This window comes from Pan paniscus, chromosome 1, assembly GCF_029289425.2.
Source record: "Pan paniscus chromosome 1, NHGRI_mPanPan1-v2.0_pri, whole genome shotgun sequence".
Taxonomy (NCBI): domain Eukaryota; kingdom Metazoa; phylum Chordata; class Mammalia; order Primates; family Hominidae; genus Pan; species Pan paniscus.
In genome coordinates this window covers 196067925-196137568 of record NC_073249.2, presented here as the reverse complement: position 1 = coordinate 196137568, position 69644 = coordinate 196067925, and the positions used below count along the sequence as shown (strand labels likewise).

Below are 69644 nucleotides of genomic sequence, written 5' to 3'. Positions count from 1 at the left end.
CAAAGGAAACTGTGGCAGCTGGAGGGGGCTCCGCTGACCATGAGCCCTGTGAGGGAAGGCCCATTGCGGGGGGGATGGAGGGCTGTGATGGACCCAAGGGCCCCTGAGAATGGGATGCACGTTGGAGTGCTCATCACATGCACTCCCCAATACTCCTAACTCCTGGAAAAAGCCCCAGGCACGGGACAGAATTCTTGCTTTGCACCACTCACAGGAGAGTGGCTGAAAGGCACTTGCAGTACTCAGGAGAAGGAATTCTGCCAGGAACGAAGTCAGGAGACTGCAAGGGAAAATCTGATACCAAGAAGAGGGGAAAATCCTTCTCGAACTGTGGCGACCTGCCCAAGCAGAAGCTGCACCAGCCGTGGGAGGAGGAAGATGGCAGGCAGACAGGCCTCCAGGCAGGAGTGGAGGCTGCCGGGCTGGGCAAGGGGTCTGTTCCAGCCTGTTCTGTAGCTGGGACTTGGCCACACTGCAGCAGGTTCACAGATGAAGCCAGCAGGAGCAAGACCCCAACCCATGAACCAGAGGTGCCCCAAAGAGCACCTGGGGCAACAAAGGGATTTCCCCATGGAGGAAGGAAGACCCAGGGGCCATGTGGGGTGGACAAGCCTGGGTCCCAGTGCCAAGGCCGACCTGCTGCTGCAGGTTCCTGTCTTCTAAGCCTTGCTTTCCCCCACTGTGAACCTGGGGGAGTCCTGAAACCAGACCAATTGTCTGTTAGAACTGATGTTTTTGGTTTCTTTTGAATAGACATAGAATTGACCCTCCCAGTCTTAAAACTTGAGAATGTTACAATTGTCTTATCTAAGTTCCATTCTTAGCAAACCAACCATCAGAGCCCCAGATAGTGTCAAGGAGCTGAAATGCATGGATCACTGCATCAGGACAATGAGATGCCAGACTCCTCACCCATCATGATGGCCTCACTGACCACCTGCTTCCTGTTGACCAGTTTTTCGTCCTTACGCCTCCCTAATTCTTATTCTCCTGGATGTAGGTACATTTCTTCCCTGCTATTGAAACCCCCGATTTTAGTTGGTCGGAGACAGATTTGAGACTAATCTCCCATCTCCCATCTCCTTGGCTACAGAACCCAATTAAAGCCTTCTTCCCCAACAGTACTCGTTGTCTCAGTGATTGACTTTCTGTGCAGTGAGCGGCAGGACCTAGCCTGCAGGTGTTTCAGTTACAGTCTTACCTCCCAAAAGAACTGTGAGGAATAAAGGAAGTTAGTCTTTTCTTGGAACAATGCTTGGCTCATCATAAGCACTAATATATGTTGGCTGTTTATAAATTTATATTTACTAATTACTAATTAGGAAATATAATACATGCCACAAGTACACTATTATAAAATAACACATCTTTTTTTTTTTTTTTTTGAGATGGAGTCTCTCTCTGTCACCCAGGCTGGAGTACACTGGCGTGATCTTGGCTCACTGCAACCTCTACCTCCCAGGTTCAAGTGATTCTCCTGCCAATTTATTTATTCTATAATATACAAGTATTATACATAAGTATATATACTTGAGTAGTATCTACTGTGTAGATACTACACTGTAAGTCACCACTTATAAATTATTTACTATTACTACCACGGAAGGGCTGTGGGAAGCAAGGAGAGCAAGTTCATGCTTTCCCTCATTCATTCACTATGTATCTTTATCAAGCCCCCAGGGAGCAAAGCTGCCTCAATCTGAGGAGAGGCTGAGTGCGACTCAGCGAACACTGGCTGGCAGAGTTCCCACAGCGGGTGCTGGAGTGTCAGCTCAGTCCACGTGGACAAAACGCCTTCTGAGTGCCTGACACAGCCAGCGGTGTCATCAGTGGAACAGAGCTCAGAGAGGGTCAGGGACTTCCCGAGGTCACTCAGGGCCTGAGTTTGGAGCCACATGTCACACCCCGGTCTGGGCACAGTTCCCTGGAGACTCCTTAAATCAGGGTGCCTGGGACTCTGCATTTGAAAGCCTCCTCAGGACAGCAGTCTGCACTGGGGAAACACAGAGAGAACTCCAGTTTCCGAGAAGAATCGGTGAGGGGAACTTCAACCTCCCCAGAGTCTCTGAAAATCAGGCACCCAGCATGGAGCTAGGAGCTCGGCCCAGCCCCATGGATGGCCTGGCTTGCTGGCCACACAGTGATAATCAGGCCCCATGCCCTGTGCTGAATAAGCCCCTCTGCTCCCTTAGTGCCCCCACGCCTCCCCAGCTGCTCTCCCATCCCTGGTCTGGGCGCTGGCACATGCCCCCCACCACCCACCTTCACATCACTCTCTAGACACTCCCTGGACCATCCCCCTGACTCTGCCTTACAGCAGACTCCCCATCACCCTTATGGGACAGGGCAGGTGCTTGCACCTCACAAGGAAGGGGAAGGACAGAGAGAAGCCACGTGAGATACCGCACACCCTGGAGGGGCGAAGGGAAGGGAGATGCTTTGACCTGGTGTAGGTTTTCCATGAGGGAGGAAAGACAGCTCGGAATTTGGAGGAGAGGCTGCCTCCTCCTTGAAGCCCTGGTGTGAACTTGTGATCTGAGCCTCCAGCCTGGGCCCAGACCCTTCGCTGCTGTCGCCACAAGGGTGCAGCTTCGTCTCAACAGCGAGGGCGCCCGGCCCATGCTCTGCGCTTTGCACACATCCCCTCAGTTCACAGTCTCCCCCAGTGAAAGGGGAATCATTCTCCCCATCTCCCAGGGGAGCAAACTGAGCCCCAGAGCTGTAGTCACATGACCACGGCCATAGGGCACACCAGGGACAGAGCCTATTCACGCCAGGGCTTTGGATGGCAGAGTCCGTGGTCCCTCCAAGGTGCCTGTGTTGGGCTCCCTTCGACACCTCTGTTTGGTGTCTCTAGTATCCCCCTCCCCCACCAGGCTGCAGCTATTTTTGGCTTGAAGACACTTATATTCTGATTTGGGGACAAAGGACAATTTGTCCATAGGAACGAGGGAGGGTAGGGCACAGGAAGATACCTTCTTGGGGTGCTCCTTCCTGGCCCCCACTGCACCCCAACGCTCAGATCTGAGCTGCCACCCCCTGCTCCAGCAAATCTCTGGACATGCCCCTCCAGGGCATCTCAGAGTGAGGCATGGGATAGCAAGGCCAGCTGCAGTTGGGGAGGATACAACCGTTCCCATGAGAGAAGTCACCACCCCCTCAGGAGCCTTTGGGAAGGAGGTTGGGAAGGAGGGGATTAAAGAGATTAGATTAAGTGCGACAGGTGCCACAGTGACAGGGACCAGCCCAGTTCACAGCCATGAAGCCCGAGCCCCATCCCCCAGCAAGGCCTGCTCACCCCATTCCTGGGCCAATGGTGCCATCCTGTGGCCAGATTTCTCCCTAGCAGCCTCAAAGCCAGCCATTCCGGTCCCATTCAAACCACATAATTCCACTGCGGTCATCATTTCACTACGTGTATCAAAACATCCCGCTGTACACCTTCACTATAGACAAGACAAAATAAAGACAGAATAAATAAATTTTTAAAAAAATTTCAATCCATAATTCCAAGGTCCAAGGCAGTCCCTGAGATGATTTTGCCCCGCGTCAGGAGTCCATTTCACAGATGGGCAAACAGGCTCAGAAAGCATCAGCCGAGGCACAGTAAAGGGTGAACAGGGACAGCAGGAACTTCGGAGTCCAACAGGCTCAGCTTCAAATTGCAGCTCCACTACGCCATGACTCAGATGAGTCTCTTCCCGTCTCCAAGCCTGTGTGTCATCTGTAAAATGGGGCTGATAACCATACTGGCTTCACCTCGTGCTTGTGAACTGTTAAGTAGCATGCAGGTCTTTGCCATCATGATTGTAGAGGAATGTCCACCTGTCTGACTCCAGGCCCCACCTGGCACCGTGCACAAGTTCAGAATCAAGTCTGAAACCACAGGCCTGGACCATGTTCACACTGTGCTCCTCCAGGGCAAAGGCCAGGGCACCCCCCACCCCCACCCCCTGCCAAATACAGCTTCCCGGTATGTTCCTCAGCACTTCTGTGTCTGCGATGCTCTCACACTTCCTTTGCCCCTTCCTTCGTAGTCAGGCTCCTGTGAGAAAGTAGGGCCATGATTGCAGAAACAGACAGTCTGCTCATTGCTGGGGCCCTGGGGCCTGAGCCAGTGCCTGACACAGAGCAGGTGCTCAGTAAATCACTGTTGGGTGAGTAAATCAATGAATGATTTACTTTTGGTCCCCTCTCTCACATGCAATTACGCCATTATTCCTTTTTAACATCATATTCACTTGTCAATGCATGGCTGTATTAGGTCAGCTCAGTTAGCACTGTGGCTGACAGCACCTGACTCAGGAGTCTGTGAGATCCGTTTAGTCCCAGCTCCATCGCTCACTAGATGGGGCACACTGACATGCTACTGAAACCCTCCATGCTTCAGTTTCCTCATCTGTAAAATGGAATGATAAATAGTAAATCCTTCATAGGATCACAGTGAGAAGTCATCAAGTCAAGGTCTAGTCTATGAAAAGTGCCCAGAGTGGTGCCTGGCACATAGTAGGTGCTCAATAAACACTGGCCCTTATTACTGGTAGCTGCATTTGGCCTTGACATCTCCAACTCTTTCCAGCATCTTCCCGTTTGTGTCTTGCCCTGTCCCTTGCCCTCTAGCCCTTCCCCCATCGTAATTACAGAGCAGGGGAGCTCACTGCAGAAGACGGGGTTCAGCCTCTGAAGCCCAACAATCCTCGGTTCAAATCTTGTTTTGAGCAGCTTCTTGCTGCGCAGTTTTGGACAATCTGTCTGACCTCTTCGAACTTGTTACTCCTCAGTGAGCAAGAACAGCAATGTGCACCCTGTGCAATATTTGCCATCAATAAAGGAAGGCTGTCGTTTTATTACTATCACTGTTCAGGTGTTCCAGTCCCATCTGTTGTGTTAAATAGACCAGAAGCCTCTTGAGATCGGGGACAGTATCTAGTTGATCACTGTCTCCCTGTCGTCAGCACCTGGCTTGTGCTGTGCACACAGCAGGTTCTCAGGAAGCATTTGGAGAATTAAAAAACCACCCAAGGCTTCTCAATCTGACTTCCATGGCAATGCCTGGGACTCCTGGAGCACCAATGGGTGAGCAAGACCCAAATGGAGAGATATCTACACCCCTTACCCTGGTCCTCACCCTGTTTCGCAGCCTAGAAAGTGCCACCCTTTCAGGACCTCCAGCCCTGGAAGTTCTATCTTGCACAAGTGACTTTAGTTCTCTGTGCCTGTCTCTCCATCTCCACAATGGAAGTATTGATGGCAACCTCATATAGTTCTACATTTCTAGAATGCAACCTCTGTGAGATCACAGTGAGGCGAAGTGAGACGGAAGTAAGCAGCAGCCAGACCATACAGCACCTAAGGTGTCAGGCTACGTTTGAATTTTATTCAGGAGGCAGTAGGGAGCCAAAGAAAGTTCTTGATCAGAGGTGTGAACTGATCAGATGGGCACAGTAGGATCATCACTCTGGTATCAGTGTGCAGAATGGGCTAAAGAACAAGAGCCCAAAGGCAGGAAGGCCAGTTAACCAGTGATGGTCCCAACCTTTGAAGAAAGGAATAGGAACCCCTTTCACCATAGTGAGCCTGAAATTCAGAGAGGCCATGTTCTGGAAAGAGCCCTGATTTTGGAGGCAGAGATTTCAGGATTTAAATCTCAGCCCAGCCACTTCCTGTCCATGTGACACTTTACATCTGGCAGCCTTGGTGTCCCTGTCTGTGAAATAAGTTTATTAAAAGGATCACTGAGAAGTGTGAATTGGAAATTGTGTATATATCACCCGGCACATAGGGATCACCCAAAAATGGTAACTCAATAGGTGACCCAAACTTGATTCTGACCCCAAATACTCCAAGGCTGCGACGCCCCCATGAGCAGAGTGGTCCCCTCCCCTTGTCAACATACCTTGATGCCAACCAGGGTTGAGTAGCAGGGCCCCCCAACCCCCAGCCTCACAGGCGGCTCTGAAGAGGATGCAGGCCCAGCCTCAGGTATCAGGAAGTCCCTGAGCAGCTCCTGTCTTCTCCTGGATTAATTGCATTCACATCTGGAACAGATGGGGCATTGGGACTCTCCACCCCCGCCCCCTTTTTTCAAAGAGCACTGGTCCAGGAGAAAACCATGTAATTAAAAGAGGAGAAATGCAAAACAATCCCCTTAGCGGACTGTGCCATCTTCTCTCCCTTGTAAATCCATTAATGAACTGTAATTGCAAAGACAAACCCCTTATTGAAACCTGGTAACCAATGCACTACGGGGCCAAGAGACTCCCATTATAGCCCAAGGCCTGAGGAAAGAAAGAAAAGAACAATCCTAATTAGTTTAGTCCTGTTTATTTATACAAAATTCAAAAAAACAAAATTACAGGTTACAAAGTAACTTGCCATCTGTCAGTAGACCATGGCTGCCCTAGGGAGATGCTGGTTTTCGTTTACAACCTTCTGTTAATCAAACCTAGAGCACAGAGGGATGTGGGAAGTCCATGGAGAGGACGGATTTCAAGAGGACCTGGAGTAGCCGTGGGGAGAACTGCAATGAGTGAAGGGCAAGAGTTTGGGATTGAAAGATCCCAAGAAGCTGGTCCGTGCCTTCATCAGAGCCTGGTGACAAGGTCCTGCCACTACTCCACCCACCGGGCAGGGAAGAACAAGGTCCTATTCCCAGGCAGGGCTTCCACCCCATCTCTGACTCCACTCATCACGGACATCTGTTGCTTCTGCCCACCAGCTACCAGGCCATGGTGTCCGCTAACGACCCCCTCCTCCTCCTTGGGGACACACTGCTGAGCCTTCTCAGTCCATATCAACATGGCTGCCTCTCCCCCTCCCCACCTGTGTGGGGAAGAGAGGGGAGTGGATAATCTCAGAAGAAAGGAAGAATGAGCAGAGTCATAACTTCTCAGGTGGCTGTGTCAAGGAGCCTCCTTGGACAGCAGAAAAACTCCTGCCCCAGGGACGGACAGAGAGAAAGGGCTTGGTGAACTGTGTAGGAGGTGGAGTCAGGTCATGGGGGCGAGGGTGGCTGTGCCCCAGTTAAGTCGCGCTTGTGTAGTTGTGCTGTTGTACTGATGTGGCTCTTGGGTACCGTTCGTGTTGTTATTCTGCCTCTTTGAACTGCCTCCGAGGAAGGTCTTTCGGTGTGGTCTGAGCTTCTTGTAAAAGCCTTTTAGACATGCTCTCAAGTGTGAATCTAGTAGTAACACTAAAAATGCTCCATTAAACAAGAATAGGTTCAGAAAATCACCAAGGCTCCCCCTCTGAGAGGACAGAGATGGAGATTCCGGAGCAGCACTGGTCCAATAGGGGCCTGGGGGAGGTGGCCGAGATCTCAGGGTGTGACCTGCAGACCCCACATAGGGCTGGAGGAAGGGAACATGGGGCCAGGAGTCTTTCTCTTGTGCAGTCTCTGAGGTGGGGCTGCTGACATCTGTGTTGGGGACTTTGGGTTGGGGGTGATGCTGCCTGTGCACAGGAAACAAACAGAACTCCAATAGGGCATGTTGGGGGCGGGAGGGGAGAGGCACCTAGGGCAGCCCAGGCCCAGGCTGGAGCCCTTCCCATCATCTCACGCACACACTCACCCCGTGGGCTCCCAGGTATCAAGAGGAGGCACAAACCCCTGGTACGACCTAAACCCACTCTCTTTTCCTCTGGCTGGTCCCTCTGGCTGGTGGGGGTGACATGAGCACCCTGCTCAACTGTATGTCTCTTAGGGCAGGAACTACGTCTGTCTCATACAGCACCATCCCCCCCACCGCCATTGCCCTGTAAGTACATGATACCTGAACGAATGAGTGAACGAATGAATGAATGAACAAATGAGTCCTATCTGGTGTCATTGCCCTTTTTCTCTGAAGCCTTTTTCTTTTGATGTTCTTCAGTCCTAGATTCAAGTCCTGTCTCTCAGCGACCCACTGCTGAGCAAGTCATTTCATCATTTAGACTCTCAGCTTTCCCATTTGTAATGGGGATAATTTGAGTCTTTTCTGGGTAAGGTTACTGGAAGTGAAATGAGGTCAAGTAAATGAATATGTAACTGAAAAGGCAGGACAAACACCAGCTGGTTTTGGTGTGGTCACTGTCATCACTGTCACCACCACTGTTACCATCCTTCCAACCATCCCCTCCCACCACATCTTCATCCATTCTTTTCCCTGGTTCCCAAATAACCACACTGCCTCTAGCCCCATTCAGTGCTTACGTTAAATCACATTTAATTGTTTCTCACCGGAGAATAGAGAAATCAGTAAAGAAATTCACAGCACTCAGGGTCAAGAAAGGGTTAACTAAAAAAGATGGTAATATATTAAGCTTTTGATTATAAAAATGCAAACGCAGTCCCTGTCACACTCACCCCTGCATTATCACTCTCACACTCACATTCTGGCAAGACTCATGCCCACCCTCAGGCGCACGTGCACACACACACACACATGCACGCATACACGCACGCACACATACACACATGAGCTCCCAAACGCCATTACACGCTCCCGATAGGCACACCCAGACACACCCCCTCCCACCCCCAGGCTGGCTTCCCTCACTAAAATGGCAAAGCTACGGCGGACACGTGCAGGGCGCTTGGAGAGGCCACAGTGGTGACAGGCAGCCTTAGACGACTGTGTTCTCCAGGATGGCCAGCCGCTTACTCACAGCTTCCAGTGGACTCAGAGTTAAGGAGAGGTGCAGGTTGGCCAGAGCAGGGCAGGGATGGCTGTGGCCCTGCACTCAGGCCCCTGCAACACCCCACTACAGCGTGCATTCTCCCCTCTGTCAGAACTTATCCATCCCCTGTCCTCAGAATGGTGCTTTCCAAAAAACACAGCCAGTTACTGTGAGCCACGAGTGCCCAGCCCTGCTCAGTTGCAGATTTAGCCCTGCTGGGTCCCCCACCTAGTCCTGGCTGAGCCAGGGGTACTGTCTGGGGCCCAGCCCCACCTCTGAGTGGGTACTGGGGTCAGGCACGTCACCATGAGCCTGAGAAATGGGGCATCCACGGGCTCCATGTTCTTCAGAGCATGTCCAGGACTCTGGTGTGTGTCCAGTCCCTAGATCCTGGCTTCTGCCTCAATTTCTCTGTTTACCTTCTAGGAGTCTCTGCTTTTGACAGGGTGTGCACCCAAGCTGGCTTCAGCTTATTCTGCCAGAATGCAGCCCATCAGCAGTAAGCAGGCCAAGAGAAGCCTGCCCAACTGACCACATTTGGGCCATGCCCCCGCCTCCCCCAACACTGCCCTGCACCCCTCCCCGGCCCCAGCCCCCTCTGGGAAGGGATATGTTTCCTGGTCAGGGCCTGCAGCAGCCCCTCCACTTTGGCTTGGAATCTCACCAGGGACTCGCAGGCACACAGGTCTTCCTCTGCAGGGGACAAGGAGGAGGGAAAGAGAAAGGAACTGTTGAGTGGCTGCCCAGGAGGAGGGAGGACAGTCACTGCCCAGGGCCAGGACTCAGGATTCCTGGGGAGGTGAGGGGCTTAGGGGACCTGAGGAGGCAGAAAGATATAGATAGTCCTTGAGACAGCACCCTTAGGAGTGATAGAGGGGTGACCCCTGAACATCTTCCTGGTCCCTTGGAGCCCTGAGAATGAACTAGGAGAGCATCCCTGTACCTGCTGCATGAAGAACACTATTAGGGGCCCCTATGTCACCTCAGTGAGTTCACCCCAGCCCTTTGGGTTTGAAGTCATTAATCCCGTCTTACAGGTGAAGAATCCAAGAAGTGAAAAAACTTGCCCATGGCCAACAGCGCCAGAGCAAAGACACAGGCCCAGGCATGCCTGGCTCTGAAGCCCACACTCCTTACCACTAAGAACCAGCTGGTGAGGTCACCAGGGAGGACCAGAGAGGCAGTAGGGTTCAAATCTTGGCTCTCCCAGCTATTAACAGTTGTTCCACCCCTTTGGCCTTGTTTATCCCATCTATAAAATGGGGTTAATGACATTCTTACCAAATAGGATCAGATGATGTAATATCCGGAGAGCACTGAGAACAGTGCCAGCCACGTAACAAGCATTCAACATGTTTGCTGGTAGTAAGAGCTGTACGCGCCAGCCCACCTTCTGGTTCTGCCAACTCTTGGTGCCACCTCGGCCCCTGCTTTTCCCCACCCACACCCAGTTCCAGGATGGCTCCACCTCCACAGTGCCCCACCTGCAAATCCCATCAATGCCAGCCCTGGCCTCACTCACCCACACAGATCTTCTTCTGCAACTTCTTGCCTATCTGATTGATGGTCTTGAAGTCAGCCGTGTAGAAGTAGTGCTCTGCCACAGGCTCTGAGGCTATTTCCCTCAGCTCATCCTCCACGGCATTGCCCACACCCACAGCAAACATCTTAAAGCCTGCCAGGAGGAACAGGAGAAGTAAGGCTGGACATGGGGATGGGCAACAATATGGCTGAGCCTCCTGGGGAAGGCTTAGGCAGCCAACACCAGACACCTCCTGCTGGCAGCTGCTGGAATTGCAAGCACAATGCCTGGAACAAGGACAATGAGGAAATCAATATTTACTGAGGTTCTGCTCTGTGTCAGACCCTATAGTGACTTCCTGTACTGGCAGCTTTGTACAGCAAGCTTCATTTAACCCTAATAATCATCCATCTGGTGGTTATTTTTTCCTCATTTAATAGGTTACAAAACAGACTCGGGCTTGTTCCAAAGTAGAGTTGCCTTCCAACAGATGATGTGTTCTTGGGAATATCCAGCTGGAAAAGTTCCAAGCCTCACTTACAAAAGGACCATCAAAACAAGCCACTTACTTTTCTGGGGCCTCAATTTTGTCATTGATATAAGAGAGAATTGGACTAACCAATCCTCCTCATTCAAACTCACCTGGGTTTAGGGCACTAATCAGAAGACACCAAGATAAACTACAGTTGGGCTATACCCGTGTGTACCCCTGGCCATCAGTGGTGTCCAGGGTCCAGGCAGGCAACACCTACCGAGGTCTTTGGCCTTCTTGGCAGCATCATTAATGTAGTCCTGGCTCCGGCCATCAGTGAAGACAATGCCCACCTTCTGGGCCCCGGGCCTAGCCCCACTGGACACAGTGAAGGAATTGTCAATGAGGTACTTGAGAGCAGCCCCGGTCATTGTGCCCTTCTCCATGTAGGACATATTCCGCACAGCCGCCTTGATGTCCTTCTTGGTGTGGAAGCGACCCAGGGGGAACTCCTGGCGCACAGAGCTTGAGTACTGCACCAGCCCCACCTGGGCCAGCTTGTCTGACACGTCCAGCGTATCCACGATCTGATTGATGAACTTCTTCACCAGCTCAAAGTTCTCTGGCCTCACACTCTTGGATCCGTCAATGAGGAAGACCAGGTCAGTAGCCGAGCTGCCACCACCACCACTGCAGACTGTAGAGGACAGGAAGGCAACGGGCTGAAGCTGAAGGACATAGTCATCCATCCTGCTCCCTGGCTGGACACCCACCACACACCAAGCTCTGTGCTGAGGATCATTCCATTGCGCCCTCAGAACTGCCTCTATAAAGCCAAGGTGACTGGTCCCACTGTACAGTATTGGAAACTGAAACTCCAACAGCTGTGAGATCACACAGCTCAGAAGTGGTAGCACCAGGATTTGATTTTGAGACTATGTGAGTCCTTCTACCACACTAAACCCACCACCCATTGTGTTGAAAACAGGGACAGAAGTCAGGCGAGAACTTCTGCAGATACCAAACTCTAAAAGGCATCTGTCTGCTTTGAAGATTGGTTCAGAGGTATGGTGCAGGGAGGCTTGAATGGGTTTCCTGGGGAGGCCCCGTCACCTCCCCTCCACACCCTCTCCAGGGCGAGCCTGTGTCCACCCCACTGACCATTGCAGGTCTTGCCGTCGCTGTTCAGAGTGAAGCCCTCGTGGCAGGCGCAGGTGTAGGAACCCGGGGAGCTGATGCACACCTGCTCACAGTCATGGTCCCCTGTGGCGCACAGGTCTGACACCACTGCGGGGACAATAAGTAGCTCAGATCTCACAATCATAGCGCCTTGGGCACTACAGACAGGTAGTCCCTCCCTGACTGTGGATACCAGGCCCCATCCAGACTCAGGGAAACTAAGGTCTCCAACATACTGGGGCCCAGGCCCCCGACTCTCAGCCCACATCTGGAATCATTGCACCAGTGCCTAGATCCCTGAAGAAGGTTATAATGCTGATGATAAGAATGAAAAGTCTCACTAAAAAGGTAAAGGCCAAGGGTTAGGGCCTTTAGTCTGTTTAGTTCACTGCTGTATCAAGACATCCAAGGGTCTAGAACAGCATACAATGAACACAGCACCTATCTGTCAAATACCATATAATGAGGGTTACATTTTGCATTATCTCACTGGATCCTCGCAATAACGTGCATGCTCTTCTTAGACCCATTTTACAAATGGGTAAAGTCCCTGCCCTAACCCCGATCCTGTCCTACTGGACACCCTGCCCCTGCGGGTCACATCCCAAAGACCCACACACACACCTCCCCTCCGAGAAGGGCTCTGAACCTTCTCCTGCCAGTGCCCAGGCCTCTCAGACTCTCCCGCATCACAGAAAACTCTGGCACCCAAAACTCACGACACAGAAACGTGTAGGTTTTCTGGGAGCTCTCCTTCCTGAGCTCCGGGCCCTCCTTGGTCCCTGCCAGGATTCTGCCACATAAAAGGGCTCTGTTGTTTTGTGTGTGTGTGTGTGTGTGTGTGTGTGTGTTTGAGACGGAGTCGTCTCGCTCTGTCGCCCAGGCTGGAGTGCAGTGGCACGATCTCGGCTCACTGCAAGCTCCGCTTCCCGGGTTCACGTCGTTTTCCTGGCGCAGCCTCCCGAGTAGCTGGGACTACAGGCGCCCGCAACAACGCGCGGCTAATTTTTTGTATTTTTAGTAGAGACGGGGTTTCACCATGTTGGCCAGGATGGTCTCGATCTCCTGACCTCGTGATCCGCCCGCCTCGGCCTCTCAAAGTGCTGGGATTACAGGAGTGAGCCACCGCGCCCGGCCATAAAAGGACTCTTAACATCGCCTCTCCCCAACTCCCTTAACCTGGGGCTGGAGACCCTCCTCCGTTATCAGGCTCCGCCCCAGCTACGGCCCCACCCCTGGTGCTGGCACCACCTCAGTCTAATCCAGGTTCCACCCCCAATCCACCTAAGCCGTGTCCCTAGCCCTGGCCCCGCCCTGATGTTCCCGTGTAACTCAGTCCCCGCCGTTTTATAGGCTACCGCCCCAGCCAGGCCCCGCCCTCTGATGTGGCCCCGCCCCCCGACGCTGACTTTTTCTGTCTTCACTTTAGCCCTGGCTCCGCCCCTAGCTTTGGCCCGCCTCAGCGCGGACTCTCAGTCTCTGCGCCTGCCACGGCCTCGTCCCGCTCAGCCCTGGCCCTGCCCCTGGGGCCGACTCTCTCCGCCTCCGCCCCGGCCCCGCCCTGGCACTGACTGTCTCCGTCTTCGCCCCTGCCCTGGCCCCGCCCTCTGCCTGCTCTGGCCCTGTCCCGCCGCTCTCTCCGTCTCCGCCCCACCCTTTCCCCGCCCCGGCGCTGACTCTCTCCGTCTCCGCCTTCGCCCCCGGCTCCTCCCCGGCCCCGCCCCGGCACTGACATTCTATCTCTCTCCCGTCTCCGCCTCTGCCCCCCGGCCCCGCCCCTGCCCCGGCCCCGCCCCTGCCCCGCCCCCGCCCCGCCCCCGCGCTGGCTCCGTCTGCGCCTCAGCCTCGGTCCCGCCTCCAGCCCTGGCCCCGCCCCGCCGCTCTCCCCTTCCCCGCCCCTGCCCTGGCTCCGCCCCCGCCTGCCCGCGCACCGCAGAAGGCCTCCTGGAACTTCCTGGACAGCTTCTCGATGACGCTGTAGCTCTCCACGTAATCGACGTGTTCGTCCTGCGGCTCGCTGGCGATCTGCCGCAGCGTGGCCTTGTCCACGCGGCCCACTCCGATGGCGAACAGCTCGACGCCGCTGGCCCGGGCCCGCGCAGACACGTCCTGCACGCTGTCCTGGGGCCTCCCGTCTGTCACCACGATGACCACCTGCGACACGCGGGGCGGTGTGACACCGGGCTCCCGGAAGCCCACGGGACTGTCCAGGAGAGGAGGCTGAGGCCCGGAGAGGCGGGAGGACTGCCGGGTCGCACAGCCAGGCGGCACCCGGGGGAAGAGGACCTGGCTGGCCAAAGAGGAGACCCGTTTCCTCTGAGAGACGTGGCTGGGGGGCTTTCCATCTGCGTCGCCTCCCTCGGGCAGGCAGCTCTGAGATGCCCGGAGGGATGTGATGCCCCATCGCCAAATTGGGGCCTCTAAGGTCAGGGCCATGCCTTCCCCTCAGACTGAGGCGGCTGAGGGCAGGGTCCTCAGGCTGATGGCTGTGGGAGTCGTGCCACGCCCCTCGTGCCCCCGGGAGGCCGGGCCGGGGCTGGGGTGGGGATCCGGTGGTTCCACATGGTGCAGTTCTGCGCTTTGGCCACCAGATGGCAGCCGAAGCTAAGGGATGGGGCTGCCGTCTCCCGTCCTGCTGTCCTTGTCCCTCTAAGACCCGGGACCCTGGACCAGGGAACGGACGGAGGGCCACTCCCATGTGGATGCCCAAGGGACCGACCCAAGAAAGATGCCACCCTTATCCTCCTCCACTCCCCGGTATGATACATGCCCCTGCCAGAGAGGGAAAGAATCTGCCTGCTCCCCTCCCACTAGGCTCCTCTGGTCTGTACCCCGGAAAGAAAGAGGTGGCGGACTCTGTCGCTGAGATCCGGCTTCGTGACCCCCTGTCTGCACCCGCCCTGAGGCTAGGGCGCTCCCAGCTCTGCCCAGTCTGGGTTAGGCATCCAGTCCCGCTTTGCTGCTTCTCTGCTTCTGACTTGGGTCTGTTTCTGATTCCTGGGTCCCATCCTTAGCCCCAGGCCCTGACCCCCTGTCCTGATGACAGGCAGTTGAGACAGGCCGTGTTTAGAAATGCAGCTCCACAAGCTACAGGTCACCTTCCTGAGCCTCAGTTTCTTCAACTGTAAAAAGGGTTGTGGTGAGGTTGAGTGAGATGACTCCTGGTTAGAAGCCAGAAAGGGCAACTATTATTTTTACCATCATTACCCTGGGCTACCTGGGGAGTGACTTTGCACAATCTCTTCCTCTCCAGGGGCCTGGGCTCCTGGTTCTGAAAATCTAGCTGTGACTATTCGCTGCCATCCCGAGGCCCACTGCCTCCTCGAGTCCCTACTCCCCTCCCTGCAACCCAGCTTTCAGATTGTCCACCTTGTTGGGTCCTCCCACAGGTGAACTCCAGGCTGAACACCTGGAGTCTGGTGCCAGCTCCCCCAGCGCCTCTGTGTCACCTGCTGGAGGAGCTCTCTCCTCACTTGCCCACCCCACGCCACCACCCCCATCTCCTTCACCCTCTCCACCACCTCAACCATCAGCTTCATCTACAGCACCCCGTGCTGAAACTTGTAGTTGGCCCCAAGACCGACAGGCTGCCTGATACGTCATTTCTTTAAGGGGTGGTAATGGCTGGGATTATATGCTGTTGTCTCTGTGAACGCTTTTCCCACTTATTGGCTGAGCAAGTTGCTTAAGCTTCTTATGCCTCAGTTTCACCATCTATAAAATGGGGATACCACCTCCGAGCAGAATCATGTTCATTTATCCACTGTGTGCTAGAGAGTGGGGTATGGAGGAGGGATAAGAAAGAACCTCCCCTGAGCTGGGGCCCTGAGCAGGGAAGTGGCAACTCGGGCTAACAAGGGCTGCAGTGGGGAAGTGCTGGAGCCTGTGGGGGTGCCACAGGAACAGAGGACACCTGGCTTAGCCTCAGGTTCTGTGCTGAGCCCTGAACATGACAGTGAGGATACAAGTCCTGGGAAACACTCAGCCCTCTGCCTGGAGCCCTCACTGACAGCACAGGTGGCAGCACAGCCCTTCCATTTCTGAGCCCCTGCCCTCAGAGAATTATGAAATTAAAAATTATCGAATGCCATGATGGGAAGCCTTATGTTTATGAACTCAGTCCTCATAGCAGCACTTGGAGAAGGTGTTATCATTACTCCCATTTTACAGGTGAGGAAACCGAGGACCAGTGACATGACGTCACTTGCTCAGGGTGGCACAGCTAGTATGGTGGAGCAGGGCATGAACCCAGACAGGCTGGTGGCGGAGGCCACACCTTCACTCCTCCCATAAGCATCTGGCCTGTCTGCAATGTCTTCAAGGGGCTCAGACTGGTCAGGAACCAAGGTCAACTAAACTGAAATGATTGTGAGCTCCTAGGATGGAAAGGTTGGGTAAAGGTGGCTTCAAATCCCAGCTCTGTCACTTGCAACTGGTGACCTCTGTCTAATGACCGCCCCTCTCTGACCCTGTTTCCCCAGCTATGAAATGGCCACCTCACGGGGCATCATGGGAATCAAAGTGTCTGCAGGCAAAGCTCATAACTCTGAGCGGGAGCCTCCAAACAGCAGCATCCTAGCAGGGTGGCGTGCACGTACCTTGCTGATGTCAGGGGACCTGGAATGACCACCCTCTGCATCGCCGAAGGCTTTAGTGATAGCGAACTGGATGGCCAGGCCAGTCATGGTGCCTGTGGACAGCGGCTGGATACGGCGCACAGCCTGCAGCAGTGCGGCCTTGGAGACGTGAGCCCGCAGCGAGAACTCCTGCTTCACAGTGCTGGCATAGTTGACCATGCCCACCCGGGTGGCATTGGGCCCCACGTCCAGCGACTCGATGACCTGGGACAGGAATACCTTCACTTTCTCAAATTCAACAGGCCGAACGCTGCGAGAGCTGTCGACAACAAACACCAGGTCCGTGGGCCGCGTCCGGCAGAGATTGCCTGGGAGTGGGGCAGGAGGGGTAAGGCAGAGAGCAGAGACACAGGTCAGGGACTGGGCCTGAGGACACAGAACGCGGCTTCTTAGATCCAGGTGCGAGGCCTCGGGCCCAGTAGGCTGCAAACTTCAGCTGGGCAGCTGAGCCCTTTTGTCAACATGCAGACACCAGCAAGCAACTTGCCAAAGGCCCCCTGCTCAGCCCATGGGGAACACAGAGGGCCAAGCCTGGCCTTGGGCCATTTGCTTCACTTCTCTGAGCCTCAGTTTCCTCATCTGAGCAGTGAGCTAGCAATCCCTCCTTACAGGATGTTTTGAGGAGCCAGCAGGGGGCCAGGCAAGCAATGAGTATTCCAGGGGTGGCAAAGGACCCTGCGGCCTTGAAAACACATTTAGGTTTCAGCCCAGACTTGCTGCCAGAAACAAGGGCAGTTATTTCTTCTAGCTGGGCAGGAGGGTACCAAGGATGGGCCCTCCAGGCATGGGCACAGGCTTGAGAGCCAAAGCAGTGCCCGTCAACATGGCCTCTTTCATCTGAGCATCAAAGCAAATCACCAAAGTGGAACCAGTTTCCCTCAGCCTGGCAGTGCCTGCTGGCGGGTTGCTGAAGACAGGGAAAAGGAGCAGGAATTCCTGGTGGCCACCTCGGCAGCCTGATCAGGTGCACACCAAGACACACCCCCGAGGAGCAATGTCCTCCAGAGACCCAAGAAGGCAGCACCCTGTGCTGGGAAGTATGCAGGGTCAGAGTGAGTTCAGGCCTGGGTTCAAATCCTGGCTCAGCCACTCTGTGGGGCCCTGGGCAGATCATTGCACCTTTCTGAGCCTCTGTGATCTCACATGTCCAGTGGAGAGAATAAGGCTACTGTCGCTGGCCTGGGCCTGCAGTCAGGAAGGTCTCACTACAAAGGCCCTTCCCTCCCCATCCCATGCGGAGTCTGAGCTGAGCAGAGCCAATCCCAAAGAGGAAAGGGGAAACGTGCAGGGCCGTCCCAACCCCCAAGTCACAGTAACTCACAGTGCCCTAGACTGGGGCTCTGGACATCAGAGTTCCTCAGGAGACCTTAGAAATCACCATGCAGCTGGCTCCCTGCCGTCTACTAGCTAAGGCTACAAATGGGTAAACTGAGACCCAAAGAGGGAAAGGGAATTGGCCACACCGTACAGCAGTAGATCAATAACCTAGAGGCTCTGGGGCTATCTCACTGTGTGGTCTTAGGCCCTCACTGACCTCAGTTTCCCCATCTGTACAGGAAGAATGGGCATTCCAGGACTCAGTGCCCAAACCTGAAACTCTGGGGGGTGTTATTGCCCCCAGGGAGCCCAAGGCTGGAAGGACCCGCAAAGGGGGCATGAGCTCTTGGCATCCCAGGTCTGCTGTCATCAAAGAGCCATGGGCTCAGCCCTGGGCTTGGTGCCGCTCCAGACGTCAGCCAGCTCTCTGAGTAGCTTCTGCTCCCCAGAGACCTGGAAGACCAAGGTCCCTGCCTCATGCATGGTCCCTGAGGGCTGAGGAGCACCCCTGCCCTGACCCTTATAAGCACCATGGTCCCTGTCTGCTCCTGCACCAGCCCACTGCCCACCACTGCCGCCCTGCTCCCTTCCCCATCCTGGATCCCATGTGCTCCCTGCCATATCGGTACCCAGCCCCCAGTGCTGAGGGTCAGGGCCCACTAGCTCAGTAGCCCCCTTCTCACGCAGGCCCCCTCACCTCTGGACTGGGGGGCGAGGCCAGGGCTGCACGGGGCCTGGAGCAGCAGCAGCAGGCTGCAGAGCATGAGGCTAGTGCCAGAGAGGACCCTCATAGTTCTGGCAGCACGGGCAGCAGTCGGCACGGTTGTGGGACCAGTGGGGTCCAGGTCTTATCAACCCCACTGCCCGCCCAGCCTTTGGGTCAGGTGGCCCCCAACTGACGACTGACGTGGGGGCAGCCCGCCCTGGCCCCCAGCCCCCCCAAGGGCGGGGCTTGGGCTGAATGGAGGTGTGTGTGCCCTGAGAGGGCGGGAGCGCCTGGCCCAGGCTTCAGAGGCCCCTCTGACCACAAGGGCTCCTTTGCTTGCAGAAGCAACTAGAACGGCAGCTGGAATTTGGGAAATCTCAGGTGGGTGGGGGGTGGCTCCTCCAGGGGCTGGAGCCCGCGCTGCCTTGAAGCTCCACCCCAAGCCTAGGCATACCTGAGTCCAATGGCCCGGCCCAGCCCAGCCCTGTCCTGCACCTTCATCCCACACCCAAATCCTTCCCCCACTCACAACCCCAAGTTTCTCATTAAATTCACTTCCCCTTCCCCAGCCTCACTGTGCCCTGCTCTCCGCACACACCCTGCTCTCCAGCTACCCCTGGATTCTCCTCGAAGGCCTCCAGGCCATCACACATGCAGGGCCATCTGCCCAGAATCCTTTCCTCTCACTAACTCTCTGCCTTGTAGAATCTTTCAAGGTCATAATTAGGGCTAACATGTACCTTCACTGTTAGTATGGGCAGGGCAGTGGAGACCATGGTTAAGAGCACAGACTTGGGAGCCAGGTTACCTGGGTTTGCTATACCAGCAAACCACCTGTGTGACCATGGGCAAGTGACTTCACCTCTCATGTCTCAGATTGCTCGTCTGGAAACTAGGGATGGTAATAGCGCCTCCTAGGGTTGATTCAAGGAGCAAAGGAGTTAGATGAGGTTTCTCAGTTAATCCTCTTGACAACTTTGTAAAGCAGCTACTGTTAAAGAACAGAGAGGTAAAATAACTTGTCTGAAGTTACACAGCTAAGAAGTGTTATTGCCAGGATAGAGCCCCAGGCCCAGCTCTCAGCCATGCTGCTGTCTCAGTGTAGCTTGATGTAGGTGGCTTCTCCCTGCCCATCTCTTCCTCCTGTGGGTCCCTGCTTGGCCCACCTCACCTGTGAGCCTGTGGATTCAACTCTGCATCAGGCCCAGCACAGAGAAGGCAAAGATAAAGCCTTCTAAACAAAGTAACATCAGCAGGAACGATCCCCTTCTTTGCATTTGGGTCAAGTAGTTCATGAGATAGAGCAGAAAGAGCATGGGCTTGGCTACCTGAGAGATCCAGGTTCAAAGCCACTTCTGCTCCTAACTGGCTGTGTGACCTGGAGCTGGTGACTTAACCTCTCTGAGCCTCAGCTTGCCATGGTGCAGTGGGAATGGTCGTTCTTGATCTGCCTGCCCCATGTGAGGGGCAAGAGGGGGACAGAAGTGGAGATGGAGTTAAAGGATTGTCATTGCTCCAGGAGGCAGAATCCTAAGACTTGGGACCTATGCACTTCACTCTGTGTAAATTATACCTCAATAAAAGGAAATGTACAGACAAAAAGCGACTGCTGGGTGCAGCAGACCCAACTCACTGCTACCACACTCTTTAGCAATAATTATAACAATCCCTTCCACCCTTGACATGGCAAAGTTACTCACTCTACCACTCTATCTCATTTGCTCACCCAACAAACCTGTGAAGTCAGCAGATCTGAGTCTGTTGGCCCATTTGTCAGATGGAGAAACTGAGGCCCAGAGAGGTTCACTGACTTACCCGAAGCCACCAGCCAGTTTAGGGGCAGAGCCAAGCCTAAAGCTCAGGCCTCACTCCCCTTTGCACCAGTGTTAGAGAAGGAGGAGGTTAAGAGCATTGCCTTCTGACTTTTTCCCCTTACATTTCATGTGTGCCTAATTCACAGCCCTCCCCAATTCCAAAAACCACTTGAAGCTGCTGATTCCTTTTTCTGCTACAACTTTGAAGTCGAATTCTCCTCCAGAGATGCTGCAGGGTGTGATGATGGTGGTGACTCTCCCTTCCCAAAATGGTGTAATAAAGGTGTTACCTGTCTCCCCAAGGACGTGAGCTCCCTCCGAGCAGGGGGCTTGCCCGTCTCAGTCACCACTGAATCCCTGGGACCCAGCATGGTGCCTGGCACAGGATCTCTGGTGAGCAAATGAAGGAATGAATGAAAACTAACTACGAACCTGTTCCATTTCCCTACAAACCACCCAGGGTCACACAAGGGCCATCCACGGTGACCAGTGGTGAGAAACGCAATGCTGTCCTCGTGCCATGCTGGAGGTGAACGAGGAGAATGTGAGCTGGGGTCTCCTCACCAACTGCTCCCCCCACCCCAACCCCCCTGACAGCCAGGGCTGTGTCCGGGGCTCAGGGCACAAGGCTCCGTTAGCTGGGCAGCAGCTGGCCCATGAAACAGCCCTTTCAGCTCCACCTCTGAATGGCAGTTCTATGGGCTCCTCGGAAGAACACAGGCGCCTTCTCTGTGTCACTTCTCCGCTCATTAGCAGAGCTGCAGAAATACACTACAGGTAAGTTTTCAGGAACAGAGATGGGTCCCCACCCCGACCACCACCAGAAAAAAAAAAAAAAGGCAGCTTTGGCATTCTATAGCAGGGGCAAGGCCTGGGGGCGGTGGTGGAGAGGAGATCTAAAAGTTCAGCATATACATTAAGGAAAGAAAATCAATATTTGTGTTTTTTAAATGTGAAACACTTTTCCCCAGGACTCAAAATTGAGAACAGTGTGTCCGGTATGAGCCAGAAGGAAAAAAAATGCACGAAGGGGCCTTCTGCAAGGTTGCTCACAAGTCAAACAGGCAGCTGTGAAGGGCTCTGCTGTTCCCTCCTCCTGTTTTCACATCCCTTAGGCTTCCAGAAACTTAAAGCCGTTAGTATTTCATGCAAGAGAGAGCATTTGTGATCCACGGAGAGGCCCCTGGGCAGTGTGGTTCAGTGGGAAGCACACAGGACTCCCTCCCCAGTGCTCCCAGGATCAGCTCTTTCCCTAAAGAGCAAACCTGGTTATCTCGCAATGACCTAGCTAACACAAATGCAACATCAGCCGGGGCAGCCTGCTCCCTTCACTCTTTGCCCACCATCAGCTGTTTGGCAGTATCCATATACGCCTTTACCAGTATTTATTTAATCTTTTTGTTTAATTCACTCTAAACCAACTCACTTCTTAAAAATTTCTCTGCCTTATAAGAAATAATAGCCATGAAATCACTGGTTTGATGTACGGTTTATTTATTTATTCCAATAAACACTCATTCAATATAAAATTCAAATAAATTCAAAACTAATTAAATTTAGCCTTTTCATCCACATATCACTGAAAATTTTCTTGTTTTCTGCCAGTGGCATGCACGACAGACTTTGAGGAATCCTGTGAAGTGAAACAGCTTTAGAATCAAAGAGAGCTGGGCTTGAGTCCCCCTCTGTCACAGGCCAGCCATGGTAACTTCCGGTAAATCCCTCCTTTTCCTGCCTGTTTCATGTCGGTAGCGTTGGAATCCTAATGCTAATGCCACAGGAAGGTTGTAAGGAAGAAATGCAGTGAATGCTACATCAAGCGTATTGGGCTTTTTTTTTTAGTTTTTTTCTTTTTTTTTTTTTTTTAGGATGGGGTCTCACTCTGTTACCCAGGCTGGAGTGCGGTGGCACAATCACGGCTCGCTGCAGCCTCAACCTCCCGGTTTCAGGTGATCTTCCCACCTGAGCCTCCTGAGTAGCTGGGGCCATAGGTGTTCACCACCATGCCCAGCAAATTTTTTTTTTGTAGAGACAGGGTTTCACCATGTTGCCCAGGCTAGTCTCGAACTCTTGAGCTCAAGTGATCTGCCCACATTGGCCTCCCAAATCGCTGAGATTACAGGCGTGAGCTACCGTGACAGGCCAATGCTTATTGTTTTTACAACGCCTTCTTTTATCAGTCAGGCTAGGATAGGCTATGTTGCAATAACAAACATGCCCCCCAAATCACAATGGCTTAATACAGGGTTTGCTTCTCTCTCCTAGCACCGTCTAGTGCCAGGTGGGTGCCCCCCACATAGGCCCTCTCCAAAGCTGCCTCCACCATTTCCAAGTCCTTGTCTCTGGCCATGTGGACAAGAGAGAGACAGCAAGCATCTCTCTTAACTGCCTCAGAGAAGGAGTACACATTACCTGACTCTACCTGGATGCCCAGGGCCAGGATATGGCATTTAGTTAGCAGTGACAGTCTCTGTCACCATTGCCGGGGGGAAAGCCTTTGTTAGCACTGGATCACCTCTAGATGGAAATTCAGACTTGGCTGGCATTTAAAGCTCTTCACTGTTAGCTTCCTTCCACCTTCCAGGCCATTGTCAGTCTTTCTCTTTCTCTCCCTCTCCTTCCCTCCCTCCCTCTCCCTCTCTTCTCTAGTCTTTCCCTTTCTCCCCCTCTCCTCCCCTCCCACCATCTCCCTCTCTTCTCTAGCACTGAATGAGTCACTCTCCTGTTTTCAGAGCCTCCCAGATAGACTCCAGCCCTCTCACTAGCTCCCTATCAGAGTTTGCACTCAATGCATGGTGACCCATTTTATTTGTAGGGAAATGTGAAACCCTGAAGCTCAGACTCTGAAGGAAACTCAAAGGTCATCTACACCTGGCCACCCATGCTACTCACCTGGTTGTTAAAAATACAAGGTCCACCCCTGCTATGTGCCCTCTCGGGGCCAGAGGGTCAGCCCTCACCCCAGGAGCGGCTGCGAGAGCTTCCCACAGGGAATGGCCCCTATAATCAATCACACTGGAAGAAGAAATGAGCATCTGGAGGAGCGGGTTCAGGTTTAGCACTGGGAACTCTAGCTGGCCCAGTTAATGCCCCAACCCATGGCCCTTCAGCCCACTGTGGGTTCAGCTCACCTACAGCTGCAGGCAGTTCCCAGGGACGCAAGCAGTGGGCCAGGCAGCCTGGGGATTTAACATCCCCAGGTATAACCCGCAACCTGCAGGGATCAGAAGACCCCAACGTCCCCATCCCCCATTGAACAGTTCTGATACACGCTCCTCGCCGTTCCTCAGAAGGTCCCCAGCAGGAGTGAGCCGCGGTTGCCCACAGAGGTGACCAGCTTATTCATGCACATTGTATTGGCTTTTATCCTGTCCCCACCTCACTTCCCCTCACTGTATTTCCTGGGATCACCTCCCAAATAAGCTACCTGCACCCAAGTCCTTTTCTCAGGATACCCGGTCACATCTCCAGGCCTTGGCCCAGCTGTTTTCCAGCCTCGCATGTCCTCCCAGCACATAGAGCAGAGGAAGCAGCAGGCGAGTGTTCTGTTCGACTATCTGGGCCACTGAGATGGCAGCAAAATTGTTTCCCAGGTGGATGTTGTTTATTTATTTAGAACTGTGGCTCCCTCGTGCCAGCAGCTCTCTGCTATGCCCACTGACCATCGGCGTGCTGTTGGTGGCTAATTAGGGAGACTTCCTCCTGGGACCTGGGAGACAGACTGGAATGTGAGCACTGGTTCCCAGAGAGCCCATCCAGGAGGGCAGCGGGCAAGGCCTGTGGCTGCAGAGACACACAGTGGCTGCTGCTTATACCCTCCGCAGAGGCCCTGCTGCCACCCAAAGACCCAAGGAGAACCCGAGGGTGGGTCCTGCCCCTGACTTCCTTTAACCTGACTGCTTTTCTTGACACTTAAACGGTTTCATTGCAAATTGGAGACACTGCCAGAGTACCGGATTGGACATGAATCTCTGGTCTTCCCAAAAGTCAGGCAGAGATGTGGAGGGGCCCACAGTCACAGGGCAGATTCCTCACCTGCAAAGTGGCCATGCTCATCGCCCCATCCAGGAGCCTGCAGTGCAGCTGGGCTGCTCCTCCTGCCCAGGCCCCATTCGGGCCACAGACCCCATGATCTGAGGTGTCACATGTGGTTCATGACACCTCCCACGTGCTATCTTGGTCTCAGGCCCCACGCATGGTCAGCCAAACTGGAATCCAGGGTGAGGAGGCATGTGCTTTCATCTGCCGGCCTGTCTGGGGAGGCCACGGTGCAGCAGCACATCCTTCTGATGGGTTAACACCTGGGTGATACCAGCCCAACCTGATATCCCACCCACATGTCCAAAAATAGCACTCACATCTCAACCTGCCTCCCTCCTCGCTCTCCTAAACTCCAGACCTAGAGACCCAGCTGCTTCCTGAGCACCTCCCATTATATGTCCCCCAAGGAAGCGCAAATCTAGCCCCACCAAAACGCGATGCATCCTTTGCCATCCCCCGTTTCGCGTCCTCTGCTCAGAGCTGGGCACCACCATCCGAGGGTCCGCAACATCCAAAAGCTCCCTGCTGCCTCTGAGGCCTCCTGCTTCTGCCAGGGCCCTCCCAAGAGGGCTCAGAGCCTGGAATAGGAATTAAATGAGGGCCTTGTGAGGTAGAAGTTCCCAGAGGAAGGGCGAGGTTACCCAGAAAGGTCTAGAGAGACAATCTCAGGTCCATTTGGGTGGACTGAAGTCCAAGCCCAGGTCTGCCCCTTGGCCAATGCATGACTGTGGGCAGAGGCAGCCCCTCCCTGAACCTCAGGAATGATCACCACCCAGCACCTGCTGCGTGAGGCCACTGGGAGCTTCGTGGAGCCAGCACACTGAAGGGCCCACTCAATTACGGGGACCCTTCCTGCTACCATCACAGCTCCCGAGAAACCTAAAGTTGCCCCGCTTAGCACCCCAGGTTTAATTTTACCAGCTCTTTTTTCCCTCCAAGAGACAACCACTCCAGGCTGCCCTCACCTGCCCAGGCCTGGAAGCAGCCCCCTCTGTCCTGGGGCCGGCTCCTTTCCAGGCATGAAGCTCAAACAGGCGCTGTCAGTGGGTCCAAACCATCGCAGCCCCGTCAAAGGACCCCTGTGTGAGCCTCAAACGGGGCATTGATAGGGCCTCAGTGAGGGCTGCCCAGGCGATCATGGGCTCGCTTGGCTTGGCTAGCCATGCGGACTTCCCCAAACCCAGCTATTTCCTGTCCCTCGGGTGGCCCCCTCCCAGCTGCCTGGCCACAGGGCACAATCCCACTACACAGCTCAGCCTGTTCTTCGGCTCCAGGCCAGAGGTGGGAGTCGGGGAAGGCGGGAAGGACGGGAGAGTCACGCCGGGAAGTTCAGGGCCTCCTGGTCCTTGTGACACACGCAGCTATGGCCCTTCAATCTCCTTGTGATAGGATGCGAGGCTGGGCCAATGTCTCTCCTCCCGTGACCTCTGCTCCCAATCCACGCTTGCTGGGGCTTCTCAGTGGGCCCTCTTCCCATGGGTCTTTGCAAGAAGCAACAACTGACACAGACTGGGGCCCCAGCCCGTCTAAAAGCCTCCACTCGGAGTAGAAAAAAAAGGTGCTTGGTCTCATCTCTGACCACTGTGTGGCCTCAGGAAAGTCACTTGATGTCTCTGGGCCTCTGCCCTCAAGTGTGAACAGGAGCTCGCTTTCCATTTCTGTGAATTACACTGCACCAACCGCTTGGGGCTCTGATAAGGAGCAAATAACATCCATGAAGAAATCTGCCATTCCACAAAAAGACTGACACCACCAGAAGGTTGACAATGCCTCTCAAACTCATCCCCGTCCCTGCTGCCCCATAGGATGACTTCCCCAGCCTTTGTAGGGGTCCCTGCATCTGGGCTCTTCCTTCCTAAAACCCAAACCTTGTAACTCCTTGGCCCAAAATCCTTCAAAGACACCTGTCTCAGGATTAGTCCATGTTCCTCGGTGTGACATTCAAGGCTCTGAGGGCTCTTTCGGTATTGGTGACAGATCCCAATTCAAACAGCCCTGGTCTCTTTATTAACTTTACTTTCAGGTAAGTCCTCAACAGCTCAGCCACGCCGGGGAGAAAAGATAAGAGATGGAGAAACAGAGAGACATTATTAAAGAGTTGTAGTCCTGGATCCTGCCATACCTGAAGCCAAAAATGCCTGGATTTTTTATTTGTATGAGAGCCAAGAAACATCGTGAACCACCTTCTGGTTTCTCATAATAAACTTGGCTCATAAGGCTTCTGTTACTTGCAACCATGTCCTTCCTGTAAATTCCCTTCTTGGCTGAACTTAGCCAGGGTGAGCTTGCACCTAAAGAGCCCCACTGTGTGCAAACACTCTTCCTGACCCAGCCTCACAGCGGGCCGACCTCTTCTCCCTCCCCTCCCCACTTGCAGCCACGCTGAGCAGCTCGCCCCAGCTCCTCTCCCCAATGCCACAGAGTCCTTGCGCGTCCTGCTACCTAGACCTAGAGCACCCTTCCCACTCTGCTTACTGCTGCCTTCTCATCCTTCAGACTCCACTTGGTGACAGCCTCCAAGAGGCTTTCTCTGGCCCTCAGGCCACGTCTGAGGTCCCCTAGGCTTTCCCTATCGTGGCAGCCCTTTTGCAGATCTGTCCCTCCTACCGCAGACTGGGGGGAACTGGAGGCGAGTCTGATCTGTTGAGGTCTTCCCCAGTGTCCGGAGCAGGACCCGGCCCCAGGGGAGTGGAGTGCACGCCTGATTAGGGAGACATCAGGATGCGTCATCTTGGGCTGTGGTTCATGATCAGACAGCATTGGGTCAGGACCACCCCTCGCTCAGCATGGCCCATGGGAAGAGTTTCTGGATGGAGCAACTAGGTATGTGTGAGTGTTTACATGGGTGTGTGGGGGTGGGTGTGTGGGGGGGTGTGGGGGGGGTGTGGGGGGTGTGAGTGTGTGGGTATATGGGGGGTGTGTGGGTGTGTAGGCGGTGGGAGTGAGTGTGTGGAGGGGTGTGGGGAGGGTGTGAGTGTGTGGGTATGTGGGGGGAGTGTGGGTGTTTGGGTGTATTTGTGGGTGTGTGGGGGTGGGTGTGAGTGTGTGGAGGGGTGTGGAGGAGGTGTGAGTGTGTGGGTATGTGGGGGATGTGTGGGTGTGTGGGGGTGGGGGTATGTGGGTGTGAGGGGGTGGGGGTGGGAATGTGTGGGTGTGGGGGAGTGTGAGTGCGTGGGTGTGTGTGGATGTGAGTGCATGTGGGTGTGGCTGTGTTGTTGGATGTGTGTGGGGGGTGTGGGGGTGTTGGTGTGTATGTGGGTGTGTGTGGGTATGTGGGGGGTGGGAGGGTGGGAATGTGTGGGTGTGTGTGGATGTGAGTGCGTGTGGGTGTGGCTGTGTGTTGGATGTGTCTGGGGGTGTGCGGTGGTGTGTATATGGGTGTATGTGTGTGTGGGTGTGGAGGGTGTTAATGTGTGTGGGTGTGGATGTGAGTGTGTGGAAGTGTGTGGGTGTGGGGAGTTGCTGTGTATGTGAGTGTGGGTGTAGGGGTATGTGTGAGTGTGTGGGGGTCAGGGGTGGGAGTGTGTGGGTGTGGGTGTGGCTGTGTGTGGGTGTGTGGGGGGTTGGTGTGTATGTAAGTGTGGGTGTGGGGGTGTGTGTGTGGGTGTGGGTGTGGGTGTGGCTGTGTGTGGGTGTGTGGGGGATTGGTGTGTATGTAAGTGTGCATGTGGGGGTATGTGTGAGTGTGTGGGGGTAGGGGGTGGGAGTGTGTGAGTGTGGCTGTGTGTGTGGGTGTGGGGGTATGTGTGTGTGGAGGGGGTTGGGAGTGTGTGGGTGTGGCTGTGTGTGGGTGTGTGGGGGGTTGGTGTGTATGTAAGTGTGGGTGTGGGGGTGTGTGTGTGGGGGTGGGGGGTGGGAGTATGTGTGTGTGAGTGTGGCTGTGTGTGTGGGTGCGGGGGGGTTGGTGTGTATGTAAGTGTGGGTGTGGGGGTATGTGTGTGTGGAGGGGGTGGGAGTGTGTGGGTGTGGCTGTGGCTGTGTGGGGGGCAGTGGGGGTGTTGGTGTGCCTGTGGATGTGTGGGTGTGTGGATGTGTGGGTGTGAGGGGGTATGGGTGTGTGAGTGTAGATGTGAATGCATGGGGGTGTGTGTGCATGTGAGTGTGTGGGTGTGTGGAGGGTGTTGGCGTGTATGTGAGTTTGTGTGGATATGTGTGTGTGGTGTAGGGGGTGTGAATATGTGTGGATGTGTGTGTGGGTATGGGGTGTTGGTGTGTATATGGGTGTGTAGGTGTCGGTGTGGGGGTATGGGGGTGGGGGTGTGAGTGTGCATGGGTGTGTATGTGGGTGGGTGGGTGTAGGTGTGTGGGTGTGTGAGGGGTGTGTATGTTGGTGGGTGTAGGTGTTGGGGGTGTGTGGGGGTGTGTATGTGGGTGTGTGAGGGGGTGGGGGTGAGAGGGTGGGTGTGGTTGTGTGTGGGGGTTATGGGCATGTTGGTGGGTGTGTATGTTGTGAGTGTGGGTGTTGGGGGTGTGTGTGGGGGGTGGGGATGAAGGGGTGGGTGTGGGTGTGAGTGTGGGGGTTGTGGGTGTATGTTGGGCGTGGTTATGGGGCATGTGAGTGTGAGGGGTGTGTATGTGGGTGTGTATGTAGGTGTAGGTGTGTGGGTGTGTGGGGGGGTGACTGTGGTTGTGTGTGGGGGTTGGCATGTTGGTGAGTGTGTATGTGGTGAGTGTGTATGTTGTGAGTGTGGGTGTTGGGGGTGTGAGTGTGGGGGTGTGTATGTGGGGGGTGGGGGTGAGGGGGTGGGTGTGGGTGTGTGGGGGGGTGTGGGTGTGTATGTTGTTGGGTGTGGTTGTGGGGCATGTGAGTGTTAGTGTGAGGGGTGTGTATGTTGGTGGGTGTAGGTGTTGGGGGTGTGAGTGTGGGGGGTGTGTATGTGGGTGTGTGAGGGGGTGGGGGTGAGAGGGTGGGTGTGGTTGTGTGTGGGGGTTATGGGCATGTTGGTGGGTGTGTATGTTGTGAGTGTGGGTGTTGGGGGTGTGTGTGGGGGGTGGGGATGAAGGGGTGGGTGTGGGTGTGAGTGTGGGGGTTGGGGGTGTGAGTGTGGGGGTGTGTATGTGGGGGTGGGGTGAGGAGGTGGGTGTGGGTGGGTGTTGGGGGTGTGGGTGGGTGTGGGGGGTGTGGGTGTGTATGTTGGTGGGCGTGGTTGTGGGGCGTGTGAGTGTGAGGGGTGTGTATGTAGGTGTAGATGTGTGGGTGTGTGGGGGTGGGGGTGAGGAGGCGGGTGTTGGGGGTGTGGGTGTGTATGTTGGTGGGCGTGGTTGTGGGGCATGTGAGTGTGAGTGTGAGGGGTGTGTATGTGGGTGTAGGGGGTGTGGGTGAGTCCTGGGGTGATGGAGGTAGAAGGCTGGTCTCCACCCTCCCTACATGTATTTTCAGAAACACATCAGCCAGAGAGAAGCTTGTTGCTGCTTTATTGAAACTTCCTCCCTGTCGCACAGAAAGCAATTACACAAGGGGGTATTGCCAGGGAGCTCTTGCAGAGCCTTCTCCCTCTGTACCCCCCGACAGTCCCCAGAGACCCTGCCTCCGTGGTCTCCACCTCTGGGTCAGCTCCCTGGAGGACCCCGACACACAGGGAAGCAGGCACAGGAGGGCTGTTGGGGCCAAACCTCCCCAGCTGCCACAACTGCCATGACCCCAGTGGCAGGGTCTGTGCCCACAAGGGGGTTGCCTGCTTTGACTGAACTAACCTGTGGGTTTAGTCCAATGAACAGATGTGCCTGATTTCACGGCGGAATTTTTGCTTGACCACAAGCCTCGGGCAGAACAGATTCGCCTATGACTGAATCGACTGAATGGATGGCCAGCGACAGCCTGGCCTGGGAATGGACTGGCAGCTCATCACTAAAATGACTCCTTTCATGGAATCCACTGCTATGCAGCCACACTGACCACAGAGCAAGTGAATAGGTGAGCATTGGATTGTTGATGACAACTCTTCAGCAGAACAATTGTGTGTTTGAAGGGACTGTTTTATGATGAAATAACTGTTATTTCCTGGAGCTAATTGTTGAATGACAGTTTGTCAACTGTTTAAATGAACTTCATTTGAATTAACAATTATACAGCCACTCAGAGGTCCTACATTCGCCAGAGTCGGCATCCAGTTGATGGGTTCATTTGAATTAAATGGTTTGGAGGCTAACTAGATTTTTTAAATTGAATTTCATCACTATTCTGTGTATTCTATTTATCACTATTCTAAATGACTCATGGTTGGCTAATTGATTATCATGTAAGCAAGCTATTTGAAGAAATTGATTACATATATATTTATATATAGGGGTAACTAATTGATGATTACTTGATTAAATTGCTATGTGAACTGACAACTATTTATAAATCAATGCAATAGACTGTTGTTTGACCAAATTATTTTACTGAACTGACAAGTGGGTTTTTGATTTGTCAGTTGCTTGGCTGAACTGATCAAGTCGATAGTTGCTTGACAAACTCACCAACTTTAGAATGGCCAATCGTCTAAACAAGTGTCAGAGCTGATTGAAATAAACCAAGCATTGTTGGGCTGAATTATGGAGAGACCCGAGGAGTGACTCAGCCTAAAGCGTTGACCCAGTTGTGAGCAGCTCACAGGCCCTGCAGGAGGAGCAGGCCAGCGAGGGAGACACAAGCAGATTGTCCTGCCAGGGAGGGGCGGGAGGGTCCACCCAGGCCACAGGGGCCACCAAAGCAAAAAAGCAGATTATGAGGCAGCTCCACCCCTCCCAGCACTGGGGCTGGGGCCTGGCGAGGGTCACACCTCTGAGTATGGGGGTGGTGCTGGGCCCCCCTCTGGGGTCTTCGATGGCAAAGACAGGGCTTCCTCATAGGACGGCAGGACCACCTGGGAGAGACAGAGAGATGAGGGCTGAGTATGGTCAAGAACGACCTGCAATTCCAACCTGGGGTCATGGGACCCAAACCCCCACCTCTGGCAAAATGATGATGATAATGACTGGCAGGTCTTGGATATTTGCTATGTGCTAGACATTGCCTGCATGAGATAGGTGCAGTTCCCAGCCCTGTAGTGGACATATTTGCCTTTGCCTATTCAGCATCAAGTCCCCCTTATTTTGAAAACAGTGCACCATTTTCCTTGGGAAAACATTCTCAGTCCATATACCTTCAGAAGAACTGGTCCCATCCCTCAGATCCAGCAAGGTGGCTGGACTTGGCCACTCAAAGTAGAATTCCATCCACCTGGCTATAGTCCTTGGTTTGGGGATAGGCACGTGGCCCAAGTTGGTCCAATCAGACATACTCCTGGGACCTTCTTTTTCTGTTGGGATTTCTGAGAAGGTGGGATATCTGCCTAGGGGTTTTGGCAGCCTTTTTGCCACCACAAGGGATGGGCTTCCGGAAAATGAAGCCAACATCAAGGAAAGTAGAGTCAAGAGATGGAGAGGACGAGATCATATCCTGATGTCAGGACTCAGCCAGGCCCAAGCCAGACCTACATTTGGCTGCTAAGTTCTGTGAGCTAGTAAATTCCTGAAGTCAGATTGAGTTGGGTTTCTGCCACTTGCAACCAAAAGTGTCTTAACTAATACAGTCTCCACCTTACAGGTGAGGAAAGTAAGTTACCAGGAATTTAAACCATCACTTTCCAATAAGCTGCTTCTAAGCACACCTCATCCTCTCTTCCCGGAAAGCCTCCTTCTGCTTTCCCAGCTATCTCATATCCATTGACCCTCCAAGACCAGTTAACTGCCACCTCCTCCAGGAAGGCTTCCCTGATACCTGAAGAGGCCAGGTCCTTCCTCTGTGCTTATTGTCCCTGTGCTTCACACCAAGTTGTAATTGTATCTATGTGTCTGAACTATACACTCCTCTAAGGCAGAGGTGGCATCTTAGTTTTCTCTGCACCTCCTGGAATCGATATGAGACTAGCAAAGAGTGAGAGGCAGTAAATACTGAATAAATGAATGAGTGAGTGAATGAATCTTAGACTACCAGAACTGAAAGAGATCACATTTCTTCTGTTCCAACCCTCATCTTACAAATAGAGAAACCAAGGTCCAGAGAGGGAAGGAAACTTGACCCAAATGGCACAGGGAGTTAGTGACAGGGCTGGCACCCCCCTGCAGCCACACTCACCTTCTGGAGCATCTTGGAGTTTCTCTTCTCCTCCACCGAGTTCATGCACTTGATGAATTTGTAGCACCGCCACACGCATTTGAACATGTAGACCTGGAAAAAGGCCCAGGTCAGGCTGTGCTTTGCTGAGCGTCCTTCTCACGCTCCAGCAGGCCTAGGACATATGCCAGGCAGGAGCCACCACTCTCTCCAGAAGCCAGCATCCAGCTGCTCCTGCTCGGACCTCTCATTCTGGTTGGGGGTTCCTCACCAGCCAGTCCAGAATATTCCAGGTATTGCCCTTTTCATTGCCCCACAGATACCACATAGCAAGGGGATTTGGGGGGCTTCTAGCCCACCCTCCAATTTCCCTGGCAATAGTCCCACAGCTCCTGCTTGACTGCCCACACTGCCTGGAAGCTCACTACCTCCTGAGACAGCCCTGCCCATCTCGAAACAGAGCTGATGGTGGGACATGTTTTCTTCAAAATTGCTTCTGATATGTTGTTTTCTGAAGCAGATTACAAAACAGCATGTGCAGTATTGGTCCATGTTTATAAAGGAGGAACAGTTAGTATATGTCCATCAGCTGATGCAAGTTGATGTAAGAATTGGGCAGAAGCTTTCCAGAGTGGGGCATACAACCCCAAGGGGCAAGCTCAAGAAACAACAGAAAACCCCCCAGGATGCCCCCTGAGTAGGAGGAGAGGGTCCTGTACTGGAAGGTCTTGTTTGATGGATTCCCTGATGGGCACGTAGGTGGGGCAAGGAGACATATGGAGGTACGGAGTGACAAAGAATGAAGCATGAAGGCCCAGGGAAAATCAAGTCGGTGGAGGGGGCCGGCGAGGCAGAATGAGGGTCAAAGAGGCAAGCCCCTCATTCTGGAGGATAAAAAACAGAAGGGGAGCTGGGGGACAGAGCTGTGTGGTGGGGTCTGCGGAGGGGTCCTGCAGTAGAGAGTGCCATGGAAAGCCCACACTGGCTTCCCCTGTGAGGCCTTCAGGGGTGTTCTCACTGTACACTCACTAGTGCGTTTGTGCTAGGTCAGTCCTTGGAGAACATGCTAAAAGGGGCAAGGTTCTGTTTCTAGGTTGGCATTAGGTGACAGCAGAGACTGCCCAGGGCCTCAGATGGAAGCAGGAGCTGGGGTCTGCAGACGCCCACCCACCACCACAGAAAGGCTGGGGGGAAATGCACCCAGTTGTCAGCAGTGATGCTCTCTGTGTGGGGTGTGGATGGTGGAGTGCTTGTCTTCTTTCTACTTATCTGTAGTTTTTTGGTTTTTGTTTTTTGTTTTAGACAGAGATTCTCACTCTGTTGCCTAGGCTGGAGTGCAGTGGCACGATTATGGCCCACTGCAGCCTCAATCTCCCAGGTTCAAGCGATCCTCCCACTTCAGCCTCCCTAGTAGCTGGGACTACAGGCACACGCCACCACATCCAACTTTTTTTTTTTTTTTTATGTTTTGTAGAGACAAAATCTTGCTATGTTGCCCAGGTTGGTTTTGAACTCCTGGCCTCAAGCAATCTTCCCAACTTGGCCTCCCAAAGCACTGGGATTACAGATGTGAGCCACCACATCCAGCTCAACTGTAGTTTTTAAATTTCTACTATGACCTATGTTACTTTTATAATCAGAAAAGAACACTTTTTAAAAGCCCTTCCTTCTGTGGTCATCAGCATCCCTGTGGCTTCAGGCCACAGGCCCCCATTGTGGCCTCTAGGATCCCACAAAATTCCCCACAAGAGTTCTTCAGGTATTAAGAAACAGCAGTCAGGTCCCCCTTGAGTCCTCTATTTTCCATGCTGAATAACGCTCAGGTCTTTGTTGGGTTTTGTGGGGGTTTTTTGACTTCCTAAGATGGCAGCGTTTTCTTGTCTCTTCACGTTGCTGGTTGTACTGCTGTGAACACACTCCAGTGCTTCACCATCACTCAGACCTGGGACCTGAAGCTGGACCCTATCCTCTGGGCCTGACCACCCCAGAGAAGAATGAGACCATTCCCCTCCTGCCTTCTCATCACCAAACCTCTATTAACATAATCTCAGGTACATTTTGATGCCTTAATTACATAAAACTGTAACACAGGCAAAGCAAGACTCCTGCCCCTGAGGCCCAGAGAGAAGTGACTTGCTGAAGACCAACCACACAGCTAGTGACAGTGGGGCTTGGATTCAAACGCAGGCCAGTCCAAATCTAATTCCAGACAGCTGGAATTAGACATCTGAACGCAGGTGGCCTTTACGGATTCACATCCCCTAAATGGGCTGTCTCAGAGGATCCCAAGTAAAGTCAGAGGAGCTGGCATGGGAAAGCAAGAGAAAGGAGCTAAAAGCAGGAGAGGAGGCATGGAGGACATGTGTCCCTGCCTTCTAACAGCTTGGCATGGGAAAGCAAGAGAAAGGAACTAAAAGCAGGAGAGGAGGCATGGAGGACACATGTCCCTGCCTTCTAACAGCTTGGCATGGGCAGGCCTGGGCCCAGCACAGCCTCACCACCCCTCCCAGAGCCGCAGGGCAGGGGTCCACTCACCTTGAAGATAAGGACAGTGATGAAGGCGATGGAAAAGATGATCATCATCTTGATGAACTGGTTATGAGGCATATCCTCCTGGCTGGGGAGGTAATTCTGCAACAGATTTGGGGGGCCACATCAATGTCTCTGGACATAAGGAATTCCAACAGCACCCACACATCCAGGAATAATGATCCCACCCTCCACACACACACGAGCACAGCGTGGCACAGCCGTCACCTTGGTCGACCGCCACAGCAGCCTTAGGAAGCAGGTGCTACCTTCAGCCCCATCCCACTGACGGGCAAACCAAGAAAAGCCAAGTGGCTACTATCTCCAGATCTGCTTCCCAGGCTGGCGCACCGGCCCATCCCCAGCTGGCAGGTGTCAGCTGCCCATGGGCCACACCTATGCTCTTCTCTAGAAGATCATTTTGGCTGACAGGGACCACCTAATCCACTAATACCTGGGAGGTTACATTCCCTCCCCTAGGGGCAGCTTGAAACCAATGACTGATGCAGGGGAACTCGCCCTAGGTGAGACTGCCTCTGTGGTCATTTGCAAATATTACCACACATTCTTTGAGACTCCTCCCTTCTAAAGGTGGTGTTTATTTCCTCTCCCCTTGAGTGTGGGCTGGACTTAGCAACTCACTTCTAACTAACAGAATGTGGCAGAAGTGATGGAAGTCTTAAAAGACACTGCCTTTCCTCCTTGCTTATCTCTTACATCACTCCCGCAGAGGAAGCCAGCAGCCATGTCAGGAGAGCACTCAAGCAGCACTACTACAAGTCCACACGATGAGGAATTAGGCAAAGAGCCCACGCCCTGTGAGTGAGCCACCAGGAGTGCATCCTTCAGATCTAATCAAGCCCTCAGTTGTCCACAGCCCCAGGTACCATCTCCGGTGCAGCCCCACCAGAGTCCCTGAGTCAGAAGAACCCAGCTAAGCCACTCCCAAGCTCCTGATCCTCAGAAGCTGTGTGAAATAATAAATGTTTATTGCTTTAAGCCATGATGTTTAGAGATAATTCATTAGACAACAATAAAAACTGATACTATGTCTGTGTTGCAATTCACATGCCAAAGCCCTCTCTGGGATCGTGCAGGGCTGCTCCTACAGCCACGTCTTTGCTTCTTTGCTTGGCTTCCTCCTTTTCTCGAACCTGCCTTCCTCACTCCTGACAAGTTTCTTCCTGAGAGGGCTCCCTCAATAAATCACCAGCACAAGAATCTTCCTCCCAAGCTCCAACTCCAGGGAACCTGGCCTAAACCACAGACACACAGAGACGTGAAGTAACCTGTTCAAGGCCACACAGCCAGCAAATGGGCATGGTTCCCTGCCCCAGACTCACCATGTGGTTCATGGACTTGAAGTTGAGATAGGTGGGCACTTCCATGTAGGAGCTGCAGAGGGTCAGGATGCTCAGGCAGAAGTCCAGCAGCTGCAGTGTCATCAGGGGGAACTTGGAGGAGCTCTGGGGAGGACAAATACAAGGAGGAGGAATGAGGAGCAGCAATTAAAGTCCCAGTTACTGAGCGGCACATAGTAGGCCCTCACTTGAGAGACCGTCTCAGCTACAGACATCAGTGACTCTCGTCCCCTGTGCACAGAGAGACATGAACACACAGATGTTCATACCAAGAGCTGGTGGCAGACCCAAGACTAGAACCAAGGTCTCCAGACTCCCGGGCCAGGGCCCTTCCATGATGTAGCCCCCCGGTCTCTTCAAGGACAACAGTTGGGGAGAGTGAGAAAAGCAGGTTTGGGAGACTGTGTCCTTGACTGGCAGCAGCCCTCAAGCCACCCCACAGTGGGTGCTCACTGGCATGAATCATCCTTCTCTTCCTTTCTTCAACTTGGTTCCAAAGAAAAAATAATACTGGGGGCTGGGGGCTAAAAAGTGCACGTGCCCTTTCCTCAGGTGTCAATTCACTCCCAGCGGCACTGACTGAGTGCTGACCATGGGCTGCACCCCCAATGTGCGTGTTCCTCATGTAACCCTCATAAGGCAGGCTGATGAGATGTGATTGCAGGTACATTCCACAGAGGAAGAAACTTGGGGCAATGTGGAGGGACTCAGAGACTGGGTCAAGACACCAGCCAGGAAGAGGGCTCCTACCCTCCCCAGCCTGAGCACAGGGCCCGTGTCTGGTCCCCTCCCATCTCCCATGCCAGACCTGGGCTCTGCTGTCTGGTGAGAGGTGGGAGCTGGGTACTCACAGCACGGCTCCGGGAGGCCAACTTGAGGTAGGCGGGCAGCTCAATGTAGGAGCCCAGCAGGGTGAGCAGGCACAGGAGATAGTCCATGATTTGCAGGGACAGGAAGGGCAGCAGGTACTTCTCCCGGTTCTGAAAGGTAGGCCCAGCACCGTCAAGTGTCCCCTGCATGCAGCCAACACTCCACCACCCAGCCTGATATCCTCATGCATCCCCTTCCCACCCTCTCCCAAACCTTCCCTGCCCTCCTCAGTTGAGGTCACCTTCCTCTGAGTGACACTCTGGGGACAGGGAGTGGATAAGACCCAGGCCCTGAATGAGAGGAGTCTTGGTGTCCCAGGAGACGTAAGGGAACCATCCCCATCTATCAGGGCTCAAAGAGCAGGATTTGACTCAATTTGCTCACAAGAACCCAGCAAGGAAGGGCTTTGTGCACTTTTTACAGAGGAGAGGGGATCGGAGAGGACTTGCTGGAGGTGGGGACACCAGGGCTAGATCAGGGAAGGAGACTAGGAGTGAACAGGAGGGAGGGGCGGGGCACTGGAGGCAGAAGGACCAACATGAGTGAAGGCCCGGAGGCAGCAGAGAGCCCCTCCCCCCACCCCCCCACTCCCCACCACGCCCCGCATACAATTGGACCTTCCTCCACCAGCCACTCCCAGGGGTCCAAAGTCACAGTAAGAGGCCCTGCCAGGAAGAGGCTGAAGTCCCTCTTCTTCAATTGAAAGCAAGTGACCACCGTGACCAGTATTCATTCATATGCTCTCACAGCTGGGGACAAAATCACGGCAACAGTGGTTTCCTGGTGTCTCATGTGGTCGTCTAAAATCACTCAGGAGGCAACCAGAACAATCTTGACTGATCTCAGAGTCTTCAGGGACCACCTGCTCCATTTCTCCATTTCTCTAGCTGAACCCTTTGAGTTTCTGCACAAGCACCCACAGCCACCCTGCACAAGGCAAACGGCCTCCCCGGGCAGCATGGGTTCCAAGACAGAGTGAGTGTTAGCAAGGGGAGTGGGTGCTGGCATTTTAGGCAGGGTGGACGCATTCCAAACCAGCACCAAATCATCGCCCCACTCCTCCGGCCCTGCAAGGGCCAGGCCCCTGTCTGCACAGGAAGGACCCTCTTTCTGGATCCTACTCCCATGGCTATGTGGTGAGGCCCTGGCTTCCTGCCTTTCTGGGGACGCAGGGACCGCGGGTTCCTCTTCTGCAGGGGATTGAGCTACAGCCCATCTCAACTCTCCCACCAGATTTGCCTCGGGCCCAGGAGCCCCTCGTTGTCACACTAGACTGTCCCTGTCTCTCTGAAGGCCCATCTTCCCCAATCAGATCATGAGCTCTCTGGGGGCCTTCCAGGGCGTAGGTCCCCCTCAGGGTGCTGGCTCCTGTCACTGCATGGATAGAGCTGCATGCATCCTACTTTCCCCCTTCTTCGGCTCCTCTCATCCATTACAAAATCCAGTGCTTTCTCCCGTCTCTCACCCCCAGAAACAACACTTCCTCTTTTCACTCTCAAAATTCCCTGCTTCCACCTGCCATTTAAAAGGATGTGAGTCATCAGCTAGTTCTCACCAAAGTGTCGGTGACCAGCATAGCCCACCTTCCCCGGCCCCGTGGAGGCTCATGTTACCAGGGAACCGAGGTCACCTGCCCAGGGAATCTCAGGGAGAAACATGGTTCTCCAAAAGGTGAGTGTGAAGATCTCCAGAACGCAGGTGGGACCGTCTAACATACCCGCCTCCCACCCTCTCAGCACCCAGCACTGCCCACCACCAGTGGGTGTGAATAACAGGAAGGGGCAGGGGGCAGCGGGGCTCCTGATCCCTCACCTTGACTACGCCGATCAGTAGGCTCAGGCTGATGATGAAGAGCATGGTGATGAGCAGGAAGCTGGAGATCAGGTCAGCTGAAAGGCAAGGAGAGCAGGGAGGTGCTCAGGGGTGGCCCTGGGACCCCAGCCAGGCTCCCAGGACCACACTTGGGGAACCACTGGTTTGGGGACATGAGGATGTGCAGGAAAGCCCAGGCCCTGCCCTCTTGCAGTCCTGAGTCTGGAGTGAGTACAAAGACAAAAGCAGAACATCACACATAGCACAGGAGGATGCGACAGAGGGTGCTGGGCTGGAGGTGCAGGCTGGGGTCCACTTCAGCCAGGGTGAGGCTGAGGAAGGCATCCCTGGAGAGTGGCCTGAGAGCAATGAGGAATCGGCCTGAGACAGGGACAGGGTTGGTGAGGTCAGTGTGGCTGGAGCAAGGTGTGGGGTGAAGAATCGCAGGGAGATGCTGTCAGAGAGGTGGGCAGGGGCTGGATCCCATGGTGAGGAGTTTCCATTTTATTCTAGTGTGATGAGCAGCCACTGACGGCTTTAAGCAGAAGAGTGAGGCTATCACCTTTACCAGCTGGTGGGGGTTTGCAAAGTGCCATTCCATCTGCTCTCACCACCTGCAGATGTGGGTGGGGTCAGGTGGAACATCCCCATTTGCGGATGAAACAGCCGAGGCCCCAAGAAAGGAAGACACTTGCCAGAGGTCATCCATCGTCCATGGAGAGGTGGCAGGGCCTCCAACACCAGCCTGGCTATCCCTGGCCAGGGCCCTCCCTGTCCTCCTCCCTCCGCCACTCCACCGGCGTCCCCTGGACCTACCGATCCTGAGGTAGCCCATCTGGGAGAGCTTGCAGGACGACTTGCCATGGGCCACCTCTACCGAGTGCTCGATGAACAACAAGACGCTCATGATCTGGAGGCAAAGCAAAGCATCAGTCAGCTGAGCCTGCATCACGGCCCCCCAACCAGCCCCTCCCACCTTAGTGGTGTACAGCAGGGAAGCCAGTAGTGGGGATCCTGGAGCGGATGGCATGCCAGGTCAGTAGGGCATCCCAGACAAAAGAGTGGCCTTTACACACAGAGAGCCCATGTTCAGAATCCTGGGTCTTCGTCTCTCCAGCTATGTGACCCTGGGCAAGCTACTTGACTTCTATGTGCCTCGGTTTTCCCATCTGCAAGATGGAGATAATACTAGTAACTTCCTTAGGAGGCTACTGTGAGGAGTAAATGAGACTATCCCAGGAGAGCCCTTAGGCCCAGTTCTCAGGAAGAGTGGTAACTGTTACTACTGAAGGTCAGGCTTAAAGAGGTGGGGTGGGGGGGTAGAAGCTGAAGGCCCCTCCACTGCATCCCCTTCTGTAACAACAAGCTCTGGGGATCAGAGAGCATCATAGAGCTTCAGGTTCCCGGAATCATCAACACAGGCCCAGGAGGGCCCTGGAGAGCATCTAACCCTGAATCTCTGTCTCCCATGGCCCCTCAGGGAATAATAACATCTTCCTCATGGGATTGTGGTGGGGCCAGATGGGATAATTCACTTAAAGTACCTGGCAGATAGTAAGCACTCAATCTGTGCTGTTATCCATTATCCCCATTCGACTGTAGGTTCCAGGCAGGGAAAGCCTGTATGTCTCTTTGTTCATTCCCCTAGCTGTTGTATTTGTTGAATGAATGAATGAACAAATGAACCCCACACTCTCAGATGACCCTTGCTAAGAATGATGGGGAAGGGGCGAATCTGATAGGCCTGAGTGTTGGGGTGGCCCTAGAAACAACTGAAGTTTAGCCACAAAACTGCAGTTTTAAAGAACCCTGGAGGTCACCTTATCCATGCCTCCCATAAACCTGTGCCATGCAGCCTCTACTTAAGTGCTTCCAGCCATGGGGAACTCACAACCTTATGTGTGTCCATGTCCTCACAGCAAGCCCTCCACCCTTCCCCTATGACATACATGCAGTTCTCCAGGTACCCTCTGCCCATATAAAGAACAAGAAAACTGTCCCCTCCCCTCTAGTCGGTGCCCTATCTCTATTAATATGGCCCTAAGTTTACATCGGCTTTCTAGGCAGCCCTGCACTGGTAACTCATGTTCAGCTGACAGGCAACCAGCCACCCACCATCTGTTTCCCCCTTGCTGACTGTGTGGGTTTTTTTTTTTTTTTTTAGCTCAGACACAGGTCTCAACTTGTCTTCCTGCCACATTACATCCTGTTTAGGGGCGTGGAAAGGGACTGAACGGAAGAGTGATGAAGAGCTGGGCTCCAGAATCAGATCAAGAGGATTTTGAATCCAGGTCACTGTGTGACCTTGGGCAAGTCTCTTAACCTCTCTGAGTTTCCTCATCTGGAAAATTGCAATCGCTGGATTTAGTGAAGATTAAATTGCATTATATTTGCAAAGCACTGAGCTCAGGGACTGGCAGGGGGTGCCCAGCAAACAGAATCTCCTTTTGGCTGGGGCAAGCTTACGTGGTTCGGCAGTAGTACCAGGAGCATGGTGCATGCTCTAACTGCCCCCTCTACCTGCTAAAGAGTGAGCTGGAAAGGCTTTGTCTCATCAGGAAAGTTGAGAACACCCCAAAAAGAAGGCAGGTGTGGTGAGGGCTGTGGCTGACACTCACAGGAAACAGCCCTGAGAGAAAAAAACTCCTTCCTCAGCCCCTAAAGGCCAGGCCGCAGCCCCTCTCCTCTCAGTTTCACCTTGAACGAGAGAAAGAGAAAGGGAGGCAGACGACAGCTCCGTCCAGCACAGAACGGGGTGTCCTGTGAAGTGGTGAGCTCCCTGTTCCTGGGAGTATGTAAGCAGATCACAGATGAGTCACAGCTGGGCTTAGAGAAGGACCATGAGCATCTGCCAGCTGTGAAATGAGAAGACTTTCAAAGTCTCAAGATTCCAGGATTATCTGAGATCTGGAACAAAGCCTAGAATCAGATCATCTCAACCTCCCCTTGCTAGAAGGAGCCTGCATGTACTTGTTTTATAAGCTCCCTCTGCTTGTTTTATAAACTCAGAGAGATTAGGTGGCTTGCCCAAGGACACACAGCAAGTTGAGGGAGGAGCCCAAGTCTCCCAGTGCTGTTCTGATGCCTTCCCATTCCCCTGACCCCCAAAATGCCTCAGAGCCCTGCTAGCCTGAACCCCGGGGAGGACTTAGATATTTTGATCATGCACCTATGTCAGTAAAACCTTTTGAACACACGCCTCTATTTTTCTTTCTTTCTAAATTACACGCATGTGTTACTGTCCTAGTTTATCATGAACATCATAAAACAGCTACTAAAAAATTTCCAGAAATTAAAAAATTATATGATGGAAAAATTTAGAAATTTTAATATTGTCATCCTGAGGCCATGAGGTCACCTTGGACATTACCCGACTTTAGAGACCTCTATAATCCTCAACTCCCCCTACAATTCCTCTGTTCTCCTCCAAGCATCCCTTACTGCCCTGTAACTCCTCCAACCACCCCAGGGGAAGAAGGGGACATTTGTACAGCCTAACTCCATGCCACGTGATCTTCCCCACTACCCAGAAAAGGGACTATTCTTAATACTTTCCTTCCCATTTCACAGATGAAGAAAGTGCAGCTCAGAGAGGTCCAGGGCCTTGCCCAAGGCCTCCCAGCTGGTCATATGCAGGGCTAGGGTTCAAATCTTGGCCAATTCCCTCAACTGCCCAGCATCTCCCAGCCACCCGGCTCTGCCTAAGGCCTAACCCCTCCCCTCAGTGCCTCAGTGGAGGCAGAGAGGTGCCCCCATCCCCTCTCCCTCTGCAGTCCCCCCTCCTTCCCCTCAGCCCGAGCACCAGGCACCAGAGGTATTTCTACTTTTGTGAAAACCACCTGCATTTAAAACCCAGGCTCACCCTCCCCGCATTTCACCTTTTCTCAACAACCCTGCGGCAGGGGACGAGGGAGGACTTTGTCCCCATTGCCGGATGGCTCACGAGACTCATAGAGGGCAGGGGACCAGCCCACAGTCACAGAGCGAGGCAACCTCAGAGCCTGACTTAGACTCTGAGGGGCCCCAACCTTCCACGAAGATGCCAGGCCCTGACCCAGGAGAAAGGGAGGAAGCTCGGCTCTCCAGGCACCCATGTGGCTCTCTAGGACATAGAATGGAGAGGAACTCACATTTATTCAGCACCTACTGTGTGCTCAGACCTGCACGCACAGGCTTGCACTGCAATCTCCCAAAACTTTACAAGACAGGCAACGTTTTCCCGTTTTACAGATGAGGAAATGGAGGCTGAGAGAGAACTCACATGTCCTGTGTCACGTGGCCCGGCTGGGGTGTGAACCCTGTTGCCTCTTTCCTGGGGTCCAGGGCTCCCCACAAGGTTGAACTTGCTCCCCTGAGGCTCCAGGATCTCTCTAGCCATCTGCCCACACTTTCCTGGCAACCAAGCCCCAGCCCCAGCCACTCAGAGCTCAGGAGACAAGAGCTGGGGAGCAGGAGGCCTCCTCCACTGCCTCACTGCTGTGTGGCCCTGGCCAGGTTCTGGCTTCTCCCTGGCCTCAGCTTTCGATTCTGGTCAATGAGAAGAGACCCTCATTTTCCCCTGGGGCCATTAGGATGACAGAACGCAGGAGGGTCAGGGGGGTGGAGCTCCTACACACTGTAGGACATCTCACCCAGGCTGCCCACAGTCCTCCACCCCCAGCCACCCCAGGGCCAGCACCCTGCCCCTCAGAAGGCCCTCACTGCCCCACCCATGTCCCTAACCAACAGCTGTTGGTAGTTCCTGGAAAGTACCTGGCCGACCTACAGAGTATGCAGACAGTCAACATTTCCAAGCCCCCAGCCCTTGCCTTCCCCTCATGTCCCTGGTTTCCACCTGGACACAGCGCTGCCTCCTCCCTAAGCTCTGAGAGCCCAGCTGGGCTGTGACCTTGGGACCCAAGCCATCCCATGACAGGCACAAGGCTTCTCTCCCCCAACAATGCCCAGGCAGACAGCATGCCCTTACCCACTTGCTCCCCAATTACAGCATCTTTTCACCCACTGCCCCTTCATTCTGTACTGGTGAGATCATGAAGATAAGAGCTCGGGTGCTGGAGTCAGATGGCCCCAGGCCCCAGCCGAGCTCTGCACCCTTGAGCCAGCCACTAACCTCTCTGGGCCTCGGCTCCTCATCTGAGGAATGGGGATAATCACTGACCTGCCTCACAGGATTGCTGAGGTCAAATGGAATCGTCTGGTGCGCAGAGCCGGGCACACAGCAGGTGCACCATAAACAAGCACAATTTGGTGGTGGTTTTTTCTACCTCTGGGCATTCACTGACTCTCAGTAAACACTCTCTGAGCACCTACCGCCTCCAAACTCTGTCTAGAAAAGCCACTGACCCTGGCGTGCCGGTGTCACAGTCTCCAGGGAACTCGATACATGAATGGTGTGCTCAGAGCCATGACAGAGGACACGCATGGGGCTTGGGGTCCTTGATGAGGGAGAGCGCATTGCTGTCTAAAAAACTTAGGGAGAATTTCACCAACAGGAAACCCATGAGCGTGGCTTTGAGGGGTAAGTAGGAGTTTTCCAACACAGAAGAGAAGAAAGCATTCCAAAAGAGCAGACATCATGTGCAAAAGCCACAGGCCTGGTGGTGCAGGTGTGTTTCAGTCCCTTCAGGAAAACTCAGAAGGCACGGGAGTGTCTCTTCCCTGAGAGGAGGATGTTACCAGCGGGGAAATATGGCCCAGAGAGAGACAGCGACCAGCCCAAGGTCACACACCAAAACTGTCGCAGGGTCAAAATCAGCTCTGTCCTCCTGCCTCCAAGCCAGGCTCAGGCTGCGGTCCCAGCCATGCTCAGCCACCCTTCCCACCCCCACTCTCCTTTCCCACTTTTCACCTCTTCTTCTGCCCATCTTTGGTTTCAGTTCTTATTCCCGTCTGCACGCAGCCCTTCTTTCTTAATGACAAACACAGCTTCCCCAAGCTGGCCAGTGGGGAAGTGGCCAGGGGCAGGGGGATTTCTTTCTTTTCCTGGTGGCTCTGAGGAGCAAGCAACAGGTTGAGCTAAAAGAATGCGGGCAGGGGCTGGAGGACGGAAATCAGGGAAGGTGGGGACAATGGGGTCAGTATTGAACATGGCTGGGCAATAAGGATGGTGGTGCCAGAGGGGATGCGGTGAAAACAGTGCACCAGGTGTCACCTGGGAGGCACTGACCATGGTGACCATGTGAGGCGGGGAGTGGCTGTTGGGATGTTGTTGGAGTTGGCGTGGTGATGACAGTGATGATCAGAGATGCTGTTGGTGATGTTGGTGACAGTGATGGGGGTGACGGCAATGGGGACATCAGGATAGGGTGGTGATAAGGAATATCCTGTGGATGGTGGTGATGACACAAGAACCCCCGATTCTGGGGTTCAAAGACCAGTCCCTTCTGCAGGAGAGCAGGCCCACTCTCTCCCACTCCCTGAGGCCCAGGACCTACCGTCTCAGAAGCAGGCAGGCAGAGACCCACCAACTGAGATTTTCAGGGAGGTAAAGGTTATAGAGAAAGGACCCAGCCGTCAGTGAGCACACACCCGTGCCAGCCAGAGTGTGGACACTTTCCTATCCGTTTACTTCATTGGCTCCTCCTACCAAATGTGCAAGCCCAGGACAGAGGCTACACAAGAAGACAGGCCCGGGCTTGTCTTCAACCCTTCCCAACAGACAATGCAGTTTGCCATATGGGTCCCAAGTGCCAGAGCCCTCCCTTGCCCCTCCCCCTCAGGGCTGCTCCACCCTGACCCTGTGTCCTACAGCCTCACACTTCTGCCATCATCATTATTATTATGGCCCCTCCCTGAAGCTCAGTCCCTTCAACCTCACCTGCCCACCCTGATTTCCCTGGGTTGCCCGGGAGGAGGATGTCAGAAGGGAGTCGGATGTGTCACCATCAAGAGGAAGCTCCCCTTCCCCACCCTGTGCTTCTGGTCAGAGCTTATGAGGGCTCAGTGGGGGCCAGCCCCCCAAGAGCACTATCTCCCCAACCACCTCTCCAGCCAGCCCAGATACCACCAGACGCCCCCATTCCTGGGGCCACGCACTCTGCAGCAGCCCGGCCTGGCTGCCTGCAGCTCCCCAGAGCCTGGCTTCTCTCTCTTCTTCACTCTTCCGCAGTTCTCGTCCTCACCCCCGCCTCCACCTCATCCCCTCCTCCCTCCACTGGGCTCTGGGGCTCACAGACCTCAGTGAGAACCCCAGTGCAGCCGCTGATCCCCTGTGGGATCCTTGCCTGGCCATGTTACTTCATCTGTAACATTTCCTCATCTGTAGAAGGGAGAGAAGAATCCATCCACCTCCTGGAGTGGGTGTGAGAAGTAAATCATGGAAGACAGTGATTCAGAAAGATCAACTGAGCAGCGCAGGTGCCTGTGTGTGGACACCCAGCACGGAGCCTGGTGGCCATGGCTGCCTTATTTGTAACAGCCCCAAGCTGGAATCAATCCAAATGTTCTTTTGCAGGAAAACAGGCAAATGCATTGTGGTAGATTCATACAATGGAGTATACACAGCAACGGAAAAAATGAGTTAGCTACCCGCAACCACGCAGACGAAGCTCCCAAACATAACGCTGGGAGAAAGAAGTGCTCACAAAAGAACACGCGCTGCAGAATTTCATTTCTACGTAATTCTACAGATGTACGTATTATAGAACTACACAGACGGGCAGAAGTCAGTGGGGGCGGGGCAGTGGCGAGGCGGGGGCTCTAGGGGCCTCTGGGTGCTGGTCTGATTTCTTAGTTTGGGTGGAGGTCACATGGGTGTGTTCACCTTGTAGAAGCTCACCAAGGTGTGCACTTAAGATAGCTGTGCTTTTCTATAGGTAAATTATACATCAAGAAAAGGTTAGCAAAAATCAAATAGAGATTGGCTGACACCTCCTGTGCCAGGTTCCACGGGATCATGAAGATGAATCAGGCTGGGTCAAGACCCAAACGAGCATCCAGGCCAGAGGGCACGACTCCCAGGGACCCAGCACACAGGGCTCTGGGTCAACACCCAGAGCTCAGGGTCCAACGGTGGGGGTCAAGGAGGGCTTCTCAGAGGAGGTGAATCTTGAAGAAGATTCCCCGAAAGAGCAATGGAAAAAGTGTTCCAGGCAGAGGAAAGGGCATGAGCAGAGGCCAGTGTGTATGAGACGCATTCAGGAAACGGCAAGACGTTCCTCTTAGTAAAATGTGATTTGGAGTCATCCATGTGCTGAATACGCAGCAGGCCTCAGTAAATGGCAGCGATTGCCTGGGGGAACACACGGATCCACTGGTTTGGCAGGGGTGGGGCCTCTGGGGTTAGAGAGAAAGGGGAAAGAGCATGCAGGAGATGTGACGGCTCATGCAAAACCTAGAGAACCTAGACTCAGACGGCTCAGATGGCGCTGGAGGAGGCTGTCACCTGCAGCACAGGAAGTGCTGTGACTGGGCGCTAGCAGCTAACTTTGCCCCAAAGGCAAACAGTACCAGTGAATCCCAGCAGCAGAGATATTCTGGCTGGTGGTAGCTTATCAAATCTCCCTTTAGGAGCAGCCAGTGGGGGGCTCAGAGTTGGCCTCCAGGTATGACACAAGGCCCTGTCATTCTCCACTTCCTAGATATCTGGGGAAGCACCCTCCACTCCCCAAACAATTCCCTAAAACCATCACTTCTCCCTTTATCTTCAGAGCAAAGACCCACAATAGTGATAATAAGTATTGATACTATTATTGTTGTGCATTTATTAGACACCAGGTCCTCTTCTGAACTTATACAGTCGGCCCTCTGTGTCACGGGCTCTGCATCTGAGTATTTTCAATCTGCAATCCACGATGTGGAACCTGCGGATAGGGAGGGCCGACCGACCATACACTCTCTCGTGTCATCCTCGCGCCAGTCTTGAGAGACAGGTTCTAACATGAGTCCCATATTTTTCTGATTTTGCAGGTAAAATTGAAATCAGCTCTTTACACATGGGCTCTGTGCTTCTCAGAACAAGGCTCTGGGAATGGCAGAGCTGACCCCCTCCCCTATCCCATGGCTGCCAGGAAGCCTGCCTTCCCTGCCTCCACCTGGAGCAGACACCTGGGCTCCGGTTCTTTACCTAACACAGGCTGCAGAGTCACTTGCCCTCCTGAGCCTGTTTCCTCATCTGTAAAATGGAGGCCCCCGTGGCAGCTGCCATTTTTCCGGTGCCACAAATGGGAGTTACTGACTCCCACTTGACCAGGGAGGAAATTGAGGCTGGGAAACGGGTGCCTTGTCCCAAGCAGCCCCTGTGCAGGGCTGAGGCAGTGCAGCTCATGGCTTTGCTTCCTGCCTCATTAGGGGGTGCTTTGCGCCACTTCCCCTGGCAGGGTGGGGTCCCCTGGGAAACCAATGCTCGCCTCACAGTGAGCTCAGAGCGAAGTCCTGGTTCCAGGCTGATGCTCTAGGCTCAAAATAAAAGCCTCACTTCCTGGAGGCCTCGGGCCCAGGTTGGCAACAGAGAAGTCTCGGCCAGGCCAGGCTAGGCCCTTCAGCCACTCTCTGGGTGGGATGGGCCATGGGGGCCTCCTGCTTTTAGAAGCTGGGGTTCACACCCCTGAGGTGAGGAGAACAACTCAGTTCTGACACTGAGGAGGGGCTACAACTCCCACCCTGCCCCCACCGGCCTCCTCACCCCTCCGTGAAGCACACAGAGCTGCAGTGGCAGAGAACGTGGCCTCTCTGTCCAGCCGAGGGGCATTGGACATAAAGGTGGCAAGTTCTAACAGATTCTCACCCAGGGTTTTCCCCACCTGGCAGTTTGGACCCATTTTTCAACCCCAAACAGATGAACTTTCAACAGGGGAGCGGGGCCAGGCACTATGGCCCACGCCTGTAATCCCAGCACTTTGGGAGGCTGAGGCTGGTGGATCACTTGAGGTCAGGAGTTCAAGACCAGCCTGGCCAACATGGTGAAACCCCGTCTCTCCTAACGATACAAAACTTAGCCGGGCATGATGGCACACACCTGTGATTCCAGCTACTTGGGAGGCTGAGGCACAAGAATCACTTGAACCCGGGAGGCAGAGGTTGCAGTGAGCCAAGATCACGCCACTGCACTCCAGCCTGGGTGACAGAGCAAGACTCAGTCTCAAAAAAAAGGGGCGAGGGGCCTTGTGTTCTTCTTCCACAGCCCACTTCAGGCACTCACCTGCTAGCCCTCCACCCGCCTTCGCTAGGGGCTCCTCCAAAAGATCACTTTTGAGGCAGGGACCACTGGCCCCATTTACAGATGAGGAAGGCAAGGCTCAGATAACAAAGGTGCCCGCCTGCTCAAGTCACACTGCTGGTGAGTAATGGAGATGGGCCTGTGTTCCTTTCAATCACAAATCACTGCCCCCGAAGTGGAGCAGAGAAAAGAGCCCCAGGATTTCTAAGGAGGACAAATCAGGAGAGCTTCCTGGAGGAGGAAGCTTCCCGTAAACTGGACCATAAAGAAGAAATGAATGGTGGGAGGCTGGATGAGGGCAGGGCCTCCCAGACAGACACACCACCCCAGCCATGGGGCAGGGAAGGAACTCATTTGCCCACTTTCTGGATCATACCACACACCTGTGTGCCAGCAGCGGGACCTGAAGCAAGCTCCTGCCCCATCTCTCCATGTGTCCTGGAGCAAGTAAGGGGCCCTGCTGGACCTGTTTTCCCATCTGCAAAATGAGCTGATAGGCCGAACAGAGATCCATCCTCTTAGCTCTGAAGCTTGTAAAAGCAAAGGACTCGGGCAGGTCCCACCCCTGAGGACCTCTCCACCCTCCTCCCCAACACACCTCGTGGCCACCCCTCCTAACCCAGCTTGACAAACCTGCTAGGTCTCTGAAGCACTGCAGGGTCCTTCCCCTCCAAGCCTGTGTTCATGCCACTCCCCCCGCCCAGCGTGGCCTCTTTTCCAAGGTGCCCAAGCAAAGCCCTACTCATCCTTAAGACTCAGACCTCCTCCAAGAAGCTATTCCAGAATCCCAACCTCCAGCCCTGCATCTGTGCCCCCATCATAGCCAGCAATGTCATCCATTGTCCTCGTCAGTTTTTCCTTGGCAGACTGGCCCCTGAAGGGCAGAGGCCATGAATGAGTCAGGGCTGTATCCCGGCCTGGGGCTGGGCACATGGGGGAACTTACCTGCACGAGGTCAGGGCAATAGAGACTCCTTCTTCAAATACTATGATTTGAATGCTTTACCTTTTTTTTTTTTAAAGAGTCTCACTCTGTCAGGCTAGAGTGCAGTGGCGCGATCTCGGCTCACTGCAACCTCCACCTCCCAGGTTCAAGCAATTCTCCTGCCTCAGCCTCCCAAGTAGCTTGGACTACAGGCTCCCGCCATCATGCCCAGCTAATTTTTTGTATTTTTATTAAAGACAGGGTTTTGTCCTGACCTCAAGTGATCCACCCGCCTCAACCTCCCAAAATGCTGGGATTACAGGCATGAGCCACCGCACCTGGCCGTACTTTTCTTTTTTTTCCAATTTAAAAGTAGTATACTTGAGCCACAAAGTAAAGTACCATTGGATTATAACCCAAAGCATACAGTAAAGATCCCTGGGTCCCTGTGATATAAATAAGTCATTTATTTATATAATAAACTGGGAGTACAGACAAATCTCCTTGAGAAATTCCAAGTAATTTATGTAGCTACTCTGCCCTCAAGGAGGTGGGGCGGAACTCCCCATTCATCAAACTTGAGTTGCTTGGAGCAGCATAGTGACTTCCTTCTAAAACATACAGCATGGAAAGGAGAGAAAAAAGAGTAATTTTACAAGGGAGTAACCTCAGCCGGGGGCTCAAAATCACCAGCAACAGTGGTAAGTCAAGTTGGCAGAACGTTTTCTTAGTATGATGTTCTGAGACTGGCACATCACCTCTGTGGTCTTCCTCCCAAAAGCACATTCCCAGTCTAATCATGAGAAAACCACCAGAGACCCCAGTTGAAGAACATTTGACAAAATGCCTAACAAATACTCCTCAAACTGTCAAGATTATCAAAAACAAGAAAAATCTGAGAAACCATCATACCAAGAGGAACCTAAGGAAGCGTGAAGACTAAACGTAACGCGGCATCCTGGATGCAATCTTGGAACAGAAAAAGGATGTAAGAGGAAAGCTGGGGAAATAGGGGTAAAGCACTGACTTTAATAACAGCCCACAAATATTCATTCACCCATTGCAACAAACGCACCACACTAACGTTGAGACGTTAGCAATAGAGGAACTAGGCATGGGGGACGCAAGAACTATCTGTACTGTGTTTGCAATATTTTCGTAAATCTAAAACCGTTCTAAGTACGTGCTCATTGTACCAAATACGGAAAATACAGAAAAGTAGAAAAAATAGAGCTTTCACTATCCTAGAACCCAAGTACATTTCCTCCTCGCCAAGTTTTGACGTATCCTGTTTCTACACTGTTGAAATCATAGCAGGTGTTAAGTTTTTTAACCCAGACAATGCATTTCTGACAGTGGAATTCCGGGCACCCTGGGGAAAAGGGGTCAGGAAGAAAGAGATTTCTGGGCAAAAGTGTCTTTTGGGGGTGTCCACTTTCTACCATCGACTTAGAAAGTGCTTCAGGTCGACAAAAAGCCAGGACCCAAGAGACCCAATTTAAGAAATTTCTCTAGACTGGGCTCGGTGGCTCATGCCTGTAATCCCAGCGCGTTGGGAGGCCAAGGCAGGAGAATCACTTGAGGCCAAGGGTTTGAGACCAGCCTGGGCAACATAGTGGGACCCTGTCTCTACAAAAAAAAATATGTAAAATTAGCTGGGCATGGTGGCATGTGCCTGTGATCCTAGCTACTCAGGAAGCTGAGGTGGGAGGATCTCTTGAACCCAGGAGTTCAAGGCTGCAGTGAGCTGTGATGGCACCACTGCATTCCAGCCTGGGTGACAGAGCAAGACCCCATCTCTTAAAAACAAAAACAAAACAAAACAAATCAAACCACAAAAGATGGGCAAGTTACTGAACTTTGAAAAAAAGAATAGATTGTTTAAAAAAAGAAAGAAAGTTTGCTGGGTTCCCAAAGTGTGCAAGTTTGGGTGACCCAGAGAATCCTCTACACAAACCCAGTGACATCCTGAGGAAGACGCCCGAGCCCAAAGCTATGGACCAGGCTTCCCTCATGTAATAATGCCCTCATGACTCAATAGAGCGTGGCACTGTCTCAGGATGGCAAGGTCTCAATTTAACCCTCCCTAGAGGGGCCAAGTCCACAAATAGCTCATGATGTGCAGAGTCGTCACCCATGACTGGGTCCAGATGACAGCCAGCATGGGCTATTGACACATCTGGACCACAGCTTCTCTTTTTCCATCCAGATGCTCAAGGTCCTATCAGCACACCTGTTGCCAGCTAGCCTATGGGAAAGCCCCCAGGCCCTGCCCTTTCTGGGAAGGAGAGAGGACTCTTTCGGGGTGCAGGAAGATAACCCCCCACTGGAGTCAATTGAGGACCACAGCCTGGAGACAACCTGGTCCGAGCACGCAGCTTCCAGGACACCCCTCTGTTCTTTTGCTTGCTCCTGCTCTAGAACGTCTCATCACTCATAGGCATTGGTTCTCAACTGGGAGAGATTGGGCCCCATAACTAGAGACATTTTTGGTTATCACAAGTGGCAGGGTAGGGAGATGGGCAGTGCTGCTAGTATCTAGTAGGTAGAGACCATGGATGCTGCTGAACTTCCTCTAACGCACAATTCACTCCCCCATGATGAAAAATTATCCAGCCCAAAATATCAATGGTGCACTGCAGAGAAGATCCAACTTCTTAGCTTGTCACTCAAAACCTTTATCACCTCCTCCCCAAACTCTAGGTTTGTCTCTATTGTGTCCCTGTAGAAGCCGAACATATACGCCATTGCTCACCTGTTTCTCCTCCCCTTCCATACTGCCCACAACCAAACTCTCCCTCCTGCCAATGGCACCACCTCCAAGAAGTCTTCCATGATTGCTAGGGCCCACACATTCTTCAGCTCTGTGAGCAGGGACCGTATATCACACCACCATTTACAGGTGAGGACATCAGATGGCACGATCAACAAGAAACCTTAACAGCCCCACAGTCCCGGGTTTGCAGGGCAGCCTCTGGGCCCATACAACCTGCAAATGGATTTGACTTGGCCTGCACTGAGATTTTTTTCTACCATGCATCAATCACTAGCATTGAAACATCAGAAGATGTGACACAAAAGCCTGCTCCCTATTCTCTAAACATCAGAAGAGCGGCCACCAGGGCCCACAATCCTTCGTGACAACAACCAGCAAAAACAGAGAACAGCTGCAGGATGGGCCAAGCAAGGGCTCCCTGGGTCACCGCAGGCCCATCTGCCCCCTGCTGTCCCTCACATGGCCTGCCCAGACCCTAGAGGCATCAGAGTTGGAGACCTCTGAGCCAGTCAACATCACCTTACCCCTGACTTTATAAAAGGGAAACTGAGGCCCAGAGAGAGGCTTGTCTGAGCCCATACAGCCAGTTAGTGGCAGGGCTGGGGTGAGGACCCAGGGACTTGCTACCTGTGAGGCGCCCCTGCATGCCACACTGTCCTTCTAAGAATGTGCATAGTCTCAGAGCTTGAAGGCCTAAAAGACAGGGTACAGAGACACTCAAAGAGTGATTTGCTTCTCTCAGCTCTTGCATTGGCAGGAGCTCGGAAGGACAACCTCTGAGTTCCTCCTCCCAAAACTAGAGTCCTTGAATCTGACAACTTGACTCCAAGGATGCTGACAGCAGGTGCCATGTCTGATGCACAACAAATAATAAAGCACTCACCTGTGCGTCAGGCGTGGTTCTGCATGCTTTGTATATATCAATTCCCTGAGCCTCACAACAAACCCTATCAGATGGGTATGATAATTCACATCCCCATTTTTTTAAATGAGAAAACTGAGGCTCAGAGAGGTTAAGTAAATTGCCCAAGGCTGCAGAGCTGGGAAGCAGGGAAGCCAGGATTTGCATGCAGGAGTCTGCATCCAGAGGCCGTGGGCTAACCACTGAACAGCATCACCCCGCTGAAGGCTGGGCTCTTGCCACAGCTCTGCCTGCCCTGCCTGTGACAGGAAGCAGATGCAGGCAGGTCTGAGTTTGCAGCAACCCACCGCAGCATGTGGATCTAGGCTAATTTTGAGGAAGCCCTTCCAGACTCATGAGAAAACTGTTAACCACAGGCCCTGAGTCACCCCAGGAGGAAGTCGCTTGGGTCTAGGGGAGATGAGTGTGGCCAGGGGTTTGGGAGTAGGGTGGGTCTAGGCAGGACAGTACAAGGACACTGACCCTCAGCCACCCCAGGCAGAGGGGCAGCCTTGGCCCCGGGGCACTGTGACTTGCCCAAGACCACACTGTGAGTTACCAGGAAAGGAGGAACCAGTGACAGCCGTGACTTCACAAGTTGCCCAACAAGAGCTTGGGCCGGGCAAGTTACCCTAATGATTAGCACAGGTCTCAAGTTCTCTTTGGTGGGCAGAAGGCCGTGGTTTGACTGAGCTGGAAGCTGAGAGGACTCGGCCCCTGCCTCCCCACTGGAGGCACAAAGGGGAGATGCCCACTTCTCATCCCCTCGAGTGGCCCAGGCTCCCTCCAGGCCCCAGGGGAAGAATCGGGGCTGTGTCTGCGGCCGACCTCACATCCTGGTCAAACAATCCCAGCCCACGTTCCTTCCAAGATCCCTGACTTCCAAAGCACTTTCACATCTGCTGTTGGCTTTGCACACAAATAACCTTCCGGCCGCTGATGTGCCCCATCTCACAGAGGCAGAAACGGAGCCAGCCTCGGAGTGAACGTCAGTTACATTTGCCTGGAAAGTGGATTCCAGCTCCCTTACTCCTCACTCTTGCGGCATCTCCCCAGGGTACCCCCAGCCATTTGACAGAGAAGGAAACTGAGGCCCAGAGCAGGACAGGGATTTGCCCAGGGTCCCCCAGAGAGGTGGAGAGCAGGAGTTCTTTCATTTGTGGGGCTCCGTAGATGACGGGTCACCGCAGACATTCACACTCACGCAAGCATGCACACACACACACTCGGGGCCCACACACTCACCACATGGTAGATGGCCAGGGCGGTGGTTGCGATGCGGACATTGAAGCAGCAGCAGGTCTGGCGGACAGTGGACAAGCGGGGGTCCATGGTGCTGCCGTCCCCTCCTCTGAGACACTGAAGGGGAAAGAGCCTGGTGCCTGGAGCAGGGCAGAGAAGGGGAAGCTGCTGGCTGCCCTCCTCACTTCCTTCCTGCCCCTTAGACAGGCAGGGACAAGGTCGTCACAGCTGGGGCGGGGCAGCTGGGGAGGGGGAGTGGGGACAGGGCAGCAGCCTGCCTCAGAGCACCCCACTGCCCTCTGCCATTCCCAGGAGGGGGTTCCAGAGAGGACAGACCCTAACACGGTCATCAGGCCCTGCTCTGCACCAGGGCCGGGGTTCCACCGTTTCACACAGCTTGCTTACTAGAAGAACACTACCAACTTTGAAAGCCAGGACTGTTACCAAGCCCATTTCCAGATGAGGAAACAGCTGTCCAGAGAGGTCAAGGCACTTGCCCCAAATCACACAGTAGTTAGCACTGGTGGCAGAATTCAAACCCAGATCTGTCTGGCTGCAAAAATAGCTATTGTCTAGGAGGCATTTCCTGCCTCTTCCAGGCATGCTCCTGGATTCACTCCTTTCATCCTCACCTCAATCCTTTGAGAGAGGTACTATTATGATCCCCATTTTACAGATGAAGAAACTGAGGCACAGAGAGGGGGAATGATTCGTGCAAGGTCACACAGCTAGTCAATGAAGGTGCAAGGATTTTAACTGAGGCTGACTGGTGCTAGAAGCCTCCCTGGAGCTGGTGTTCTCTCCCACTTCCTCACCCTGAGCCGCAGGGAGAAGCTTGTTCTTCCTAAGCTACGAAGAGGCGTGCAGGGCTCCAGACAAGGACGGAAGAATAACCAGGAAGCAAACCCATCAACTGTGCGCCAGACCCTGGGCTAGGCTTCTCTTCTAGGTGGGTCAATAACTCTTCACAGCAATCTGTGAGACCCGAACCTCACTTTCAGGGCCTCAAGACCCAATCCCCATACTCACACAAAATCAGGGATTGCTTTTCCCCCTTGATCTTGCAAAAAGTTGGAATTAATAAGCCACAACTCTTAGGCAAGCTACCCTGGAATCTCTACTCCCTCCTCAGATGATAAATTATCCATATTGCAATAAAGAAAGGGAATAGGAAGTACATGCAACATTTCTGGAAGAAGCCCTGCTTCATTCCACAGCTGAGCCCCTTTGCAATGCCAAGCTTCTAGTGCAGAGCAGACAGGAACTGCCATGAAGCCCTGCCCTCCCAGGAGATCATGGAGTTAGGATTGGACACTGCTGCAGCCCATCATTTCTGCCCCAGGAGAGGTTATAGAAAGTCCCTAAGCTCCTCCCACTTGGCAGGAGTTGCTCTGTTAGACCCACAAAACTTGATTGGTGGACTTGATCAATCCATTCTCCATGTGCCAATGAGACCAAGGGGACTCTGCAAGCTTTGGGCTCCTGGGAGGCCTGGCCTATCCCTTCCCAACTTCATTTTCAAGGCTGTTCCTGTTCCTTCATAAGCCTTGCTGAGGCCTGACATCATAGAAAGGTGACACAGTGCAGTGGTTAAGAACTTTGGCTCCACAGGCCCATGGCCTGGGATCTTCTGGCTGGGTAGGCCGAAAACCAAGAGAAGTCCTCCTTTGTCTAAGAGTAGCAAGACCAGAGGAACTGGAGATCAGGAAACCAGGGGCCAGGAGGGCCCTGAGGCCATGCTGGGGAGTCTGCATTTGATTGTGCACAGAAGCCATTTGACGATTTCATACCATAATAAATGATAGCCATTCATAACATTGTGATTTGGTGAAACCAGGACAGGTGCAAAGCCAACTCCCAAAGAGAGGGATGAAACACACTGACAGCATGTGGAATAATTGTACATGGTCTATGGGTAAACATTTCTCATTTTTTATGGTGATAAATTCATTTTAATGTGCATTATAAAAATATACATAACTAGTCCATGAATCCTGTGATTTTCCATTTATAGGAGTAATATAAAGTCTCATTTTAAAAGAAATGCATTTAAATAAAAAAGGCAGTAAGTCAATTTAAAGAACATATTAAGGAAGCCACAGCCTAGGAGGACGCAGATGTGGCAGAGAGCCCTGGAGGTGGAGTAGGTGGCATCCGTTTGGGAATCCTGGGGCATGGGGAATCCCAGCTCCCCACTTAGTAGCTATGTGGTGTCAGACAAGGCACTTGATCTCTCTGAGCTGTTGTTTTCACCTCTGCAAAACGGCGGGGCGGTTGGGGGGAACAGAAATTTGCCTGGCAGGGCTGCGGTGAAGGTGAAATGAGGTCACGTGAATGCATCTGTTTGTTTTCTCCCTTCCAACCCGTCCCTGCTCCCCGATCTCACCCGTACTCAGGCTGCTAGGAGGAGGCAGAGCTGGGATTGAACCCCTGATCTGTCTGATTCTGAGTCCCCTCGGGCACTACCTCCCTCGCAGAAGCAGGAGTTCTGATGGAGTCATTTGTCTCTCACCGGGTCACCAGGCTCCAGCACACACTGGCCCCTTGGCAGGCACCTCAGTCACTCCCTGTGGAGTACAAGCCTGAATCACTTTATTGTCATTCCCAACAAACCCCCTATGGAGAGGACGGCTATTATCCCAAAGGTCAGACCCTTTGGCCAAAGCCACTGTGATAGGCAGAATAGTGCCTCTCACCCCCCAAAAAAAATCCACCCTAATCTCTGGAACCTGTGCATACATGGCCTTACATGGCAAAGAAACTTCACAGGCGCCATGAAATTCAGGATCTTGAGGTGGGTGGGGAGATTATCCTCCATTATCTGGATGGCCCTGAGGTCATCAAATGGGTCCCCATAAGTGAAGGAAGATCAGAGTCAGAGAGGGAGTGGAAGATGCCACGCTCCTGGCTCTGCAGTTGGAGGAAGAACCATGAGCCAAGGAGTGCAGGCGGCATCCAGAAACTGGAAAAGGCAAGGGAATGGCTTCTCCTCTAGAGGCTCGAAAGGGAATCACTTTCATTTTAGCTCAGTGAGGCGCATTCCTGACTTCTGGCCTCCAGAACTGTAAGACAATAAACGTCTGTTGTAGTCACTGTGTTTCTGGTCTTTTATTATAGCGGCCACAGGGAACAAATACAGCTGCTCAGTGGAAGCAACAGCTGAGCCTGGGGCCCCGTCGCTGGAGCCCAACACACTCCACCGAGACCACAGTCCCCATCTGCACAAGTGCAGCCCTTACTTCCTTGCTGTGTGACCCCAGCCAAGTCGTGAACTTCCCTGAGCCTCCGCTTCCTCCTGCGCCAAGTGGGGATAATGATAATGCCCATCTCGTTGTCTGTACATGCAGGTGGCAACACCACATAAGCTCACTATTTATATTCTGCTGTTTTCCGTTACGAATGATAAGTTTTGAGCTTCTTCAAGTTGCTTTTCATACCTTCTTTGTGGAGTGGTAGAACCCTTGAAAACTTCAGACCCTCTGAATTCATCAAGATAAGGACAAGGAAATGTTCCATGCCACCGCAGCCACGGCAGAGCAGATACAAATCTGCTTGTCAAACTGCCCTTGTCAATGTTATTTCTGACAAAGGAATCTTCTAAGACCCCCTGACTTCAGACATGGTTCCCAGATCCTAGAGAGTCATCTTTAATCCTGAAAAGGTCTGTAATTCTGGCTGGTTATCTGGCTTAATAATTTGCTGCCATGGTATATGAATATTTAAACAGACGGCTCTGTTTCCTCAAAGGCAGAATTAGTTGTAAGCTTTCTTTGTTAAGTCAGAAGAACATCACTGGAACTTCCCTCTTCACCCGTAGGCCTGGAGGTAAAAATAAAACCCACGACTCTGCCAGCTTTTATATTTAAACAAAGAGTTTGGGAGTCTTGTGTCCTTTCCATTAACCTAGATGAAGCACTTAGAAGGGGCTGGGTCACGGTAAGGACTGCACAGTGGGAAGCATTTTGATCACGATTGTCACTATGATTCTTCCTGTCCTTTAAACCCTTTCTCAGCTGAGCCTCCCCCAGCCCTAGCCAGCAGAGGAAGGCAGCAGAGAGGCACTGATCAGCTCCCGTAGACCCAAGGGGCCAGTGATCTGCTGCAAGACACACAGCTGGTCAGGAGCAGAGCCAGGACACAGGTCCTCCTTGGGGACAGCTTCATGGACGGCATGTGAGTGGTGGCAGCCAAGGTAGCTCCAGGGCTGTCTTCTCCCGAGGGGCTCCTGGGTGCCCCCTGCAGCTCACCCAGGCTGAAGGTCAGCTTCCTGCCAGACCACTGGCCTGTGACTCCCTTCTGGCTGCAAGCCCCACCTCACTTCTGCCTTTGAGGTTTGGGGCTGGAATGTGTAGGGCCAAAGCCAAAGGCCTGAAAAATGTGAGAAACGGCAGAGCATTCTCTCCTGTCTCCTGCCCCGAACCCAGCACGGTCACCAGGGGTCAGGGCCTACACGTGCAACCCACAGGGTCCCTCCCCTACTCCCCTGCCTGTGGAAGGGGCCCAGGCCTTGAAGTCAGCCTGGAGGGTCAGCCTGGCAAGGACAGCCCACAGGCCTGTGGCCTGGGGACAACCAGACCTTCCAATGACCAGCCGCTGAGTCCAGTGGGCAGGCAGGGGACCCCAACGGTCTGCCAGACACTCCAAGGAGGCCTCCCCTCAGCCAGGCAGTCCAGGGGTCCCTGGCTGCACCCAGGGGCACAATGACACCATATCCTAGTCTGTTGCTGCCACAGGCACTGCAGGCTGAAGGCTCCAGGGAGATGGGACCAGCAGGCAGAAGGGGCACTGGCTGCAAAGTCTGCATAGCTGAGCCAGCAGCCTCCTGCTGAATAACAGCTCTGGGCACACCCCAGGACGGAGCATTTTAGATCATGGGTGCAGCCGTGCTATCCATGGGGAGCTGGAAAACCCGGCTCCCTCCTGGCCCTGGTCTCCAACCAGCCTCTGCCTCACTCTGAGCTGTAGAGTGGGGATTGTCACAGCGCATCCAGTGTGCTGCTGCAAGGACTAGGTAATTCCCTCCTAAGCACCAGCCTCTGCCAGAGCCCCCTCCTCCCTGCTGCTGACCTCATCCTCAGGAAAAACCTCAGAGATCCAGGCACCTTAAGAAGTTGGTGGCAAAATAGCACAACTGCCATCAACACCACAGTAGGAGTTACCTCATTAGGTCATTCCCCCAGCTAGGGGATTTTTATTTTAAAAATTGAAACAACAACCACTAGCAAACAACAAAAGTGATAGGCCCCACTGAGGACCAAATCTGGGGCCAGGCTTTAGATACCTAAAAAAGAAGAAGAAGAAGAAGCAAGGTAGAGAACTACTACACATGGTGTGCGATTTAGTCACTTCTAGGAAAGCTGCAACTTTCTTGATTTGAAAGGGACAGACTTCATAAGCACAGGTCTTCTACCCATTGTCCTAACTCCCTTCTACCTTCTGTAAATGCAGGTGCAATGCCTGGAGGCACAGAAGCCATTTGGGGACCATGAGAACAAAAACGATACCCTAATGCGGAGCGGAAAGAGAGGAAGAGCCGGAATCCCTGATGCCATCATGAAGCCTCTGCACCAGCCCTGAACCTCCTTTCTCTGTACATCTTGTAATGTGAGGAAAAAAAACCTCCCCAGGCCTTCTGACTTCATCCCTTCAACAAGAGCCTTGTTTTGTGTGCTCAGGACATAGCAGTAAACAAGGCAGACAAGGTCCCTGGTCTCATGGAGCAAACATTCTAGTAGAGGAGGCAGTGAACAAGAACACACATGAACAAGAGCATCTCAGCAAGTGACAGCTCTCCATCACTTCCTCCTGCAGCCTTCCTAGCCTGGCTTCTGGTCTTGACTGGAGCACAGAATTGCTGTGGGGCTTTGGGATGGCCACTTCCCCACTCCAACTTCTGTTTTCCTGTCTATAACATCAAAGAGGTGTCCAAATCCATGCTCTCTGAGGCCTGGCCCCTCTCAGCCAGGCCCCGGCACCAGGCAGGTTACTCCAAGCAGCTGCACCCAGAGGCTGGACCCCCTCCAAAGCGACTGGGCTGTTGCTGCCCTCAAATTCCTCGGCACTGGGTAAACAGCTAGGCAGCTCCCGTCAGCCAGCCAGACCTCCTGACCACCCCTCTCAGGGACATCCATAAATCTTCAGCCAGCTGCAGGCTGAAGAGCCCAACTGTGACTCAGGCTCTTCCTGCCAGTGCCCGGCACAGAGCAGCCCGAAGGGCCAGGCCATGAGGGGGCCACCCCTGCTGTTCTAGGGCCACCATCCCTACTCTGGGGACCCCAGCAGTGGCTAGTCCCTGCTCAGATCAGCCACTGAGTCTCAGTACCCCTGTATGGCGTGCACACACACACACACACACGCACACACCGCACCCATCGTGCACTCCATACATCTCAAACTGACCCCTCTGGGTGTTGGCCCCTCCAGCCTCCCCATTGCCCAGCCAGAGACCACAGCACAGCCTCCTCTCTCTCCTCACCCTCACTTCCACCTCCTCCCAATCGCCAAGCCCTGTGGATTCTGCTTCCCTCCCACCTCCCAAATCCGTCTGCCTTCCTCCACCCCTACTGCCCAGATCCAACCCCCTACGCCACCCCACACCGGAGACTTCGCTGTGGCAAAAGGCAGGGAGCAGAAAGAGAGGCCTGACCTGAACCAACCAGGCTCCAGGGCTGCTGCCTGGGCCAGCCACACTGCTTCACCCAGCAGGGAAGGGTTTCTTTGGCCAAGTGGCTTGGAGGGCTGGGATCTATCAGGCCTGGGGCTTCGGGCCACTGTCCAACAAGTGGCTAAAGAGCAGGAGGTCTAGACCACCAACAAATTCAGAATATATATACATATATAATTTTTTTTCTTTTTTCTGAGTCAGGGTCCTGATGTGTCACCCAGGCTGAAGTGCAATGCTGCACACTGCTCACGGTAGCCTCGGGCTCCCAGGCTTAAGCAATCCTCCCACCTCAGCCTCCCAAGTAGCTGGAACCACAGGCATGCACCACCATGCCCGGCCAACTTTTTTATCTTTTGTAGAAATGGGGGCTCACTTTGTTGACCAGGCTGGTCTCGAACTCCTGGGCTAAAAGGTTCTCCCACCTCAGCCTCCCGAGGTTCTGGGATTACAGGTGTGAGCCACCGCACCTGGCTATATATGTACCTGAACAATTAAAACCTTTTGACAAACGAGGAGATCAACTAGGGCATGCATCTGACTGAAAGGTCACACTCCCCGCAGAACAGCTCTGCCTCGGCTCCTGGAGCCCACTACCTGTGCTTGCTTGTGAGGATGCCCCCATTAGGATGCGTGTGTGGAGACCGTGTGGCCCCGCACACACCGGCCTTGTCATCAGGGGAACTTGGGTCTGTTCTGGCATCCTCCAGGGGGACAGTGTGAATATGCTAATCTGGCAGGCGACTGCATCATTCATTTCTCCAAGCAGCGTCAGGTATGTCTTGAATGCCTGCTATGTGCCAGGCACTGTATTAGGCCCTAGAGCAGTGACCAAGACAGCCCTGGCTGCAGGGGCTGCCATCTGCTCAGGGTGCCCGCCAGATCCCAGCCCCACTCACAGAAGCCCTCCCACCACCCTTCCTCCCGAGTCCAGGCTGCCTTGGGGTAGCCCCAAGGACTCCAGGTGGGGAAAGCAGAGGTCAGTAATAGTCACAACATGAGTGACAGCATCACGAGACAAGCCGGTTAACAATGCCATCTCTTAGTCAAAGGCACAATCGAGATGACACCAGTGGGCTAAAAATAGCAAGCCCCTCTTTAGAGAGGTATCGGGTGTAGGGGAAGTCCGCAGACCCTGAGGGGACAAACCTGGCCCACATCCCGGCTTTGCCTCCGGCACGCTATGTGACCAAGAGCCAATCTCACCACCTCTCGGCAGCTCCAGTTTTCTCAACTGTAAAATGGAGGTAACAATATGTCGGCCCCTCTTGCAGAATTACTTCAAAGATTAAGCTAACAATGAGGAAGCTGGACTGGACAGGTGGTCCTCAACCTGTCACCTTTCACTTTGCCAACTATACTTCCTAAAGGCTCGTTCAGAACAAGCCCTGCCTGGCTCAAGAACTTTCAATGGTTCCCTATTGCCTGAAGAGTCATAGCCAGACAACTGAGCCTTGGAATGTTCCCACTAATCAGATGCTGCCTCTCTGTCTGAAACTTTCCAGAGCAGCCAAGGCCTTCTTTGAAGCAGAGCCCACATGCAGCACCTCTCCCGGGTCCCACAGAGCACGGCAGCCAAGAGGGCCAAGGCCCCTGCTAGTGCACTCTCCACCACCCAAGGATGCCTTGGCCAAGAAAGCTTAGGGGTACAAGGCCTGAAGGTGTACAAGGCCTCACCAGCCTCAGCCCCACCCCACTCCCCTAAATACTGGAGGGAAATGTGGGGGTGTTTGTGGTTGGAGAAGCACGCCATTTCCCATGGTGCTATCTGATGCTGACATTTTCCACTCCACCCTCAGCTGCTTTGCTAAGCAATGTGGCTCTGTCTCCTGCCTGGGGAGGGGAGCGGAGAGGGAGCCTGCCCCAGAGGGAGTTCCCAGGGGTGGCCGAGGGTCATGGTAACGTCTGGGAACGCCGAAGGGGCAGCATCGCAGAGCGCAAGTGTCACCCTGTGAATGAGGCGCTGTGTTGCCCCCATTTTACAGACTAAGAAACTGAGGATTGCGGACTGAAGCGGTTTACTGGAAGTACATTTAGACTCTGGGCTCAGGCATGAAATCCTGTATACTTACCACCACCCCACACGACCTCCTGATGCTGCTTAGGACTGAAAAGAATTCGGAGATATGTACAAGGTATAGATCTTCTCCGCCTCCCCTCCCTCTCCATCAACCCCTCAGTGATGTGTGAGATGCTCGCATTAGCCCTTCTGCTTAGGGGTCATATAATACCCCTGCTGTCCACTTTTGAAAATTTATGTTTTAATAGATATCAAATGCACATGGTACAAAGTTGAATATATACAAAAGGATATACAATGAAAAATAAGTACTCATCTAGCCCCTCCCAGCTACCCTGTTATTCTTACCTGGGACAAACACGATTACCTATTTTGTGGTGTTGCTTTTCAGAGATTTCTATGCATACGCAAACACATTCAAATACATACCAGCATCACAAATAGTAGTATAACTTAACCATGTTCTGAACCAGCTGTTCTTTACTTAATGTGTTCGGAGATTGTTCTATTTATTTATTTATTTTAGGAAGGAGAGAGTTTCACTCTTGTTGCCACGCTGGAGTACAATGGCACAGTCTCGGCTTACTGCAACCCCCGCCTCCCGAGTTCAAGTGATTCTCCTGCCTCAGCCTCCCAAGTAGCTAGGGTTACAGGCACCTGCCACCACGCCCAGCTAATTTTTGCATTTTTAGTAGAGACAGTTTCACCATGTTGGTCAGGCTGGTCTCGAACTCCTAACCTCAGGTGATCCACCAGCCTCGGCCTCCCAAAGTACTGGGATTACAGGCATGAGCCACCGGGCCCAGCCTTTTCCATTTAATTACATAAAGAGTGTGCCCAGTCTTTATTCTGGCTGCATACTATTCCTTTGGGTGACTATCTCATCATTAAATAAATTTTAAGCCACAGACATTAGATTGTTTCCAGCCTTTTGCAATTACACACGCTACAGCAATAAGCACTATTGTACATGTATCATTTTCACATGTGTGAATACAATACATGTGGAAGTCAGCTTCCTAAAAACAGAATTACTAGGTTAAAGGGTACGATCATTCCAGTGTTTTTCAGTATCAGCAAGTTGCCCTTCACAGAGGTTGTACCAATTCATACTCCCACCAGCAAGGTGAAAGAGTGGCCACTTCCCATAGCCTCACCAACACAGTGAGGTATCAAACTTCTTAATCTTCACTAATATGATCGATAAAAAATGGTTTGCATTGCAGTTCAATTCTTTTTAGAAGGTTAAGGATATGTTCACATATTTAGGAACAATTTGTATTTCCTTTTTTAGAAACTGCCTGGATCCTTTGCCCTCTATTTTTTTTCCGGTTGTTGGCCTAGTTCTTATTGATTTGCAGGTGTTTTTTAGATGTTAAGTAAATTCTTCTTTTGCCTGTAAAGTAAGTCGCAATAATCCCTGGATTTGCTTATGGGATTTTTCACCTTTTTTTTTTTTTTCTCCTTTTTTAAGACAGAGTCTTGCTCTGTCGCCAGGCTGGAGTGCAGTGACACAATCTCGGCTCACTACAACCTCCGCCTCCCAGGTTCAAGCGATTCTCCTGCCTCAGCCTCTCAAGTAGCTGGGACTACAGGCATGCGCCACCAGGCCTGGCTAATTTTTGTATTTTTAGTAAAGATGGGGTTTCACCATGTTAGCCAGGCTGGTCTCAAACTCCTGATCTCAGGTGATCCACCTGCCTCGGCCTCCCAAAGTGCTGGGATTACAGGCGTGAGCCACCACACCCGGCCTTTCACCATTTTTAAAGGGAACTTGAATGTGTTGATAATTTAATTTATAGTATCTGTTAAAGTGTCTGGTTATGAAAACTCCTCCATGGTTTTTGCTAGCACTTTCATGCTGCTGCTTTTACATCAGTCCCTTTTCTGAGTCACTTGTGTGCCCCAGCTTGCACCACGTTTTGGGCCCTGACATGCTGTGTCCTCGTCCTGTTTGTGTTAGTCTGGAGCGGAGGTTCAAGCAGGCAGAGGTGAGCCTGGGCACAGAAGTGAGCATCCATAGTGTTTGTCCACCGAGTGGCACAGGCCACTGTCCGGGGTTGCTGGAAGGGAAGGGCTGTGTTGTGCTGGGACGAGCACCAAGCCGGAAGTCAGCTGTTTTACTTGCTTCGTATACAGACTTACTCTCTGTGCCTCAGTTTACTCCTTTGTAAAATAAGAGAGCCTTCCCTCATGAACTTCAAAATGAGAAGTATGTACTAGCTGCACACTGAAGCGCCTTCCTACTCCTCCCTGTCTCTCCCACTTTGGAGCTATTTATTCTTTGGGAGTTCAGCCTGGGCTTTGGCAAACAGGGAAGGCTTCCAGGAGGAGGCAGGCCCTGATATGCTGAGACCTGAGTTTCTGATCCAGTCTGGGAGCCAAAGCTGTGAGGAGGAATGTGTGTTGAGCAGCAGCTCTGGACCTCACTCTCTTACCTTACCTGCTTCAATCCTCACAACAACACAACCCAGTGATCCAGCATGGCCAGATGACCTTCCGTTTTAGAGATGAGAAAACCAAGGCTCTGAAACGTTGAGCCATTTGCCCAAGATCCTAGAGCCCAGATCCTAAGTGGCAAACTGGAACTCAAATGCTGGCCTGGGATGAGCAGAAGCAGGTTCTCAGCTTCTTCAAGGGTTGGAGGGGGCTGGGGAGGTTGTGTCAGGGTGTGGGCAGCAGTTGGTGGTCAGTGACTTTCCCTTGTGGCAGGAAGGAGAGGTAGGGGAAGCAGCTGGAGTTGGGAGATAGGAGGCTGAGGCAGCAGGACCCACAGATAAGGCAGGAGGTGAGCAGGGGCGGGTGTGCACATCCCGGCAGCTGGAGTGTAGATGAAATCTCAGAGAGCCCAGCAGAAGGGCTGGACCAGGGACCACGTCACTCCCAGGCCTGACCACTCCCTGCTTCTCCAGGCCACGTCTCACCCCTAAGCCTCGCAGCAGCCATCAGGGTACTTTCCTGGGCCTGGAAACTGCAGCCCCAGCCAGGCCTCCCTCTTCTCCAGGGTCAGATACAGGGGGCAGTGTGACATGATGCGAGAGCCGGGGCTCTGTCCTTCTGCTCTGCCTCAGGCCTGCTACACCTGAAAGCAGTCAGCCAGGCCTGCAGACACTCGGGGCTTCCCAGGACCAACACGGTCCCACCATCTTGTTGTTTCACTTCGAATGTCTTCATGACAGGCACACACTTTCCAGCTCTCCACCGTCCCCGCCTCTCCCTATTGTCCCACAACTTGTCACACCCCACATTTACCTTCTCTACCTGGCCCCTAAAGAATTTCGATTTTGAGGACCTGAATTAGTTGAGCGGATGCACTGAAGGTCAAAGTTTGTAATTTTCAGGGAGAAGGAACCTTTGAGATATAAGGGCCCAGAATGAAGCAGTAACATCCCCAGAGTCCCACTGCACAGCCGGACAGAAATGGGACTAGAACTCCTGACTCTCAGTCCAGTGCTTGCTGACCTGACTTCTGCTGCTTCCCAGAAGCCTCAGGGAGGAAAACAGAAACACCTGAAGGAAAAGAATGGAGAATTCACAGTTTGGGAGGCTGAGGCGAGAGGATCACTTGAGACCAGGAGTTCAAAACCAGCCTGGGCAACATAGCAACATCCCATCTCTACAAAAAAAAAAAAAATTTAAGTTAGCCAGTATGGAAGTATGCGCCTGTAGACCCATCTACTCCGGAGGCTGAGGCAGGAGGATCCCTTGAGCCCAGGAGATCAAGCTTTCAGTGAGCTATACTTGCACCACTGCACTCCAGCCTGGACGACAGAGCAAGGCCATCTCCAAAAAAAAAAAAAAAAAAAAGAATGTAGACTACAAAAGAGTGTTGTTCTGAGCACTGTGACCCAAGGCAAGTCCCTGCCCTGCCACCTCTGGGCCTCAGTTTCCCCATCCACACAGAAGGAGGCTGGCCCAACAATGGTAAGTGCTGCTGTGAGCGCCTGAGTCCACCTCTCCCTCCCAGAGGCCGAGTGGGACAAACCACACGTTCCTCAGGCCTGTTTCGCACGAGCTAATATTTACCCAATGCTGTTTCCCTTGGCCCTGCACAGGGGCTATGTTTGCTCTGGCAGGACCCCAGCCTCGCCTGTGCCCCTCTGGGCTTCAGATGTGCTGGCCCAGGCGGGAGAGGGCAGGTCAGGGGCATGTGCCTCATAGGCTAAGGGGCAAGGCAGAAACTACAAGAGGCCCAGGACACCATCCCGGGCCCCCCTTAAAGCTTCTAGTGTATTTATATATATTTAAAAAAAAGAACTGCCCAACCTCAGTTTTAAAATCTCTGATCTTTTTTAATGTTATGTTTCATAAATACACTTTTTTAACACACATCTAACATGCATGCATACACACACCACACACACATACACACGATATGATAACTAAATGTTCAGCCTCATCTGCGAGTCTGGTAGAAAACTTAAAATTAGCCCCTACATTGGAGAAATGGCTGATTCCAGGGTCAGGCCAGAGAAAGAATAAGATGAGCCTAAAACATCTTTTGTGCCAGAAAATAAGGAAGAACTCAAGGAATGACAGGGACATCACTGGGGACATGAAGAAGGTCCCTCCGGTTTCTTCTGAGCATCAAAATAAATACCCACAGTAACACAGCATCACCCACTGAAAAAAATAGGGAACTGTGAGTTCTGGCTGATGTGAATTAATTAATGCATAACAGAAGTTTGGTGTGGAGTAGGCTACTCATGGCGTCTCAGAGTGCCGACCGAACAAAATCCTTTTCCATGATGAAGGGAAAAGAGTCACTCTGCAGTGGAGAAGCCAATCAAGGGAGCCAAGTGGATTTCATCAGTACCAGGGCAAATGAGAACCGTGAGCCACCTGCAGGGATGCAGGAAGAGAAGCAGCATCTCTCTGTGATCAGCCCTCTGAAGATGTCCAGCCTGATATAACCAAGAGGAGACAAACCCAACATAAGGAACGTTCTCCAAAACCGGCCTGGAATATCCAACAACGTCAAGGGCACAAAACCAAGACTCAATGAGGAGTTGTTCCAGGCTAAAGAGACAGGATGACTCAATGGCTAGGACATTCCTGGAACAACAGGGGGACCTAGGATACAGTGTGAGGTTTGCTTTGGGATTTTCATATGGCATTGTGTTTGTGTAAGAGAATGTCCTTGTTAGTAGGAAATAGACACAAGTATTCAGCAGGGATAGAGCATGATGACAGCAACTTAGTCTCAGATGGCCAGGGAGAAAAATAGCTTTCCCTACTGTACTTGCGACGTCCTTATATGTTTGAGATTGTTAAAAAATCAGAAAGGAGATGGGGACTTCAGAAATGTCAGGTCAGAGCAAAGATGGTCAGGCAGGAGGCAGGAAGAAGGAGCCTGCCTTGAAACATATCCCTCACTTTTTTTTTTCCTTTGGAGACAGGGTCTCACTCTGTCACCCAGGCTGGAGTGCAGTGGTGCAATCACAGCTCACTGCAACCTTGGCTTCTTGGGCTCAAGCAGTCCTCCTGCATCAGCCTCCTGAGTAACTGGAACTACAGGCATGAACCACCATGCCCAGTTAATTATTTTATTTTTTGTAGAGATGGGGGTCTCACTATGTTGCCCAGGCTGGTCTCAAACTCCTGGGCTCAAATGATCCTCCCACTTCGGCCTCCCAAAGTGCTGGGATTACAGGTGTGAACCAGTGTGCCTGGCTAATTATTTTATTTTTTGTAGAGATGGAATCTCACTATGTTGCCCAGGCTGGTCTCAAACTCCTGGCCTCCAGTGATCCTCCTGCCTCAGCCTCCCAAACTGCTAGGATTGCAGGCATGAGTCACTGTACCTGACCCGTCCTTCTCCTTTCAAAGCACCCTAGCAAAGAGATAACAAATAGATGTTAACAGGGGACAAGCCCTTCCCGAGCCACATGGGAGCAGAGCAGCCAGGCCCTAGTAGCTCCCTGCTCTGATGTTTCTCTCCTCCTCCCTCAGGCTCTCTGAGGCTT

General features: G+C 53.1%; 2 protein-coding genes and 1 long non-coding RNA gene across 5 annotated transcripts; 1 reads left to right on the top strand and 2 right to left on the bottom strand.

The window, feature by feature from the left end:
• Positions 1 to 8179: 8179 nt before the first annotated feature.
• MATN1 (matrilin 1) lies at positions 8180 to 20234 on the bottom strand. 2 transcript variants are annotated; one of them, XM_055095781.2, is made up of 8 exons: positions 18483 to 20234; positions 16430 to 16776; positions 13763 to 13985; positions 11814 to 11939; positions 10933 to 11349; positions 10181 to 10333; positions 9273 to 9351; positions 8180 to 8656 (listed from the first exon to the last, which is right to left on the bottom strand). In XM_055095781.2, the coding sequence occupies exons 1-8, from the start codon at positions 18574 to 18576 to the stop codon at positions 8605 to 8607; spliced, it is 1491 nt and encodes a 496-aa protein (XP_054951756.1). In that variant the 5' UTR covers positions 18577 to 20234; the 3' UTR covers positions 8180 to 8604. The 2 variants fall into 2 exon arrangements, with proteins under 2 accessions (XP_054951756.1, XP_054951750.1); XM_055095775.2 differs by lacking the exons at positions 11814 to 11939; positions 16430 to 16776; positions 18483 to 20234 and having other exon boundaries at positions 13763 to 15917.
• LOC130540662 (uncharacterized) lies at positions 16613 to 21779 on the top strand. The gene is made up of 2 exons (XR_008954651.2): positions 16613 to 16747; positions 20766 to 21779. It is a non-coding gene; the product is annotated as an uncharacterized LOC130540662 (long non-coding RNA).
• A 7965-nt stretch (positions 21780 to 29744) lies between these two features.
• On the bottom strand, positions 29745 to 55186 carry LAPTM5 (lysosomal protein transmembrane 5). Of its 2 annotated transcripts, XM_003828110.5 has the most exons (8): positions 55001 to 55186; positions 39815 to 39908; positions 38999 to 39075; positions 37168 to 37296; positions 36299 to 36421; positions 34962 to 35057; positions 32448 to 32540; positions 29745 to 31194 (listed from the first exon to the last, which is right to left on the bottom strand). In XM_003828110.5, the coding sequence occupies exons 1-8, from the start codon at positions 55085 to 55087 to the stop codon at positions 31105 to 31107; spliced, it is 789 nt and encodes a 262-aa protein (XP_003828158.1). In that variant the 5' UTR covers positions 55088 to 55186; the 3' UTR covers positions 29745 to 31104. The 2 variants fall into 2 exon arrangements, with proteins under 2 accessions (XP_003828158.1, XP_034815625.1); XM_034959734.2 differs by lacking the exons at positions 29745 to 31194; positions 32448 to 32540; positions 55001 to 55186 and adding an exon at positions 53738 to 53958 and having other exon boundaries at positions 34866 to 35057.
• Between the last annotated feature and the right edge of the window lie 14458 nt (positions 55187 to 69644).

Bases quoted from the DNA above. Each gene is read 5' to 3' on its own strand.
- LAPTM5 (XM_003828110.5), bottom strand. From the start codon at position 55,087: ATGGACCCCCGCTTGTCCACTGTCCGCCAGACCTGCTGCTGCTTCAAT. The intron at 39,909-55,000 runs GTGAGTGTGTGG...CTTTGCCTCCAG, and splicing joins CCCTGGCCATCTACCATGTG to ATCATGAGCGTCTTGTTGTT. The intron at 31,195-32,447 runs GTGAGTGTGGCT...TGTCTCTCCCAG, and splicing joins ACTCCAAGATGCTCCAGAAG to GTGGTCCTGCCGTCCTATGA.
- MATN1 (XM_055095781.2), bottom strand. From the start codon at position 18,576: ATGAGGGTCCTCTCTGGCACTAGCCTCATGCTCTGCAGCCTGCTGCTG. The intron at 16,777-18,482 runs GTGAGGGGGCCT...CCCCACTCCCAG, and splicing joins CCTCGCCCCCCAGTCCAGAG to GCAATCTCTGCCGGACGCGG. The intron at 11,940-13,762 runs GTGCGCGGGCAG...TTGTCCCCGCAG, and splicing joins GTTCCAGGAGGCCTTCTGCG to TGGTGTCAGACCTGTGCGCC.